This window comes from Triticum aestivum, chromosome 4A (assembly GCF_018294505.1).
Source record: "Triticum aestivum cultivar Chinese Spring chromosome 4A, IWGSC CS RefSeq v2.1, whole genome shotgun sequence".
In the NCBI taxonomy this organism is placed as follows: Eukaryota; Viridiplantae; Streptophyta; class Magnoliopsida; order Poales; family Poaceae; genus Triticum; species Triticum aestivum.
The window spans coordinates 566,717,415-566,789,503 of NC_057803.1; positions in this window are offsets into that span (position 1 = coordinate 566,717,415).

The following is a 72,089-nucleotide window of genomic DNA, read 5'->3' on the forward strand; positions in this document are numbered from 1 at the left end:
AAGAGACTTGCCGGTAACGAGATTGAACTAGGTATTGAGATACCGACGATCGAATCTCAGGCAAGTAACATACTGATGACAAAGGGAACAACGTATATTGTAGTGCGGTTTGACCACAAAGATCTTCGTAGAATATGTAGGAACCAATATGAGCATCCAGGTTTCGCTATTGGTTATTGTCCGGAGATGAGTCTCGGTCATGGCTACATAGTTCTCGAACCCGTAGGGTCCGCACGCTTAACTTTCGGTGACGATTGTTATTATGAGTTTATGTGTTTTGATGTACCGAAGGTAGTTCAGAGTCCTGGATATGATCACGGACATGACGAGGAGTCTCGAAATGGTCGAGACGTAAATATCAATATATTGGAAGCCTATGTTTGGACATCGTAATGGTTCCAGATGAGTTTGGGCATTTTCCGGAGTACCGGGAGGTTACCGGAACACCCCAAGGAGTATATGGGCCTTATTGGGCCTTAGTGGAATATAGGAGAGGAAAGGAAAAGGTGGGAGGCGTGCCCCCCTAGCCCAATCCGAATTGGGTGGGGGCCGGCCCCCCCCTTTCCTTTCCCCTCTCCTCCCCTTCCTTCTCTCCTACTCCTACTACTTGGAAGGGGGAAATCCTACTCCCGGTGGGAGTAGGACTCCCCTAGGGCGCGCCATAGAGGGCTGGTGTCGGTGTCAAAACCGGCGGATCTCGGGTAGGGGGTCCCGAACTGTGCGTCTAAGGTCGATGGTAACCGGAGATAGGGGACACGATGTTTACCGAGGTTCGGGCCCTCTCTATGGAGGTAATACCCTACGTCCTGCTTGATTGATCTTGATGAATATGAGTATTACAAGAGTTGATCTACCACGAGATCGAGATGGCTAAACCCTAGAGGTCTAGCTTGTATGGCCATGGTAAGGAATGTCTCTCTCTCCGGACTAAGTCCTCCGGTTTATATAGACACCGGGAGGATCTAGTGTTACACTAGGTCGGTTACAAAGAAAGGAATCTACATATTTGGTCGCCAAGCTTGCCTTCCACGCAAGAGAGAGTCCCATCCGGACACGGGTGCAGTCTTTGGTCTTCGTGTTCTTCACAGCCCATCAGTCCGGCCCATGGCTAACAGGTCGGACGCCCGAGGACCCCTTAGTCCAGGACTCCCTCAGTAGCCCCTGAACCTGGCTTCAATGACAAGGTATCCGGCGTGTAGATCTATCTTCGGCATTGCAAGGCGGGTTCCTCCTTCCGAACTCCAAGATAGTCTTTGGACGTAATGATCGTGTCCGGACCTGTAACATAAGTACCACAGCCATAGAGTACAGTATTTTACGAGTCCAATCTATTGATGATTTTTATAACATGACATCATGCTCGCCCGGTTATTTATTTCGAACCGCTTCCTATCCCGTCATTCCATGTTTTGAGGCGTGGTTGTCATTGGCACGTCCTGTCGAAGCAGAGATCGTGTCCCCTTATTGCGGGATTCTCGTCAATACGAGCGTGGGTAACCCAACCGTTCTGCTGGAAAGATTCCTTAGGAATAGGCAAGTCTTCATGCTCAGGAGGAGGCGTTCAAACCCGGTGCCTTTATAAAGGAACCAAGGGTCATCTTCTTTATGCCAAACCTCTCCTCAACCTTCCCAACCTTGAGTTCTAGCACCCAAGGTTCAACTTCATTGCTTCAAGCTTCCCATCATGTCCAGATCCAGCCCTCAAGGCCAATGGGCGGCTTTCTCCATTACAGAGGAGGATATTGCAAAGCTTCGGGCGGCCAGATACCTGACCGGGGAGACCTCCCACAGGCTCCCTGCTCAAGGACAGGTTATTCCGACCCTCAGATCCGGCGAGAGGGTCGTATTCATCCCTCACTTCCTCCGAGGGCTGGGGTTTGCTCTCGACCCCTTTGTCCAGGGGTTAATATTTTATTACGGGCTAGATTTCCACGATCTAGCTCCGGATTCTTTCCTCCGTATCTCGGTATTTATCGTCATGTGTGAGGCCTTCCTTCGAATCCCTCCACACTTCGGCTTATGGCTCAATACCTTTAGTGTGAAGCCGAAGGTAATCGGCGGGGAACAAGTGGAGTGCGGCGGCGTTGTAGTAAAGAGAGCTCACCAACGCTCTCTGGACAAAAGGCTCTTTCACCGAAGCTTCCAACCAATGGCAGCGGGAGTGGTTTTATGTCACGGAACCCCGTGGTACCAAGTGGGCCGCTATATCTGTGTTTTGTTCCGGCCCTCTGCCATAGCTTGCATCATGGATTAATAAGGGGCTAGACTGGGGATCAGTTGATGAAGTGCGGACTCTACAGAGCCGCATTCGAACCCTCCTCGAGAGGACATTGACCTTGTCCACGTGATTCAAGTAATGCTAGTTCGCCGAATCCTGCCATGCCAGCGCAGGCCTCGCCGCATGTGGGAGTTTAATCCAAAAGGACCACGAACCCTCCAACATTTCTTCGGCACTACACACGAAGGGATGTGGAAGTTGTTTTTCGAGAAGCGAAAACATTGGCCGAACACTACTGAGGACAATGGCCTTGACTGCAACCTGAAAGATCGTGGATGTCGCCTAGAGGGGGTGAATAGGCGCTTTAAAATAATTACGGTTTAGGCTTGAACAAATGCGGAATAAACCTAGCGGTTAATTTGACAAGCACAAAACCTACAACAACTAGGCTCACCTATGTGCACCAACAACTTATGCTAAGCAAGATAAACAACTAAGTGATAGCAAGATATATGACAAGAAACAATATGGCTATCACAAAGTAAAGTGCATAAGTAAAGGGGCTCAGGTAAGAGATAACCGAGGCACGCGGAGACGACGATGTATCCCGAAGTTCACACCCTTGTGGATGCTAATCTCCATTTGGAGAGGTGTGGAGGCACAATGCTCCCCAAGAAGCCACTAGGGCCACCGTAATCTCCTCACGCCCTCGCACAATGCAAGATGCCGTGATTCCACTAAGGGACCCTTGAGGGCGGTCACCGAACCCGTACAAATGGCAACCCTTGGGGGCGGTCACCGAACCCGTACAAATGGCAACCCTTGGGGGCGGTCACCGAACCCGTACACTTTGGCAACCCTTGGGGGCGGTCACCGGTACCCGTCAAATTTCTCGGGGCGATCTCCACAACCTAATTGGAGACCCTGACGCTTGCCCGGAGCTTTACACCACAATGATTGAGCTCTGAATACCACCAAGGTTGGGGTTAACTCCCCAACGACACCACGAAGCTTCACCATAATGGAATATGGCTCCGAGGTGACCTCAACCGTCTAGGGCGCCCAAGCACCCAAGAGGAACAAGCTCAAGGGCACCAATCACCCAAGAGTAATAAGCTTCTCAACTTGTAACTTCCACGTATCACCGTGGAGAACTCAAATCGATGCACAAAATGCAATGGCAAGGGCACACGGAGTGCCCAAGTCCTTCTCCCCAAAATCCCACCAAAGCAACTAATGCTAGGGAGGAAAATGAGAGGAAGAACAAGAAGGAGAACACCAAGAACTCCAAGATCTAGATCCAAGGGGTTCCCCTCACATAGAGGAGAAAGTGATTGGTGGAAATGTGGGTCTAGATCTCATCTCTCCTTTCCCCCAAAAATAGCAAGAAACCATGGAGGGATTGAGAGTTAGCAAGCTCGAAGAAGGTCAACAAAGGGGAAGAACACGAGCTCAAGAGATAAGGTTGAATGGGGAAGAATACCCCCTTTTATAGGAGCTCCCGAATCTAACCGTTATGTGCTCAGTCCGCGCACAAGCAGTACTACCGCTCAGGGGAGCGGTACTACCGCCCGGGTGGTAGAACACGGAGAGCGGAGCAAAACAGAGTGCGAGGCAGAGCCATATGAGCGGCACTACCACTGGCGCCAGCGGTACTACCGTTGGCCGCAGCAGTACTGCCGCTTGGCCCAGCGGTACTACCGTTGGGGTTGCGCACAACGCCTACCACGAGCACAGGGAGAAGGAACAGGGAGGAGGGCCATTGAGCGGCACTAGGGGCGGTGGTAGCCGCGGTACTTCCGCACACGAGCGGTACTACCGCTCCTACTTCCGCTCCTACTGCCGCTATACCCGACATGAGACAACCACGTCTCGAGTCGAGGCGGTACGAGCGTGGAACCGGAGCCGTACTACCGCTTATGGCCATGGGCGGTACTACCGCTGTGGGAAAGTGGTACTACCACTTGTGGCAATACGTGGTACTGCCGCTCCAGCCCAGCGGTACTACCGCTGGCGCCATCCTTATGCCACTTCCACAAAAACAAGTATACTCCAAGGAAAACCAGAACTGCCAGAACTTCTGCAAATGAGCTCCGAATTGAGAAAACTCAAGCTTGTTGGATACAAGACGAGGAGTAGCATCAAAACAACGATTGGATATAGTTAGAAGAGGCAGGGGAGGTATGCCTAACAAATAAAGGAGTGAAACCTCCAACCGAGAAGAACCGGCAAAACCTCCAACACCGAAAACATCATAGAAGATGCATGTGAACTCTGTTTTCGATGAACTCGAGCTTGTCATCAAGATGACCATAAGCTCTAAGACTCACAAAGCGAACCAAACAAGAACCAATAAAGATGATGCAAGGATGCAAAGGTTTGAGCTCTCTACGAACGCTACGATCAAGCTACTCATCAAGAGCCCCCCTTGATAGTACGACAATCAATCCTATAACCCGGTCTCCCAACTACCACTATGAGACTGGTAAAATAGAAAACCTAACAAGGGCAAACCTTTGTCTTTCACATAGTCCACTTGAGCTAGATGATGACGATCTTGACTTCCTCAAGTTGGACCACCTTTCTTGATTGTGTTGGCTCAATGAAGTCTGGTTGATTGCTCCCCCATACTCCACTATGGGTGAGCCACATTTTGGCACATCTTCATAAATCCATTGTTACCATAATGGACAGCAAGCTTCAAGCATTTGATCTCTTCATGATGCTCCACTTGAACTTGCACATTGCAACCTAACCCCACAAAGAACTCTCACGAAAAACATGGGTTAGCAAACAGAGCGTAATGGACAATGCTTACCATACCATGGGATCACTTGATCCCTCAGTACATCTTGTATGCTTTGTGTGTTGATCAGCTTGATTCATTCTTGACTTAATCTTGATCAACCTTGAATCTTTCCAATTCTCTTCATTTTGATGATGTCTTGAAGGTAGACATGAATGATCACACAATCTTCTTCTTCAAGACATGTTTGCAATAAGCTCAACACTCACATGACCAATCTTTGGATAATTCCTTGAATAGCACCTTGGTCGACACAAACTCTCGTTTAAACCAACACATGTACTCCAAGAAAAGCCTATGGACAAAACCTTTAGATATAACTCAAGGCAACCATTAGTCCATAGAGATTGTCATCAATTACCAAAACCAAACATGGGGGCACCCATGTTCTTTCACAACCGTCCGGATACTCCGGTAAGCACTTGTCTTCCAAACACTTTGCAGTTACGCATACCGTAAAATGGTGCTGAGCAAACTATCTTCTTCCAAGGCTGGATAAAGAAAGCAGAACTAATTATGTGTTCGGCCCCCCTGCCCGAAGGCCCAACGAATCCTATTTTAACAAGGATGCTGGCCCCGACACCGTACCCTATGCCTGTGAAGGAGGGCAAGACGGAGAGTGGGAGGACCAAAGATGGCCCCTATCCCGAGGGTACATTAGACATTATGTTCGGAGGAATCAAAATTCCCTCATCCGAAGACAAAAGTGAAGGGGGGCCAATGTCTCCTCCCCCCATGGAAAGAAAAGGGCCGCCTCCGAAGATTGGGAGGAAAAGGCTCCTAAGTGAGGCAAGATGCCTCTGTCGGGTGGCTCGGGCTTGGAGGACATCGACGCACAATCTCATGACGAGGACAAGCCTCAGACCAAATCGTAAGTGAACAAAGATGTTTCAAACATGTCCCATTGTTTTCTTGTAATGCCTAAAATATATATTTTTTGCAGCTTAGCACGCAGTCTTCTTCAACAATCCTCTTCCTCGGGGGACCTTCTCCCAGAGATGATGGAAAGCGAGACGCCTCCACCGGCCTCTCCGCCCAATAGGGCGGACGACTTCGAGGCGTCGTCGCGGAGGGTCTCCCCTAACCAACAGGTGGTGCAGGGGATGATGAAGACATTACTCGAAGGTGACACTTCGGTGGCCCAGGGTCCGGGGGCCAACAATGAAGGCCTCGAACAATCCGGTCTACGGCCGGATATGAATAAATGGATCCCTTCAAAGGGTGGCCGTACTCCTACAGCAGCCTTCGGAGACCCAGAGGCGCCGGATATACTGACGAACATGCTGCGACAGGCGTCCGTCTCAGAGGAACATCGTACCTTGATGGGCACGGTGATTGAAAAGGTCCTGTCCGCGAAGAGCAGATTGAATGAGGCCTTTGTGGGCCTACTAAGAGGTTTCGAGGTTTGTAATGTAATATGTTCAATTGTGTTTTATTCAAAAAATACACCTGTGTATAGATAGTAGCCCCTGAGACTCTGATTGGCTTCCCGAGGGAGGCGATCAGAGGATCAAAAGATGTGCCCAGGAAATAATCTGATTAATTGGAACACAGGCTGTGACCTCCCCGGTAACTGCCCGGACGACAGAAGTTGCGGATTTGCAACACAAGATTGATGAGGCGGATAATGATATCGCGCTTATCAATAGGCGACTTGACGAGGCGCAAGGTCTATTTTGGGGTAGCCATACTATGCATGTGTTTACAATATAAGCATGATGCAAGGATTTGTGTAATAAGATGTACATATCTGCAGATGGTGTTGCCGCGGTCGAGATCCTTCGAGCTGAGCTAGCCTGGGCCAAGGAGCAAGCTTGGATTAGTAATGCGGCTGCCGAAAAGGCATCTGCCGAGTTAAAGGTCGAAGAGGCTGCTCGGCACCAATATGAGGAGAAAATAACCTCGATGACGCTTGAACTAAAGGAGGACGCTAGCCGCTGCGGATTTCTCGAGAGGGATAATAAAGCCAAAACGGCTGATCTTGACAAGGCCTTACAAGAGGCAAGAGAAGCCCGGTCTGAATCTAGAGGACCCTAGAGGAGATCCAGCAAGCTCAGGAGATCGTGGCTGGTAAGCCCTTTTTTATTGCAAACTAAGTTCGGTGTTCCGAATTATGCCCCGCTTAATCAAGTGTGGAGTTCTCCAGATGCTTTGTTGGATTTGCCGAAGAGTGCTTCTGATGCGCGCAGTTTTACCAAGCGCAAGAAGGGTACGCAACGGAGAAGCTTTTCTGGTCACAATTTGGTGCGCCAAAGCGCCCATTGTTGCTGAACAAGCAGATGACCCAATGGGCAGAACTGCACCGGATATCTGGCGCTGCCATGAAGAACGTCATACTCCGGTTGTGGCCAACCGAGCCTATTCCGAATAGCTACTTCGACTTGGTGCAGTGGCTTTCTGATGCGGTGCCACGTATCGACGCCGTGAAGTAGTCGGCGTGCATTGAAGGTGCACGGATGGCCTTTGCCCGAGTGATACGTCTCCAACGTATCTATAATTTATGAAGTATTCATGCTATTATATTATCTGTTTTGGATGTTTATGGGCTTTACTAAACACTCCTATATTATTTTTGGGACTAACCTATTAACTGGAGGCCCAGCCCAAATTGTTGTTTTCTTGCCTATTTCAGTGTTTCGAAGAAAAGGAATATCAAACGGAGTCCAAACGAAATGAAACCTTCGGGAGAGTTATTTTTGGAACGGAAGCAATCCAGGAGACTTGGAGTAGACGTCAGGGAAGCTTCGAGGAAGCCACGAGGCAGGGAGGCGCGCCCTACCCCCCTGGGCGCGCCCCCACCCTCGTGGGCCCCTCGTGGCTCCCCTGACCGACTTCTTTCGCCTATATATGTCCATATAGGCTAGAAACATCGGAGAACAAAATAGATCGGGAGTTCCGCCGCCAGAAGCCTCTATAGCCACCAAAAACCAATTAGGACCCTGTGCCGGCACCCTGCCAGAGGGGGAATCCCTCACCGGTGTCCATCTTCATCATCCTGGCACTCTCCATGACGAGGAGGGAGTAGTTCACCCTCGGGGCTGAGGGTATGTACCAGTAGCTATGTGTTTGATCTCTCTCTCTCTCTCTCGTGTTCTTGAGGTGGTACGACCTTGATGTATCGCGAGCTTTGCTATTATAGTTGGACCTTATGATGTTTCTCCCCCTCTACTCTCTTGTAATGGATTGAGTTTTCCTTTTGAAGTTGTCTTATCGGATTGAGTCTTTAAGGATTTGAGAACACTTGATGTATGTCTTGCATGTGCTTATCTATAGTGACAATGGGATATCATGTGATCCACTTGATGTATGTTTTGGTGATCAACTTGCGAGTTCCGTGACCTCATGAACTTATGCATAGGGGTTGGCACACGTTTTCGTCTTGACTCTCTAGTAGAAACTTTGGGGCACTCTTTGAAGTTCTTTGTGTTGGTTGAATAGATGAATCTGAGATTGTGTGATGCATATCGTATAATCATACCCACGGATACTTAAGGTGACATTGGAGTATCTAGGTGACATTAGGGTTTTGGTTGATTTGTCTCTTAAGGTGTTATTCTAGTACGAACTCTATGATAGATTGAACAAAAAGAATAGCTTTGTGTTATTTTACTACGGACTCTTGAATAGATCGATCAGAAAGGATAACTTTGAGGTGGTTTCGTACCCTACCATAATCTCTTCGTTTGTTCTCCGCTATTAGTGACTTTGGAGTGACTCTTTGTTGCATGTTGAGGGATAGTTATATGATCCAATTATGTTATTATTGTTGAGAGGACTTACACTAGTGAAAGTATGAACCCTAGGCCTTGTTCCAACACATTGCAATACCGTTTGTGCTCGCTTTTATCATTTGTTACCTTGCTGTTTTTATATTTTCAGATTACAAAAACCATTATCTACTATCCATATTGCACTTGTATCACCATCTCTTCGCCGAACTAGTGCACCTATACAATTTACCATTATATTGGGTGTGTTGGGGACACAAGAGACTCTTTGTTATTTGGTTGCAGGGTTGCTTGAGAGAGACCATCTTCATCCTACACCTCCCACAGATTGATAAACCTTAGGTCATCCACTTGAGGGAAATTTGCTACTGTCCTACAAACCTCTGCACTTGGAGGCCCAACAATGTCTACAAGAATACTCTTTTGTGGCGCCGTTGCTGGGGAGGTTAGCGCTTGAAGGTATATCTTTAGATCTTGCAATCGAATCTTTTTGTTTCTTGTTTTCTCACTAGTTTAGTCTATAAAAGAAAATTATAAAAATGGAATTGAGGATACCTCATATGCTTCATCTTTTTAATGTATTTCATGAAAATAAGGATTCTGATAATTGTGCCAAAGTGTTAGAAGGAGAATGCATTAGAATGTTTGGAACTAAATCTTTGAATGATGAGCATGATTGCAATGTTGTTAGTATGAATTCTTTGAATATCCATGATGCTAATGATATGCAAAGCCACAAGCTTGGGGATGCTATGTTTGATGAAGCTGATATTTTTTGTCCCCCAAGTTTTAATGAGAAAATTTATTTTGATGATAGCATGCCTCCTATTTATGATGATTATATTGATGAAAGTGGGTTTGGAAGAGTATAAACTTTAGGAAGTAATGATCCCACTATTTTTGAGGGTGTTGAATCTTATTGTGATAATTATGAAAGTGAGTTTGGAGAGGTCATGACTTTAGTTAATGTTAATCCCACTATTTTGGAAGAGTGTCAACTTTGCATACATGTGGATCATGTTAAGAATATGTTTTGTGACAGATATATTGTTGAATTTGCTTATGATCCTACATGTAATTATTATGAGAGAGGAACATATGCTTCTACATATTGCAATAATATCAAGTTTCCTCTCTATGCGCTTAAAATCTTGAAGTTATGCTTGTTTTCCTTTCCTATGCTAGTTGATTATTGTTCCCATAAATTGTTTGCTCACAAAATCCCTTTGCATAGGAAGTGGGTTAGACTTAAATGTGCTAGTCCTATTCTTCATGATGCTCTCTTTATGTTTCAATTCTTATCCTTTATGTGAGCATCATTGAAACCATCATGCCTAGCTAGGGGCGTTAAACGATAGCGCTTGTTGGGAGGCAACCCGATTTTATTTTTGTTCCTTGATTTTTGTTCCTGTTTAGTAATAAATAATTTATCTATAATCTGCTATGATTGAGTTTTTATGTTTTAATTAGAGGTTGTGCCAAGTAGAACCTTTGGGAAGACTTGGGGAAAGTCTTTGCGATCTTGCTGTAAAAAACAGAAACTTTAGCACTCACGAGATTTGCTCCTATGTTTTACTGGAGAGTGCTACTTAGTTGATTCTTTTTTCAGATGATTAATAGATAAATTCCTCACGTCCATAAATTTATTTTAGAAATTTTGGGGTTCCATAAGTATATGTTTGATCCAGATTACTACAGACTATTCTGTTTTTGACAGATTCTGTTTTCTATGTGTTGTTTGCTTATTTTTGATGAATCTATTAGTAGTATCGGAGAGTATGAACCATTGATGAGTTGGAATACAGTATATATTACACCAATATGAATATAGAATGAGTTCACAACAGTAACTAATTGGTGATTCATTTTCTTATACTAACGGAGCTTACGAGTTTTCTGTTAAGTTTTGTGTTGTGAAGTTTTCAAGTTTTGGGTAAAGATTCGATGGACTATGGAATAAGGAGCGGAAAAGAGCCTAATCTTGGGGATTCCCAAGGCACCCCAAGGTAATATTCAAGGATAACTGAGAGCCTAATCTTGGGGATGCCCCGGAAGGCACCCCCTCTTTCGTCTTCGTTCATCGGTAACTTTACTTGGAACTATATTTTTATTCACCACATGATATGTGTTTTGCTTAGAGTGTAAATTTATTTTGTTAGGATTTTCTTGCTGTTATTTAGAACAATGTTTTGCATCTTTTATTTCAATAAAAGTGGCATTGATGGCCTTTACTATGCCTATTTTACAAGTCTACATGTTGCTGTTTGAAAACAGAAAGTTTACCATTGTTGCAAAAAATCCCTAGAAAAGTCAGAATGTGATAAAATGTTGAAACCTTTTGCATAATAATCTCTGATAAATTTAATACAGTGGGAAGTTTCTTTAATAACTTTTGGAGCTAGGGAAGTATGGATCTTGCTGCATTCTTTACAGACTGTTCTGTTTAGACAGATTGCTGTTATGTTGGCATTGTTTGCATATGATTGCTTGTTTAATGATTCTATTTGAGGATAGGACTTTTAAATATGCAGAGGCATTTAGTATTCAATTTTAAATAATAATTTTAGTGATTTGATACAGAAGGGAATGATAAGGTTTTGCATGGACTTATACTAACCTATCTCACAAGTTCTTGTTGAGTTTTGTGTGGATGAAGCTTTTAAGATTTAGGGAAACCGCAATATGAAAGGAATTAAGGAGACACAAATGCTCAAGCTTGGGGATTCCCAAGGCATCCAAAGATAATATTTCAAGAAGTCTCAAGCGTCTAAGCTTGGGGATGCCCCGGTTGGCATCCCACCTTTCTTCTTCAACAACTATCGGTTAGTATCGGTTGATCATAATTTTTTGCTTCTTCACATGATGTTTGCTATTCTCAGATGTCATTTTATTTTGTTTTGCTTGATGTTTGAATAAAGTATCAATATCTGAAATTATTAAATGGTAGAGTCTTCACATAGCTAAATAATTATTTAACTACTCATTGATCTTCACTTATATCTTTCGGAGTAGTTTGTTATTCATTCACGTGCTTTACATATATCCTATGAGTAAATCGTTGAATGAATTGAATATAATAAATCTGAAATTATATATGTTTCATATGCTTATCCCATGGGCAGTAATGACTTCACATATAAGAAGTAGAGGTGGTAAATTTATTGAAGGTTGGCAAACATTGTATTGGTCACTTGAACAATTCATGAAAGAATATTGAGGGAAGAGAGATTTCACATATAAATATACTATCTTGGACATCTTTTGTAATTGTGAGCACTCATTAAAATATAACATGTTAAAAGTTTGATGTTGGACAAGGAAGACAACGTAATGGGTTATGTTTTCTTATATCTGAAATAAAGTATAATGTCATGGATCATTCAACATGCTGAGCTTGCCTTTCCCCCTCATGCTAGCCAAATTCTTTGCACCAGGTAGAGATACTACTTGTGCTTCCAAACATCCCTTAAACCAGTATTGCCATGAGAGTCCACCATACCTACCTATGGATTGAGTAAGATCCTTCAAGCAAGTTGTCATCGGTGCATGCAATAAAAATTGCTCTCTAAATATGTATGATCTATCAGTGTGGAGAAAATAAGCTTTATACGATCTTGTGATGTGGAAGCAATAAAAGCGACGGTCTGCATAGTAAAGGTCCCTATCACAAGTGGCAATACAAAGTGACATTCTTTCGCATTAAGATCTTGTGCATCCAACTATAAAAGCGCATGGCAACCTCTGCTTCCCTCTGCGAAGGGCCTATCTTTTATTCTTGTCTTATACTTCATGCAAGAGTCATGGTGATCTTCACCTTTCCTTTTTACATTATTGGGATTTATTATCCACTTTTATATTATTTTTGGGACTAACCTATTGATAACCCACAAGTATAGGGGATCGCAACAACTTTCGAGGGTAGAGTATTCAACCCAAATTTATTGATTCGACACAAGGGGAGCCAAAGAATATTCTCAAGTATTAGCAGCTGAGTTGTCAATTCAACCACACCTGGAAACTTAGTATCTGCAGCAAAGTGTTTAGTAGCACAGTAATATGATAGTGGTGGTAGCAGCAACAAAAGTAAAGACATCAAAAGTAATGTTTTTGATATTTTGTAGTGATTGTAACAGTAGCAGCGGGAAAGTAAATAAGCCTAAACCAGTATATGGAAAACTCATAGGCACCGGATCAGTGATGGATAATTATGCCGGATGCGGTTCATCATGTAACAGTCATAACATAGGGTGACACAGAACTAGCTCCAATTCATCAATGTAATGTAGGCATGTATTCCGTATATAGTCATACGTGCTTATGGAAAAGAACTTGCATGACATCTTTTGTCCTACCCTCCCGTGGCAGCGGGGTCCTATCGGAAACTAAGGGATATTAAGGCCTCCTTTTAATAGAGAACCGGAACAAAGCATTATCACATAGTGAATACATGAACTCCTCAAACTATGGCCATCACCGGGAGTGGTCCCGATTATTGTCACTTCGGGGTTGCCGGATCATAACACATAGTAGGTGACTATAGACTTGCAAGATAGGATCAAGAACTCACATATATTCATGAAAACATAATAGGTTCAGATCTGAAATCATGGCACTCGGGCCCTAGTGACAAACATTAAGCATAGCAAAGTCATAGCAACATCAATCTCAGAACATAGTGGATACTAGGGATCAAACCCTAACAAAACTAACTCGATTACATGATAAATCTCATCCAACCCATCGCCGTCCAGCAAGCCTACGATGGAATTACTCACGCATGGCGGTGAGCATCATGGAATTGGTGATGGAGGATGGTTGATGATGACGACGGCGACGAATCCCCCTCTCCGGAGCCCCGAACGGACTCCAGATCAGCCCTCCCGAGAGGTTTTAGGGCTTGGTGGCGGCTCCGTATCGTAAAACGCGATGATTTCTTCTCTCTGATTTTTTTCTCTCCGAAAGCAAATATATAGAGTTGGAGTTGGTGTCGGAGGGCATCCAGGGGGCCCACGAGGTAGGGGGCGCGCCCTAGAGGGGGGGGGGGGGCGCCCCCACCCTCGTGGACAGGGTGTGGGCCCCCTGGTCTTCATCTTTGGCGAGGATTTTTTATTATTTTTTCTATGATGTTCCGTGGAGTTTCAGGTCATTCCGAGAATATTTGTTTTCTGCACATAAAACAACATCATGGCAATTCTGCTGAAAACAACGTCAGTCCGGGTTAGTTCCATTCAAATCATACAAGTTAGAGTCCAAAACAAGGGCAAAAGTGTTTGGAAAAGTAGATACGATGGAGACGTATCAACTCCCCCAAGCTTAAACCATTGCTTGGCCTCAAGCAATTCAGTTGACAAACTAAAAGAAAGAAAGAAAACCTTTTACAAACTCTCTTTGCTCTTGTTGTTGTAACTATGTCAAGCCAGTATTCAAGTTTTCAGCATATATCATAACTAACCACATTTGCAATAATTCTCAGGTCTCATAATTACTCATATCAATAGTATAATCAACTAGCAAGCCATAATAATAAATCTCGGATGACAACACTTTCTCAAAACAATCATAATATGATATAACAAGATGGTATCTCGCTAGCCCTTTCTGAGACTGCAAAACATAAATGCAAAGCACCTTTAAAGATCAAGGACTGACTAGACATTGTAATTCATTTGTAAAGAGATCCAATCATAGTCACACCCAACATAGATTAATAGCGATGAATGCAAATGCCAGCTGTGCTCTCCAGCTAGTGCTTTTTAATAAGAGGGTGATGACTCGACATAGAAGTAAATGGATAGGCCCTTCGCAGAGGGAAGCAGGGATTTGTAGAGGTGCCAGAGCTCGGTTTGAAATAGAGATAAATTGTATTTTGAGCGGTATACTTTCATTGTCAACGTAACAACTAAGAGATGGCGATATCTTCCATGCTAAACACATTATAGGCGGTTCCCAAATAGAATGGTAAAGTTTATACTCCCCCTCCACCAACAAGAATCAACCCATGACTTGCTCGAAACAACGAGTGTCTCCAACATACATCAGGTCCCAGGGGGAGTTTTGTTTGCAATTAATTTTGATTTAGTTTGCATAAAGCATGGGAGCGGGCATCCCGGTGACCAGCCATTTTCTTGTGAGTGAGGAGCGGAGTCCACTCCTCTTGAGAATAACCCGCCTAACATGGAAGATAAGGACAACTTTGGTTGATATATGAGCTATTCGAGCATACAAAACAGAATGTTTATTTGAAGGTTTAGAGTTTGGCACATACAAATTTACTTGGAACGGTAGGTAGATATCGCATATAGGAAGGTATAGTGGACTCATCTGGAATAACTTTGGGGTTTAAGGGATTGGATGCACAAGCAGTATTCCCGCTTAGTACAAGTGAAGGCTAGCAAAAGACTGGGAAGCGACCAACTAGAGAGCGACAATAGCCATGTACATGCATTAAAATTAATAAACATTGGATGCAAGCATGAGTAGGATATAATCCACCATGAACATAAATATCGTGAAGGCTTTGTTGATTTTGTTTCAACTACATGCGTGAACATGTGCCAAGTCAAGTCACTTAAATCATTCAAAGGAGGATACCACCCCATCATACCACATCATAACCATCTCAATAGCATGTTGGCACGCAAGGTAAACCATTATAACTCATAGCTAATCAAGCATGGCACAAGCAACTATGATCTCTAAATATCATTGCAAACATGTTTATTCATAATAAGCTGAATCAAGAACAAGGGGCTCATCATATTTACAAAAACAAAAGAGGTCGAGTTCATACCAGCTTTTCTCATCTCAGTCAGCCCATCATATATCATCATAATTGCCTTTCACTTGCATGACCGAACGATGTGAATAATAATAAGAGTGCACGTGCATTGGACTAAGTTGGAATCTGCGAGCATTCAATAAACAGGAGAAGACAAGGCAATATGGGCTCTGGGTTAATTCAACAATAATGCATATAAGAGCCACTTCAACAATTTAATTTTGGTCTTCTCCTACTGACCCCCAAAGAAAAGAAAAGAAATAAAACTATTTACACGGGAAAGCTCCCAACAAGCAAAGAAGAACAGGAAATATTTTTGGGTTTTCTTTTTAATTATTAGTACTACAGCAGAAAAATAAACGAGTACTATTTTTTTGTTTTTCTTAAGGTTTATCAAACACACAAGAAGAAAGCAGGAAAAAGAAAATAAACTAGCATGGATATTACAGTGAAAGAGTATGAGCACCGACATCTAGCAATGAGTGTGTGTGAGCATAAATGTAATGTCAGTGAGAAATACGTACTCCCCCAAGCTTAGGCTTTTGGCCTAAGTTGGTCTATTGCCAGGGATAGCCTGGCAGATACCCGTAAGTGTAGCTGGGGTCATACTGCGACAAAGAATAGTTGGGATCATACTGATGTGCAGCGGTTATCGCCTGCTGAGCTGCAGCATGGAGTCGGGCTGCCTCCGCTCTCCTCTCGTACTCATCTGCCTCCTCTCTGGTGATAGTGTATCTTCGTTTTGCCTGAGCATCAAAGAAGGCAGGAGCTGGGAGAGTAATACAGACAACATGCCGTTTGTTAAAAAATAAACGATATAAGAGAGGTGATTCAGGCCTCTCGACAAACTGGTGTGAAGCCATAGAGTTATAATCTAAAAAGGCAGGAGGCAACTTTGTATCACTCTCACGAATGTCTATCCCAAGAAAATTAGCTAAGCAGGTTGCATAAATTCCTCCAAGGAAATCTCCATTACGTCTATTATGATGCATCCTACGATCTACAATGGCTCCCATATGATAAGATTGGTCTCCTAACACAGCACTCCTGAGAATGCTAAGTTCAGGGACACACATGTGACATGCTTCATCCTTAGCATTTATGCATCTACCGATGAAGAGAGCAAAATAATGTATAGCAGGAAAGTGAATGCTCCCTATGGTAGCCTGCGTTATATCTCTGGATTCCCCTACAGTTATACTAGCAAGAAAGTTTCTAAATTCAGATTTAGGGGGATCCCTAATACTACCCCATGATGGAAGTTTGCAAGCAAGAGTGAAATCCTCTAGGTCCATGGTATAAGATTTGCCATAAAGATCAAACATGACTGAAGGAGAATTACGCGAAGATGAATACTCAAACCTCCTCACAAAGGAACTTGTGAGATCATGATACTGGGGGCATTTGTTAGCCTCAAAATCCTCAAGACCGACGTCGGTGTCAAAACCGACGGATCTCGGGTAGGGGGTCCCGAACTGTGCGTCTAGGCTGGATGGTAACAGGAGGCAAGGGACACGAAGTTTTACCCAGGTTCGGGCCCTCTCGATGGAGGTAAAACCCTACGTCCTGCTTGATTAATATTGATGATATGGGTAGTACAAGAGTAGATCTACCACGAGATCGGAGAGGCTAAACCCTAGAAGCTAGCCTATGGTATGATTGTTGTCGTGTATGTTGTCCTACGGACTAAAACCCTCCGGTTTATATAGACACCGGAGAGGGTTAGGGTCACACAAAGTCGGTTACAATGGTAGGAGATCTACATATCCGTATCGCCAAGCTTGCCTTCCACGCCAAGAAAAGTCCCTTCCGGACACGGGACGAAGTCTTCAATCTTTTATCTTCATAGTCCAGGCCGGCTGAAGGTATAGTCCAGCCATCCGGACACCCCCTAATCCAGGACTCCCTCAGCCGGCATTGTGCAAATATGCTTTGAATTCTTCTTTAATTCCCACACGGTCCATAAAATTTTCTGACGACCATTCGCAAGGCCGTATTGGAGCGCCTCTTGGTGGATCCTCGTCAGCATCGCGCATAGCAATCCTGGGTCCTTGCTTCTTAGAGGAAGCACCTTGGAACATCTTCCTAAGCATAATGTTTTTCTTTGAAAAATTCTGAAATTTTTAGTAACTTCAAACAAAAGTGAACCAACTTCAATAAAACTGATAGCAACTACTCCTACAAGTGCTTAGAGCCTATATCAAGCATTAGAACTACTTGGAACCATATAAATTTGACATGCAAGCTCAAGAACATGGTCACCTATGCAGCACAAGCTTTCGATCTGCTCTAGATGGCCAAGTGAATTGGCCCGTAGTGCGAAGCCGCCGAAGACGAAGATCTGTCCAGGGAGGAAGGTCTCACCCTGGACTACATCACCATTGATGATCATAGGAGCCATCAAGCCTGACGGCGATGACACAGAGGAACTCTCAATGAAAGCACCAATGTCGGTGTCAAAACCGGCGGATCTCGGGTAGGGGGTCCCGAACTGTGCGTCTAGGCCGGATGGTAACAGGAGGCAAGGGACACGAAGTTTTACCCAGGTTCGGGCCTCTCGATGGAGGTAAAACCCTACGTCCTGCTTGATTAATATTGATGATATGGGTAGTACAAGAGTAGATCTACCACGAGATCGGAGAGGCTAAACCCTAGAAGCTAGCCTATGGTATGATTGTTGTCGTGTATGTTGTCCTACGGACTAAAACCCTCCGGTTTATATAGACACCGGAGAGGGTTAGGGTCACACAAAGTCGGTTACAATGGTAGGAGATCTACATATCCGTATCGCCAAGCTTGCCTTCCACGCCAAGGAAAGTCCCTTCCGGACACGGGACGAAGTCTTCAATCTTGTATCTTCATAGTCCAGGAGTCCGGCTGAAGGTATAGTCCGGCCATCCGACACCCCCTAATCCAGGACTCCCTCAGTAGCCCCTGAACCAGGCTTCAATGACGACGAGTCCGGCGCGCAGATTGTCTTCGGCATTGCAAGGCGGGTTCCTCCTCCAAGTACTTCATAGAAGATTTTGAACACAAAGATAGTGTCCGGCTCTGCAAAATAAGTTTCCACATATTGCCATAGAGAGAATAATATTTACACAAATCTAATCTGCTGACGTATTCCGTAGTGTGACACACCACGGCCAAGCCTTTATCCGAGTCGTTTCATTATCCCACCTCAGCGCGTCATGCGAGGCGGTTTCCTTGGCATGTCTTGTTAAAGTAGAGATCGTGTCCCCTTATCCCGGGATTCTCATCAATACGGGCGTGGGTAACCCAACCGCGCCATTGATTACGGCGCTTGGAGATAAGCGAGTTTTACCAGGCTGGTGGGGACATGTAGTTGCGTCCACCCATATAAGGGGATAAGGATCCACCTTTTCACCTATGCCTTCTTCCTCCTTCGCCTATCCATTCTTGCGCACTCGAGCTCCAGCGCCCAAGTCCGCACTCCCCACCTCAACCTTCTCCAGCCATGTCCGGAGCGGGAGGCAAGTGGATGGTCTCCTCCGTCACGGAGGGACACATCAAAAAGCTGAGGAAGGCCGGATACCTGTCTAACGACATCGCGTACCGGCTTCCCGAAAAGGGGCAGCTCATCCCCACCCCTAGGCCCCATGAGAGGGTGGTGTTCCTCCCCCATTTCCTCCGCGGACTGGGCTTCCCTCTCCACCCATTTGTCCGGGGGCTCATGTTCTACTACGGCCTGGATTTCCACGATCTGGCCCCGAACTTTGTCCTCAACATCTCGGCGTTTATCGTCGTGTGCGAGGCTTTCCTCCGCATCCGCCCCCATTTCGGCCTATGGCTCAAGACTTTCAATGTCAAGCCGAAGGTGGTGCGCGGCAACCAGGCGGAGTGCGGAGGCGCCATGGTGGGCAAGATGGCCAACGTCTTATGGCTCGAGGGCTCCTTTGTGGAGACCCTGAAGGGGTGGCAATCGGGGTGGTTTTACATCACCGAGCCGCGCGACCCCGAATGGGTCGCAGCCCCCGTGTTTCGATCCGGACCCCCTACGCGGCTCACCTCCTGGAAGGAGACGGGCCTGTCGTGGGGTAAAAAAGGAGAGCTGACCGGACTCCAAACATGCATCCAAACCCTGGTGGACAAGAAGCTCAAACTTGTCAACGTAGTCCAGGTTATGCTCATCCGCCTGATCCTCCCGTGTCAACAACGGGCTTTCAACCTGTGGGAGTTCGACCCGGCGCGGCACCAAACTCTGAGCAGGCTCTTCGACACGACGTACGAAGATGCCTGGAAGGTGCTTTTCAAGGGCGCCGAGGCCCCCGCATCCGCTACCGAGGATCGCGGATTCAGTACGCAGCGTCACGCTCATGCGGTAAGCTGTTTTTTTCCTTTTACAGGGTATCAGTTTTTCATAGTTTGACTCCATGCGGGATCTAAGCTCCCTTACCTTTGACAGGATTGGCAGGTGACGTTCGGACAGATCAACTATCCGGCTCCTTTGCCCGAAGGCCCAGCGGACACTCGCTTGGCGAAGCTGCTGGTTCGGGCACCCTATGTGGTGCTGGAGAAGAAGGCCGCGAAAAAGGCCACGGGGACTCGAAAGAGTGCCCGGCGCCAGGAGGTGTCGGATCCATCATCCGACGGTTCCGAGGCGCATTCCTCCCGTGAAGATGAGGAGGAAGAAGAAGAGACCTCTCCCCCTCCAGCGGGAGGAGAGAAGAAAACCTCTCTGGGGAGGCCGGAGGGTCCAAGAAGGGGAAAACCCTTCCTCCGGACTACTCCACCGACACCGACGACGGCAGAGAGGAGTGGCTGCCCAGGGCCAAGCCCCTGGCAAAGTCGTAAGTATCCGGATACCAGAGTACTTTATAGTATTCGTTTATTGCACAGCTTTCCCTTATGTCGAATATGTTTATGCAGCCCACCCAAAGAACGGCTCGACGCGTCGTCGAGCGGTTCACTGGACTCGTCGGATGTGAACTCGCTTCCGACGGCTTCCTCCCCCCGCCCTACGAACGACACCGAAGTGTTGTCCCAATAGGTTCCAAGCTGGGAGGAGGTGGTCCTGGAGGCGCCGCAAGGCGACCTCCCGGACTCCAGGAGTAAAGGGGATGAAACCCCCTAGGGATCCAAGTCCGGCTCTAGGCCGGACACCACTTCGGAACCTTCAAAGGTTCCAAAGTCCGGCGAGGGACCTTCTTCCAAGAGGAGCAAGCCCACAGTGCCGGTGGCCCCCGTACAACCGGAGGCGCCGGACAATATGTTGGAGGCGCTCCAAGGTGCGTCCATCGACGAGAAGCACCACACTATTATGAGTGCGGTGGTCGAGAAGGTTCAGTCTGCCAAGAGCGGACTGACTGAAGCTTGTACTAGCCTTTTAACAGGCTTTGAGGTAAGTAAAGAATGTGTAAATAATATTACCTCATAGACAGTAGCCCCTGATGCTCTGTTTGGCATTCGGGAAGAAAAGCCGAATAGAGGATCAAATAAAATTTGCAGGAGTCTAACAAAAATGAGTTAATATGCATATGCAGGCTTCTCTGCTTGCGTCCGCCGCACTGACTGCGGAAGTGGACACGCTAAAGCAGAACCTCGAGCGGTCCGAGCAAGAGCTCGGGCATGCCAAGAAGCAGCTCGAGGACAATGAAGGTAAGAAATACCTTGTTTTTAAATATATATAAAAAGGTGCAATTGCAAAGAATGACAGGATTATCGTGGCTATTGTAGGGGCCACGTCTGAGGTGGCGACCCTTAAGCAAGCGCTGGTCGAGGCCGAGAAGAGGGCGGCCTCGGAGCGCACCGAGCGGGAGAAGTATGAGGCCGAGGTTGGCAAGGTACGGCAAGAGCTCCAGGCTCTCATGGAAAAACATGAGAGTTTGGAGCTTGACTCAAAGACGCGAGCGTCCGAGCTCGCGGTGGCTATTGAAAATGCCAAGTCTGCCAAGGCCGAATCCCAGAAGACCCTCCAGGAGTTGGATGAGGTGAAGAAGATAGCGGCGGGTAAGGCATTCTTTATGCAAAGCAAACACATAAACGTGAGTTACTTGTTACTTACCCGAATCCGGAGCTCTCCAGGAGCGTTCGCAGATCTTCCCCGGAGTGTGTCCGATGCCGCCGCATTCTATCGAGCCGAGGAGGGCAGCTCGACAGAGAAGGTGTTCTGGTCTCAGTATGCTGAGGCCGGACACCCCGTGCCCCTGAGCGACCAGCTGAAGCAACTGGTCGAGCTCCACAAGGCGGCCGAACAGGCCATGAAGGGCCTCATTGTTCGGCTGTGGCCTGGAGGGGCTCTGCCTGGGAGCTATTTCGGGCTGGTGCGGCGGCTGGTGGAGGCCTGTCCAAGGCTCGAAGTCATCAAGCGCTCCGTCTGCATTGAAGGTGCCCGTAGGGCCCTTGCCCGTGCTAAGGTGCACTGGGGCAAGCTGGATGCTGAGAAGCTTGTGAAGGACGGGCCACCGCCGGGGAAAGAGCATCGCAAGCCCGAGAATTACTATAAGGATGTTCTGAAGGGTGCCTGCCTTGTGGCGGATGAATGTTCTAGGGATGTAATTTTTGAGTGAAACTTGCTCGTTTTGTCCTGTGCGCTGAAAACTTGTTCATATGCGCTAAGCAATGCTGTTGGAATTTAAAATATTACCTTCTGTGCGGCTGTTTATCAATTCTGAGAGATGGCGAGTCGTCGGCTTCTGCCCCCGTGCCGCTAGTGCTGGGGTGTTCGGGGATAAACCTGAGCGCTCTTTTTCCCATGTTTGGGTCCTTCGAGGGAGGCGCTCAGCCCAACGAACAAGGCAATCGGACTATAATGCGTGAACACTCTCACTTAGCCATAGAATTCTATAATTTTAAATTTCGGCGAAGCCCCTGGTATTCGGAAGACCGAGTTCGGGGCGCTATCCACGCCTTGGCCGGACAGAGCCGGCTCCTCGCCCTAAGCGGCATAAGTCTTTAGGGACTCGAAAAACCTCTCGAACAGCGACCAGCTCTCGCTTCATCATGACAGTCAGTTTTAGCTTTCTCCACTGAGGTGCTCGACCCAGCTCAACTGGGGCACAATCGCAGTGGTTCTCCTAGTGCTACCTTAGCCGATATAGCGGAACGTAAGGCACCAAAACATAGGAGCCGGGCAAACCCAACTATTGACCCAAGACATGATTCGGAGCCGATGCATATAATGCTATAAGTTCGGGGTGCCGCACTTGTTAAAGTGTTCGGACTTCTCACACCATATTGAGGGGTACTAAAGCCCCTGGCGTATTTTGGCCGTACCAACGTGTACGGGTGCAACATGTCGTTAAGGAACATATATAAAGAAAAAAGGTAATGCAAAAATAGACGAAAGCTATGCATTGTTTATTAAAAAGGGCTGCGATCAAAGCAGAACGATACAAATAATGCGATAAGTGAAAGGTTGGACTAGTTAACATGTCCGTTCCAGGGGCAAGCTGCGGAATAGTATGCGGAACAGGTATACTGCTCGTGATAGAGACCACCTGGGAGTTCCGTAATGCGGCGTGGCTTGTCTGCTTCCCTGGTTCTTGCATCGTTTGTGCGGCAATTGAACTGCCGAACAGGCCTTCCGAAGGATGGAGTCCTGAAAGTAAGAGAAAATTAAAAAATCGGCAGCCCCTGGTACGGTTTAAGCCGTGTTTCGGGCGTGCCGTGATGGTGCCCCTCCCCCTGTACCCATGGTATCTCTAGAGCGTAGTTATGTACGCGAAGTACTGGCGTCGCCTTTTTGCGAGGGTTGGGGTTGGGGCCGCATTGCTACGCCTGCTCGGATCGTGCCAGGCGGTCTTGTTGTAGGTTACTCCGGGCGCGCTTGACGGTGTCCGGTCGTTTAGTGGCCGGACTGGAGAACTGCCTGGAGAGGCTGCTTTGTACTTCCGCTGCAAGGGCCGCCGTGTGCTCCTCCGTTCGGAGGGAGCGTTCGGTGTTTCCATTGACCGTAATTACTCCTCGAGGGCCTGGCATCTTGAGCTTAAGGTATGCGTAGTGCGGTACCGCATTGAACTTGGCGAATGCGGTTCGCCCGAGCAGTGCGTGATAACCACTGCGGAACGGGACTATGTCGAAGATTAACTCCTCGCTTCGGAAATTATCCGGAGATCCGAAGACCACTTCAAGTGTGACTGAGCCTGTACAGTTGGCCTCTACACCTGGTATTACGCCTTTAAAGGTCGTTTTGGTGGGCTTAATCCTCGAGGGATCTATGCCCATTTTCCGCACTGTATCCTGGTAAAGCAGGTTCAGGCTGCTGCCGCCGTCCATAAGGACTCTAGTGAGATGAAATCCGTCAATAATTGGGTCTAGAACCAATGCGGCGAATCCGCCATGACGGATGCTAGTGGGATGGTCCCTTCGATCAAAGGTGATCGGGCAGGAGGACCATGGGTTGAACTTTGGGGCGACTGGCTCTACCGCGTATACGTCCCTTAACGCGCGCTTCCGCTCCCTTTTGGGGACGTGGGTTGCGTATATCATGTTCACCGTCCGCACTTGTGGGGGAAAACCCTTCTGTCCACTGTTGTTCGGCGGCCGGGGCTCCTCGTCGTCATCGCTATGCAGCCCCTTGTCTTCATTTTCGGCGTTTAACTTGCCTGCCTGCTTGAACACCCAACAATCCCTGTTGGTGTGATTGGCCGGCTTTTCGGGGGTGCCATGTATCTGGCACAAGCGGTCGAGTATTCGGTCCAAACTGGACGGGCCCCTAGGATTCCTTTTGAATGGCTTTTTCCGCTGACCGGATTTAGAGCCTCTGAATCCGGCATTAACTGCCGTATCCTCAGCATTGTCGCCGTTAATGCGGCGCTTCTGCTTGTTGCGACGCGACCTGCCACTACTGTCCCTGGTGTCCGAATTACCAGGGTTCTTGGTCATATTGTTGCTACGAGCAAGCCAGCTGTCTTCTCCCGCGCAAAAGCGGGTCATGAGTGTCGTGAGTGCTGCCATAGATTTCGGCTTTTCCTGTCCAAGGTGCCGGGCCAGCCACTCGTCACGGATATTGTGCTTGAAGGCTGCTAGGGCCTCAGCGTCCGGACAGTCGACTATTTGATTTTTCTTTGTTAGGAACCGTGTCCAGAATTGCCTGGCCGATTCCTCTGGCTGCTGAATTACGTGACTTAGGTCATCGGCGTCTGGGGGTCGCACATAAGTGCCCTGGAAATTGTCGAGGAATGCGGCTTCCAGGTCCTCCCAACAACTGATTGATCCTGTTGGCAAGCTGTTAAGCCAATGCCGAGCTGGTCCTTTAAGCTTGAGTGGGAGGTATTTGATGGCGTGGAAATCATCGCCGCGGGCCATGTGGATATGAAGGAGATAATCCTCGATCCATACCGCAGGATCTGTTGTGCCATCATATGATTCGATGTTTACGGGTTTGAAACCCTCGGGGATTTGATGATCCATTATTTCGTCTGTGAAGCATAGTGGGTGTGCGGCGCCTCTGTACTGGGCTATATCATGACGTAGCTCCAATGAGCTTTGTCTACTGTGTTCGGCCCTGCCGAATTTGTGGCCGGCGTGACGGTTACCGTCTCGAGCCGTGGGGCGCCCCGCGATCCGTAGATCGATCTTGTTTGCCTTGCCTTGTCCTCCAACATATCTCGTAAGTCCGGCGCATATTCCCGTGCCTTGGTACGGGGTGCGGCTTGAGTGGAGGGCCGAGAGGCCTCTCTGTCGCGGCCACGAGGTGGCCGGTCGGCCGCATCAAGTGCTTCCTCCTCTAATCGGGGTAGCAACCTGCGCTTTGGGTAGCTCTTGGAGGGGCGTTCGAGTTTATGCTCTTCGGCCGCAAGGACTTCAGTCCATCTGTCGACTAGCAAATCTTGATCAGCTCTAAGCTGTTGCTGTTTTTTCTTGAGGCTTCTTGCCGTGGCCATAAGCCTGCGTTGAAAACGCTCTTGCTCGACGGGATCCTCTGGCACGACGAATTCGTCGTCGTCGAGGCTTGCCTCGTCTTCGGAGGGAGGCATATAATTATCGTCCTCGACCTCTCTGTCTGCCGCTCTCTCATGAGGGCTGGTTTCTCCATCCTCCTGTGCTAAATCTTGCTGGAGGGGGTTTTCTTCGGCACTTTCCGGAGTATTATTATCTCCCGTGCTGGAATCACCGTATTTGTTTTGGCGGGATTTTGAGCGGCGCCGCTGACGCCGGCGCTTAGGCTGTTTCTTGGAGGGGTCATCCTCCGCTGTTCCATCGCCATCTCCTTCTTTTGGGGTGTCCACCATGTATATGTCATATGACGAGGTGGCTTTCCAGGGCCTAGTAGGCGCTGGTTCTTCATCATCTCCTTCATCGGCGTCCATACCGTCGATGTCTTCGGAGTCGAAGTCGAGCATGTCGGTTAAGTCGTCGACAGTGGCTACAAAGTGGGTGGTGGGTGGGCTTTGAATTTCTTCATCGTCCGAATCCCAACCTTGCTGACCGTAGTCCGGCCAGGGCTCTCCTGATAAAGAGAGAGACTTCAGTGTCTTCAGAATATCGCCGAAAGGCGAGTGCTGAAAGATGTCCGCGGCAGTAAACTCCATGATCGGCGCCCAATCGGATTCGATCGGCAGGGGCGCGGAGGGTTCGGAGTCCGGAGAGGAGTCCGGCTCCTTGGAGTCACGAGTCTCGCAGAGTACGGGGCTGGTGTTCGGCTCAATCGCCGTTGGGATCGCAGCCCCCGAGGTGGCGTCCAACCGCCCATCCTCGATCGGCGCAGTTGGCTCCGAATTAAGGGTCGAAGCCGATGCGGGTGCGGCCTCCAGGGCACTGTTCGGCGGCAGAGCTAGATCATGCTCGTCGTGACAGTGCGGCGCGCTCGGCAGTGGCTCGAATCCGTCGAAGATCAAGTCCCCGCGGATGTCAGCCGTGTAGTTTAAACTTCCAAATCTGACCTGACGGCCAGGGGCGTAGCTTTCGATCTGCTCCAGATGGCCAAGTGAATTGGCCCGCAGTGCGAAGCCGCCGAAGACGAAGATCTGTCCGGGGAGGAAGGTCTCACCCTGGACTGCATCGCTATTGATGATCGTAGGAGCCATCGAGCCTGACGGCGACGACACAGAGGAACTCTCAATGAAAGCACCAATGTCGGTGTCAAAACCGGCGGATCTCGGGTAGGGGGTCCCGAACTGTGCGTCTAGGCCGGATGGTAACAGGAGGCAAGGGACACGAAGTTTTACCCAGGTTCGGGCCCTCTCGATGGAGGTAAAACCCTACGTCCTGCTTGATTAATATTGATGATATGGGTAGTACAAGAGTAGATCTACCACGAGATCGGAGAGGCTAAACCCTAGAAGCTAGCCTATGGTATGATTGTTGTCGTGTATGTTGTCCTACGGACTAAAACCCTCCGGTTTATATAGACACCGGAGAGGGTTAGGGTTACACAAAGTCGGTTACAATCGTAGGAGATCTACATATCCGTATCGCCAAGCTTGCCTTCCACGCCAAGAAAAGTCCCTTCCGGACACGGGATGAAGTCTTCAATCTTTTATCTTCATAGTCCAGGAGTCCGGCTGAAGGTATAGTCCGGCCATCCGGACACCCCCTAATCCAGGACTCCCTCAACCGGCATTGTGCAAATATGGTTTGAATTCTTCTTTAATTCCCACACGGTCCATAAAATTTTCTGACGACCATTCGCAAGGCCGTATTGGAGCGCCTCTTGGTGGATCCTCGTCAGCATCGCGCATAGCAATCCTGGGTCCTTGCTTCTTAGAGGAACCACCTTGGAACATCTTCCTAAACAAAATGTTTTTTTCTGAAAAATTCTGAAATTTTTAGTAACTTCAAACAAAAGTGAACCAACTTCAATAAAACTGATAGCAACTACTCCTACAAGTGCTTAGAGCCTATATCAAGCATTAGAACTACTTGGAACCATATAAATTTGACATGCAAGCTCAAGAACATGGTCACCTATGCAGCACAAATTTGCAAAGAATAAAGCACTAGAACAAAAACTAATTGGACCAATGGAGGAGCCACATACCAAGGAACAATCTCCCCAAGCAGTTTTGCGAGAGGTGCTTTGAGCAAGGAGATCAAAAATCACAGCAAAAGTGGCCGGAACTCGTGCTTGAGTTGGTTTTTCGGGTTTGTGTGAGACAGAGGAAGAAGATGGGTGCTGGGATGAGTGGAGGAGGGCCACCATGGGCCCACGAGGTAGGGGGGCGCGCCCTAAGGGGGGGGGGGCGCCCACCACCCTCGTGGCCAGGTGGCAGCTCCTCCCGCGGTAATTTTTGCACAGTAAATCCTCAAATATTCCCGAAAAATCATATTAAATTGGCATGGCATTCTGAGGACTTTTATTTTCGGGATATTTTTATATTGCACGGATAAGCCAGGAAACAGACAGAAAAAAATAGTATTTTTACTTTATTTCTACTAATTAACAGAAAGTATAGAGAGGGTACAGAAGTTTGTGCTTCTAGTTTCATCCATCTCATGCTCATCAAAAAGAATCCACTAACAAGGTTGATCAAGTCTTGTTAACAAACTCATTCCGATAATCATGAAACCGGAGAAATTTCGAATAACACTAAGTTACCTCAATGGGGATATGCACATCCCCAATAATAAGTATAACATATTTCTTTTTGACAGTAGGAAGAGGAAATTCAAAACCTCCAATTATAATCGATGGAATTTTTCCAATGGAGTTGATACTATGAACTTGAGGTTGTTTCCTCGGAAAGTGTACCGTATGCTCATTACCATTAACATGAAAAGTGACATTTCCTTTGTTGCAATCAATAACAACCCCTGCATGTCGGGGAAACTGATCCACGAACACCTATGGGGCCGGCGGACCGAGCCCCTTTCGGTTCGGCGGGGGGCGGAGATCACATGAAGAGCAGATCGAGGCGAAGCACACGAGCAGTTTACCCAGCTTCGGAGCTCTCCGGAGAGATAACACTCCTACTGCTGCTTGTTTGATTATCTTGTGTTCTTGCTCCAGAGAGAGAGCGTAGCGTTTTTCTGGGTTCCGAACCAGTCGAACCTCTCGAACCAGTCCAACCTCGCGAACCTCTCGAACCCCCCCTCTACGTTGCGCATGGGCCTCCTTTTATACGCTAAAGGGGTCACCTACAGGTGGCAACGCAGAGAAGGGTACAAATGTAAAAAGTGAGGTGGTTGGTACAGTTACTTGTACAGTGCACCCTACCTAACCCTGACGGCAGGGGACAAGGGCATTAAATGCCCGTCTGAGTCGCCCAAACAGTGCAGAAAAGGACCGTCAGGGGCGCCACCGTTCGCCACGATGGCGATCTTGTCAGCTTCGCATGCCACTGCGCACCGCTGGCTGCACAGCCTCCCGCCACGCGCGCCTGGAGAGGCCCCCAGAGCGACACGTTGGTGGATGCGCTGGAGCGTGGGCACAGAGTGGCCGCCTGCCGCGGCAAGCGCCTTGCCGCTGCTGTTATCTTGTCGGGTCCGGAAGCTTGTCGCTCACCGGGCCTCGAGGTACCTTGGTTGGTCTTCCCGGCAAGCTCCTCTTGCCGGGGCCTTGTTGCCTTGCCGGAGCGCGTGGCGCGTCGCGGCAAGTTCCTTGGAGTGCCTTGGTTGGCCTTCCCGACAAGCTCCTCTTGCCGGGGCCTTGTCTCCTGAGCTTAAATACTTTGTTCTTGAATGGCTCCAAGGGAACCACGGAGGATCTTGGCGTTCGCCCGGCAAGCCTTGCCACGGGGTGCTGCAACTACCCGTGCACAAGTTCGGGGTACTAGGGTACCCCTATTCTAGTATACCGACAGGAGCCCCCGGGCCTGGGCCAGACACGGTGCCGAGCGCTGTTGGGCCAGGCCCAAGACAGGGCACGGGCACATGTGGGCTGGGCCACGCCGAATCTCGCTCCGTATCCACCGCGCTCTCCCCTAATGGCACGCGTTGAATGCAGCATCGTGGGAGAGATCGTGGGTGGTTCTTTATTCGGAAGGGCGAAACGTCCGCCCCGTCCCTCTTTATAAGCAGAGGAAACAGGGGCAGTTTGTTCCCCCTCGCTGGTTGCTACTACTCCATCTTCACGAACCTCCGCCGCTCCCCCCCCTTCTTCTCGAAGCCAAGAGAGCAGCGCTCCGCCCCCCATTGCCACCAGCATCACCCACGCCGTCGACCTCCCCCACTACCTCCGCCATGGCTCCGAAAGCTGACAAGGGAAAGGGCGTGAAGTCGGCCGAGGCGCAGCGGCTCGCGGCGCTGTGGAAGGAGCGGGCGATCTTCTCCCCCCAGCTCGGTGCTAAGGAGCTGAGGGAGTACTTCTACCTCTTTTGGGCGACGGAGACGCGGGCGCATCCGCGCACGAGGGTACTCCCGGCCGCTGCTTCGGAACTGGCTCCAAACGGGTACCCATTCTTCGCGCTGTTCTTCTATTGCGGGCTCTGCCCGCCCTTCTCGGAGTTCTTCTGCGATATCATGAACACCTATGGCTTCCGCCTCCTTGATTTCACCCCCAACACCGTTCTGACCATGGCAGTTTTCGCACATTTGTGCGAAAACTTTGTCGGAGTCCACCCTAATGTTGCCCTTTTCCGCCACTTCTTCATACCTCGGGTAGAGAGAGGAGAGTCGCTTGCCAGAGGGATCGCCTGGATCTCGAGAGTCGGCAAGAAGGAGGCGTACTTGGAGGGTGAGCTCCGCAGCAAGTGGGAGGAGTGGAGAGCGGAGTGGTGTTGGATCGTCGAGGAGAATCCGCAGCCCTTCACCGTCGTGCGCCAAGCCCCAATAGTGCGCGGCAATGACTGGAGCAACGTGGCCTCGGAAGACGAGAGGCTGAAGATTGCCATCACTAGGATCCTTCGCCTCAGGCTTGCCGGGCTCACTGTAGGCGCTGTAGGCGCAGATTTCCTTCGCTGCCGCATTACCCCCCTACAGGAGAGGGGGAGGCCCGCCTGGGAATTCAAGAACTTGGCGGACATCATGAGGCTGCGGCCGGGCCTCAACTACAACTTCACCATCATGGAGCTGGATGCAATGCTCCTGGAGTTGTTCAAACGCGATCCCCAGCACCCATTCACGCTAGCGAGGGGCGTTGTTCCATTGTGCAATAATTCTTCGCTTGACGGGATCCGCGCCATGATGCCGTTGTGCGATTCACACAGAATCGTTCCAACTTGGCAAGAGCCTGCGGATGACGTCGTGCAAGCGTTCTTCGACAACTTGGAAGAAGTGCCGGTCCGCGCCGATGAGCAGAAAAGCCTCACCCGTGACACCACCGACGAGGAGCTGCAGCGCATCGCCACTAGGGCGGAAGAGGTTGCGGCCGCAGCTGTTGCGGGCGCGTTCGGGTTCACTGTGGAGGAGGCGGAGGCGGTAGAGGCGGCAAACCTCGCCGAGCGCGCGGAGTTCATTGGCGAAGAAGAGCCTGCCGGCTCTGAAGCTGAGTCGAGCGAGGCCGGCGAGGAAGTGCCCGAGCCTTCAGAAAGCTTGCCGCAGGCAGAGCCCCCGGCCCCGCCAAGAAGGCGTCTTCGCAGGGCCGCGGACGTAGCGGGGCGGCAGCCGGGTCAACAGCCGCCGAGCCGTGCGACACGCTCTACCGCGGCAAGCAATGTTGCCGTGGGAGCGCCTCACGCAGCAGCGGCAACTGGAGCGGGATCTTCCCGGGCCCCCGCCACCGCCCCCGCCAAGCGGGCAAGGGATCCTACTCCTCCGCCTCGCCGCACCAGAGGGGAGCCGGACTTCGATCTTTCCGCGCTCAGCTCCGACGAGGAGGAAGAAGAGTAAGTTTCTTTGGTGCTCTTGTAGTTCTTCAATCTTGCTGTTTTTATCTTGTATCTGACTTGCTTCAATCTGAACTCCTTTCTTTTCAGGACGCTGGCCCAGAGAGCGGCGAAGAGGGCCAAGGCCGCGGTGATTGTCATCGAAGATGACCCCACCATGTCAGCAGGGGGTGGGTCCGAGACCACCTTCACGGACCCGGCAACCACTCCTCAAAGCAGCCCCCAGTGTAGCCCCCAGCGTAAGTTCATAGTTAGCTTTCTGCTGTCGGGCGCGCATGAGTGCTTTTTCCTTTGTTGATATCTTGCTTGTTGATTTGTGTAGGAGCAGAGCAGCCACATCAGGAGCGCCCGGAAGCTGGTCCCGAAGTGCCATCTGCTTCGACTACGCCGCCAAGGGAGGAGTCCCCGGCAAGGGAGCGCTCTCCAGCAAGGGAGAACTCTCCGGCAAGGGGCAGCACCGTTGATCCTGCGGCGGCCGAGACCGCAGCTGTAGATCTTGGCACATGTAATTCACTTGTCCAAAAACTTTCCCTTGGGTTCTTCTTCTTCTGATTTTCTTCTCTTGGATTTTTGATTGATTTTTCTCCCTTCTTCGTTCTTCAGACCCATCTGCTGCTGAGCCAATGGAGACAGAGGGCGCCGGTGAGGAGGGCGCGCATGGCAGCACTGACGACGCTGCCGCCAACGAAGAAGGGGCCGGTGTTGATGAGACCGCCGGCGAGGAGGCCGCCAAGGCTGCCGCCGCAGAAGCCGGCGAGGGGTCGGGCGATCGCACTGACGACCCTAAGGCCGCAGGAGCGCCAGGCGCTGCGCCGATCGCCGATCCCTCTGCCGCTGCTGCGGAGCCGGGCTCCGAGGAGCCCCAGCCCGGCGCCTACTTGAAGGCCGGCGACGATATCTTCATCAAGCTACCCTGGGCGTCGAGCTCCAGGGCGCCGGTCGAGGGGGAAACTTTCGATGGGGAAGTGCTTGCCTCCGTTGGACTGTCGTTGGTCGACGCGCCTAGCAGCAGCAGTGGCGAGCCTGAGAAGGAGCAGCTGCTGTGGAAGCTGCTATCACTCTACCGCGCACGGCAAGCCAAGCTGGCTTCCCGGGAAGCGCTTGTCGTGAAGGCGGGAGTTGATATGGAGAAGCGCGCGGAGGAGCTCTGGGGCCACAATCAAGAAGCTCTTCGGTCCCTGGCACAGGAGCGGGAGCGACTCGCCGAGGAGCGCACAACCTTCCTTCTCGAGAAGGCCGAAGCTGAGGAGGAACAAAGGCTGGCCGCCGAGAAGCAGTCCGCGCGAGAAGGCGAATTGGTGCAGCGGAAGGCCAACCTCGACAGCTACGAGGAGGAGCTCGCCGAGCGCGAGCAGGCACTTGGCGGGGCGCTCAAGGAAGCAAAGGATGCTGCCGCAACCGCAGAGGCCACCAAGAAAGAGCTGGAGGAGAAGGTGGCGCAGCTGGAGGCCAACATCGGGAAGAGCGGCGAGGAGCTTGCCGCGCTCAAGCGTGAGCGTGAGAAGGATGTTGCCGCCCACGGTGAGCTACAAGGTCTTCTCGCTGAGAGGGGCAAGGAGCTCATCGCCGCCAAGGATTCCAATGCAGACCTGGAGTTGAAGCTGGCCACACTGACGCAGACGCTGAACGACGCCAAGGAGCGGGAGAAGACCTTGTCAGAGAAGGTCAAGGCTGACAAAGTGCTGCTGGAGAGCATCGCAGTTACCTAGAACTCATTCAGAGATACTGTGGAGCACTGGACCGAGGGTCTGGTGAATATTTCCGCAGTCATCGACGAGGAGCTAGCGCAGCTGGGGATGGAGGACTTTGGGTATCCCTCCAACGAGAATCTCCAACCCAGCACCAAGCTCAGCTTGTTCTTCAAGAGCGTGGCGACGGCACTCCAGCGGCTCCAGGAGAGGATCCCAAAGCAGCTGGCCGACGAGTCGCGCAAAATCTGCGCCGGCGTTCTCCAGAAGGTGCTAATGAAGGTGGCCTTCCGCAATCCAGGCCTCAGCTTCACCAACGTCCTCAAGTCCTTGCCGCCAGACGCCGATCGGGACACACTCAAGGCCCTTGTCGCACCCATTGTGGACAAGGTGAGCGAGATCAAGAGGGTTGAGGGCGATCGCGTAGACTAGGTCACCCATTTCTTCTTTTCCCTTGTCGCTGCTAATCATGTTATGAAAAACAGTCTGTTAGAGCTGCAACAAGTTATCTTGTAATATAACTTTATTTCTGTTATCAATTGCTATGTTATTTCCTCTACTAGATTCCTTCCTTTGTATGTTTTTACCCTACGCTTCTAGGGAACTTGTCGGCGCAGGCACCCGAGCCGCGAGCGCTGAGTGCGGAACGTCAGCAGCCTGCTGGCGGCGCTGCTTCCGACAAGAAACCTTGTCGCGACTAGATGCAGCACACTTAAGTTGTTGAGCGGACTCGAAACAAAGTAAGGGCGCAACTAGCCACGAGTTGGTTCCTCCGCGCACAGGTTTTCCATACAAAGCAGGGTCGTTCGAGGAAGATAACTCAAAAATTTAAAAACTGATTGCTCAAACTTTGGCAACTTAGCTTTTCTGTCGTTTGCTTCCCGGCAAGGCAAAACTTTGCTTGAACGACGCCTGGTCCATACCACAATCTTCTCCTTCCCCCCGGCAAACTTGTGTGCGAGGGAACCTTCTTTTCCTTTGTTGAAAAGAAGAAAGAAGAGAAAATAATAATATGGAGCCCTTCGGCTCGTTATTGCTTACCGGATGTAGGTGCTGCACAAAGTGTCAGATAACGCATGCAAGAAAGAAACTAATGCATGAAATGGACAAGTTGTGCGGAGCACATGGGGTTTTACTTATGCACGGGATCTGCGCCCGGCTTTGTACAAAGGATTACATGCAACAGCGGCAAGACTTGTACAAAAGGTGGTTGCCGGAACGGGTTCCGGCAACCGCGCCCTACGGGAAAAACTTATGAAGATGTTCTATGTTCCAGGAGTTGCTCACCGGAATGCCATCTTCGGTCTCAAGGCGGACAGCGCCGGGCCTTGTGACTCGTTTCACCCGATAAGGGCCTTCCCACTTCGGCGTCAACTTGTTGGAATTCTTGGCGGACTGAACGCGCCGAAGAACAAGGTCGCCTTCCTCGAAGCTTCTGGCCTTAACTTTGCGGCTATGGTAGCGGCGCAAAGCTTGCTGGTATCGAGCAGCTCGTACAGCAGCCTGAAGACGATCTTCCTCAAGGAGCAGCGCGTCGTCTTGTCGCAGCTGTTCTTGCTCAAGCTCATCATAAGCGAGCACTCGAGGCGATCCGTATACGAGTTCCGTGGGGAGAACTGCCTCTGCTCCATAGACTAGAGCGAAAGGCGTCTGGCCAGTGGCTCGATTTGGCGTCGTTCTGATCGACCAAAGAACCACCGGCAGCTCCTCGATCCAGTTTCTTCCGCACTTGCGCAGCCTGTCGAAAGTTCTGGTCTTGAGCCCGCGCAGCACTTCAGCATTTGCCCTCTCTGCTTGACCGTTGCTTCTCGGATGAGCAACAGAAGCGAAGCAGACCTTGGCGCCAAGGTCTTGGACGTACTGCATGAAGGTGCGGCTCGTGAATTGCGTGCCGTTGTCGGTGATGATCCTGTTAGGGATCCCGAAACGGCAAACAATTGACCTGAAGAACTTGACTGCTGACTGTGCTGTCACCTTCCTCACTGGCTGCACTTCCGGCCACTTTGTGAACTTGTCGATTGCGACGTACAAGTACTCAAAGCCCCCGACAGCTCGGGGAAAGGGCCGAGGATATCGAGCCCCCAGACCGAAAATGGCCAGGATAAAGGGATCGTCTGGAGAGCTTGAGCTGGCTGGTGTATCTGTTTGGAGTGGAACTGGCACGCTTCACACTTGGTTACTTGTGCAGTTGCATCCTGGAGGGCTGTCGGCCAAAAGAAACCTTGCCGGAAAGCTTTGCCGGCAAGTGCTCTTGCGCCAATGTGGTGGCCACATATGCCTCCATGTATCTCTGCCAACAGCTTTTGTCCATCTTCCCGGCAAATACACTTCAATTTCACACCGTTGAGTCTTCTTCTGTACAGTATGCTATCGACAAACTGGTACATACTTGACTGCCGGGCTACTTTTTCCGCTTCTTCTTGCTCTTCGGGAAGTTCTCCTGTCTGAAGGAAATGGACAATCTGCTGTGCCCATGCTGGAGCTTGTGGCTCGACAACAAGGACTAAAGGCACATCTGCTGCTGCGGGAACATCCGCTTCTACGGCAAGGACTTGCGGCCCTGCCGGAGCTTGATGTTCCCCGGCAAGCTTGCCGGAGCAAAACTTGTCGGGAGCGTCTGCTTCAACGGAACAAACCATAAGGCTTGCCGGAGCAGACTGCCCCTCAGCATCCTTGGTGTTGATCTTGGGGACTTTCTTGGCGGCGGCTTCGGGGAGCTCTGCCGGAAAGTAGTCACCAGAAACCAACTTCCTCTTCTTGCTTTGTCCAGTTGATGGTGTTACGGATGGTTGAGTCAACTTGAGCACAAAGATCCCTGGTTCCACAGGTAACTTTAGTGCGGCGCACTTTGACAGGCCATCAGCAATGTCATTCTGAGCTCTTGGGATATGCTCCATCTGTAGGCCGTCAAAGTGCTCTTCTAGCTTCCTCACTTCATCAACATATGCTTCCATCAATGGACTCTGGTAGTTCTTGTTCACTTGGCGGACGACAAGCTGTGAGTCACCCCTGACAATGAGCTTCTTGATCCCAAGGTCTGCTGCGATTCTGAGACCGGCAAGCAATCCTTCATACTCTGCAGTATTGTTGGTTGCTTGCTCCTTGGGAAAGTGCATCTGGACTACGTACTTGAGGTGCTCTCCGGTGGGCGCGACAAGCAGCACGCCCGCACCGGCGCCTTGCAGCGAGAAGGCACCATCAAAGTACATCAGCCACTCTTTGCTTGCCTCTTTGACGGGGATGCTCGTCTCTGGAATTTCTTCATCTGGTGTTGGCGTCCATTCTGCTATGAACTCTGCCAATGCTCTGCTTTGGATAGTTGAAGTGCTCTCAAACTTGAGGCCAAAGCTTGACAGTTCCAGCGCCCACTCGACAATCCTGCCTGTCGCTTCTGGATTTTGCAGTATCCTCTTCAGCGGAAAGCGAGTGACGACTGTGATCTCATGTGCTTGGAAGTAATGGCGCAGCTTTCTCGAGGCCATGAGGAGGCCGAAAAGCAACTTCTGCACACCAGAGTACCTTGATCTAGCCCCCTGTAGAAGGGAACTGACAAAGTAAACTGGACGCTGCACCATTCTCTTCTGCATCTTATCATGCTCCTGCGCAGATCCATCTTTGTCGGGACCAGAGCTTGTCGGCGAAGCCCCCTGCTTGTCGCTGGATGCATCTGCCGTGGTTGCTGGCTCATCATCTGCCTCCCTCTCCGCCACTAACGCAGCACTAACCACTTGATTGGTTGCCGCTATATACAGCAGCAACTTCTCTTGCGGCTTAGGTGCGACAAGTGTTGGAGTGGAGGACAGGTATCTCTTCAAGTCCTGCAGCGCAGCCTCCGCCTCCGGAGTCCATTTCATTGGACCTGCCTTTTTCAAAATTTTGAAAAATGGCAGGGCGCGCTCAGCAGATCTAGAGATAAACCTGCTGAGAGCAGCCACGCAACCGGCAAGCCTTCGTACATCCTTGACGCGCTTTGGTGCTTCGATCTGCTCAATGGCCTTGATCTTGTCGGGATTGGCTTCAATTCCCCGCTGAGACACGAAGAACCCGAGAAGCTTGCCGGAAGGGACTCCAAACACGCACTTCTCGGGGTTAAGCTTGAGGTTGATCTTGCGCAGATTTGCAAATGTCTCGTCTAAATCTTGAATCAGGGTCGCCCTGTTCTTGCTCTTGACCACTATGTCATCCATGTAGGCTTCCACATTTCTGTGCATCTGCGGCTCAAAAGCGTGGTGGACTACCCTTGCGAATGTTGAACCAGCATTCTTCAAACCGAAAGGCATCCGTACGAAGCAGTACGTGCCACACGGGGTGATAAATGCGGTTTTCTCTTCATCCTCTTCTGCCATGAAGATCTGATGGTATCCTGAGTATGCATCAAGAAATGAAAGCAAATCACATCCGGCTGTGGAGTCAACAATCTGGTCAATGCGCGGCAAGGGAAATGGGTCTTTGGGACAAGCTTTATTAACATCAGTGAAGTCAATACAAAGCCTCCATTTCCCGTTAGCCTTGCGCACGACAACAGGATTGGCCAACCACGTGGGATGGAGCACTCCTCTGACAAGGCCTGCTGCTTCCAACTTCTTGATTTCTTCTGCGATGAATTCTTGGCGCTCCACTGCCTGTTTCCTGACTTTCTGCTTGACGGGCCGCGCATGAGGACAGACGGCAAGGTGGTGCTCAATTACTTTCCTGGGAACACCGGGGATATCAGACGGTTGCCACGCAAACACGTCGACATTCGCCCGCAGGAAAGCAACGAGCGCGCTTTCCTATTTGGGGTCAAGAGTGGCGCTGATGGTGAAGGTACCACCAGTGCCGTCCTCCTTGGCGGACACCTTCTTGGTCTCAGGTGGAGCTGCCATTGCCTTCTTACACTTGCCGGTGGAGCTCGATGGTGCGTCCTCGACGGTAGCGCAGCACTCCGAAGAGGTGCGCTTGCCGGAGTGGGCATCAGAGCTCTTGCCGGACTTGGTCTTCTTCTTCCCCCCGGGAGCTTCAGCGGCAAGTGTCTTGCGTTCTGCTGCGGCTGCTGCTTCCCGGTAGATCTTGTCGGCACAGATAAGAGCATCCTTCTTGTCGCCAGGGACAGAGATGACACTTATCGGGCCTGGCATTTTCAGTATGTTGTACGCATAGTGAGAGGCTGCCATGAACTTGGCGAGTGCCGGACGGCCAAGGATTCCATTGTAAGGTAATGGAAAGTCAGCAACATCAAACGTGACCCTCTCAGTCCTGAAGTTCAGCTCGCTGCCAAATGTTACCGGCAACGTGATCTTTCCCTTCGGCTTGCTCCTTCCCGGGTTGATTCCTTGAAATGTACCGGTCTCTTCGAGCTCGCTGTCAGGGATCTGGAGTTTCTGGAGCACCGCGGAGGAGATCAGGTTCAAGCCGGCCCCGCCGTCAACTAGCATCTTAGTGACCTTGAGGTTGCGGATTGTTGGTGAAACCAACATCGGCAAGCACCCGACCGCAGTTATGCGATCAGGGTGGTCCTCAATATCAAAGATGATAGGCGTGCTGGACCATTTCAGAGGCTTGCGTGACTCGACGGGTGGTTCTGCTGCATTAACTTCCCGCACCCACTGCTTGAGCTGACGGTGCGAGGTATGTAGAGAAGCACCACCGTCAATGCACAGGACCTATGTGGCTTTCTGGAACTCCTGCTCATCAGTCTCCTCATCATCCATGTCTTCATCGTCGTTGTCATCTTCATCCTTGTCGCGGCCGCGAGGAGGTCTGTCTCCTTGCCGCTGCTTGGCCTTGCCGCGGCGTCCTCCTCGGCCGGGACGTTTCTTGCCGGATCCCCCAGCACCTTCCTGGGCCTTCTCCTTGTCGCGCCGCTCGTATTCAGCTTTCTGTTGCTCAACAAGCTGCTCAACTTTCCTGCAGCTCTGGAGATCATGGCCCTTGGTGCGGTGGATCTTGCAATACTGCTTGTTGGTGCCGTCCTGCTTGTCGGCGACCGCCACCTCCGCGGCAACCTCCTTGCCGAAGTCACCAGCTTTGGCTTTCTTGGCGCCACCACCGTTGCCGGACTGCTCAACAACTAGCACCTCTTTGCCTTTCCTCCTTCTGTTGTTCCGCCGCCGGTTTTTCCTTGCCGGGGCAGCATCTTCACTGTCAGATCCTCCCGCTCCTACATTCTCTCCGGGGAGTCTCCTCCCTTCCTCAGCACGTGCACACTTGTCGGCCAGTGCATATAACTCACTGACGTCCCTGATCTTGCACATCGCCATTTCCTCCCGCATCCTGCGGTTTCGCACGTTCTGATGGAACGCGCTGATCACCGCGGCAGGGTGGACGTCTGGGATGTTGTGCTGCACACTGCTGAATCTCTGAATGTACTTGCGCAGGGGCTCTCCTTCCTTCTGGGCGAGCAGATGAAGATCACTCTCCTGGCCATGAGGCTTGTGTCCGCCTGTGAAGGCGCCGACAAACTGATGGCACAGATCAGCCCAAGAGGATATGGAGTTGTCCGGCAAGTGCATGAGCCAGGATCTGACGTTGGGCTTGAGCACCAGCGGGAAGTAGTTGGCAAGGATCTTGTCATCCCGTCCCCCGGCAGCCTGCACCGCAATGGTGTAGATGCTGAGGAACTCCGACGGATGCGTCTTGCCGTCGTACTTCTCCGGTACGTCTGGCTTGAAGTTCTTCGTGCTGGGCCACTGGACTTGCCGCAGCTCACGAGTGAACGCAGGGCAACCTACCGCGTACGGCAGATCGCCTGGTTCCCCTGGCGCATGCATGTCAACAGAGGGCCCAGCGCGCTTGTCGGATTGACGTCGCGCTTCTCTTCGGCGCTCGATGCGAGTTCGAGCGTCTTCTTGTTGTCGATCATGAAGAACTTGGCGCTGATCGCGACGAGCTCGTGGATCCGACGATGCGGTGGAGTCGCTGTCGAGGTGGATCCGGCGAGTCGGCGATCTTGGCCTTCGGGGTGGTGATTGCATGGTAGTTGCACCTCCACCCGTTTCGTCGCCACCGGCTCGCGCCCGGCAACCCTGCCGCGGCGGCGACGCGCTCGGCCGCCGTGGAGTGTCGCCGTTGGCGTAGCCGATGAGACTCTGAATGGTGGCCCTCCATTCGTCGATCTTGTCTGACGTCGGAGGGTAATCTAGGAGAAGTTGAGCTCGCGCCAAAGCTTCTGCTGGAGTGGTGGGTGGCAGTGGCGGACGGCGCGAGGAGCGGGACGTGCTCGAACTTCTAACTATGTTAGAAGGAGCAGTATCCCGTCCAGGCGACCGTGCCCCGCTCGTGCCAGCACGCTGGCGTGCATGCTGGTCTTGAGCGCCCCGAGATCCACCAGCTTGGTCTTGGCCTATCATGCGTATGGCACTGCGAGTGCCATGACGCTGTTGGTCTTGCGCCTCCTGAGAGTGGCGCGGAACATGTACAGTCGCCGAGGTTTGTGCAGCCTTGTCCTTGGACCTGGCAGCATCATAAGCTTCCTCGTCGACGTCCATTCTTCCGCCGGCGTCCATTCCACCACCCGTTTGCTCCAACGGTGGCGGAAGTGACGTGGACGGAGCGGCTGCCGCCGAAGTCTTCTTCTTCGGTGGCATGTTGATGAAGGGAATGAAGATCTAGCTCGTGTGAACGCCGGATCAGGTTCACACAATCTCGACGCCCCCTACCTGGAGCGCCAAAGATGTCGGGGAAACTGATCCACGAACACCTATGGGGCCGGCGGACCGAGCCCCTTTCGGTTCGGCGGGGGGCGGAGATCACACGAAGAGCAGATCGAGGCGAAGCACACGAGCAGTTTACCCAGCTTCGGAGCTCTCCGGAGAGATAACACTCCTACTGCTGCTTGTTTGATTATCTTGTGTTCTTGCTCCAGAGAGAGAGCGTTGCGTTTTTCTGGGTTCTGAACCAGTCAAACCTCTCGAACCAGTCCAACCTCGTGAACCTCTCGAACCCCCCCTCTACGTTGCGCATGGGCCTTCTTTTATACGCTAAAGGGGTCACCGACAGGTGGCAACGCAGAGAAGGGTACAAATGTAAAAAGTGAGGTGGTTGGTACAGTTACTTGTACAGTGCACCCTACCTAACCCTGACAGCAGGGGACAAGGGCATTAAATGCCCGTCTGAGTCGCCCAAACAGTGCAGAAAAGGACCGTTAGGGGCGCCACCGTTCGCCACGATGGCGATCTTGTCAGCTTCACATGCCACTGCGCACCGCTGGCTGCACAGCCTCCCGCCACGCGCGCCTGGAGAGGCCCCCAGAGCGACACGTTGGTGGATGCGCTGGAGCGTGGGCACAGAGTGGCCGCCTGCCGCGGCAAGCGCCTTGCCGCTGCTGTTATCTTGTCGGGTCCGGAAGCTTGTCGCTCACCGGGCCTCGAGGTACCTTGGTTGGTCTTCCCGGCAAGCTCCTCTTGCCGGGGCCTTGTTGCCTTGCCGGAGCGCGTGGCGCGTCACGGCAAGTTCCTTGGAGTGCCTTGGTTGGCCTTCCCGGCAAGCTCCTCTTGCCGGGGCCTTGTCTCCTGAGCTTAAATACTTTGTTCTTGAATGGCTCCAAGGGAACCACGGGGGATCTTGGCGTTTGCCCGGCAAGCCTTGCCGTGGGGTGCTGCAACTGCCCGTGCACAAGTTCGGGGTACTAGGGTACCCCTATTCTAGTACACCGACACTGCAGTATTAAGAAAAGGTGTTCCAAGAATAATAGACATACTATCATCCTCGAGAATATCAAGAATAACAAAGTCCGTTAATATAGTAACGTTTGCAACCACAACAGGCACATCCTCACAGATACCGACAGGTATAGCAGTTGATTTATCAGTCATTTGCAAAGATATTTCAGTAGGTGTCAACTTATTCAAGTCAAGTATACGATATAAAGAGAGAGGCATAACACTAACACTGGCTCCAAGATCATATAAAGCAGTTTTAATATAATTTCTTTTAATGGAGCAAGGTATAGTAGGTACTCTGGGGTCTCCAAGTTTCTTTGGTATTCCACCCTTAAAAGTATAATTAGCAAGCATGGTGGAAATTTCAGCTTCCGATATCTTTCTTTTATTGTAATGATATCCTTCATATATTTAGCATAAGGATTTGTTTTGAGCACATCAGTTAATCGCATACGCAAAAAGATAGGCCTAATCATTTCAGCAAAGCGCTCAAAATCCTCATCATCCTTTTTCCTGGATGGTTTCGGAGGAAAAGGCATGGGTTTCTGAACCCAAGGTTCCCTTTCTTTACCATGTTTCCTAGCAACAAAGTCTCTTTTATCATAACGTTGATTCTTTGATTGTGGGTTATCAAGATCAACAGCAGGTTCAATTTCTACATCATTATCATTACTAGGCTGAGCATCATCATGAACATCATCATTAATATTTTCATTAGGTTCATGTTCATTACCAGATTGTGTTTCAGCATCAGACATAGAGATATCATTTGGATTATCAGGTGGTTCAGCAATAGGTTCACTAGAAGTTTTCATAGTTCTATTATTTTTCTTCTTCTTCTTATTTTTAGAAGAACTAGCAACATCAATATTATTTCTTTGAGAATCTTGCTCTATTCTCTTAGGGTGGCCTTCAGGATACAAAGGTTAGTCCATTATAAAAGATATCAAGTATTTCAGGTTTCTTAAGAGGATGATCAGGCAAAGCATTAAGTAACTTGAGAAGCCTCCCCCAAGCTTGTGGGAGACTCTCTTTTTTAATTTGCACAAAGTTGTATATTTCCCTCAAAGCAACTTGTTTCTTATGAGCAGGGAAATATTTAGCAGAGAAGTAATAAATCATATCCTGGGGACTACGCACACAACCAGGATCAAGAGAATTAAACCATATCTTAGCATCACCCTTTAATGAGAACGGAAATATTTTGAGTATATAAAAGTAACGCGATCTCTCATCATTAGTAAACAGGACGGCTATATCATTTAACTTAGTAAGATGTGCCACAACAGTTTCAGATTCATAGCCATAAAATGGATCAGATTCAACCAAAGTAATTATATGAGGATCAACAGAGAATTCATAATCCTTACCAGGAACACATATAGGTGAGGTAGCAAAAGCAGGGTCGGGTTTCATTTTATCTCTAAGTGATTCTTTGTTCCATTTAACTAATAACCTCTTAAGCTCATATCTATCCCTGCAAGCTAAAATAGCTAAAGAAGATTCTTTATCAAAAACATAACCCTCAGGAATAACAGGCATATTTTCATCATCACTATCATCATCGTATTCAGATTCAATAATTTCTTTTTCTCTAGCCCTAGCAATTTGTTCATCAAGAAATTCACCAAGGGGCACAGTAATATCAGGCATAGAAGTAGTTTCATCATAAGTATCACGCATAGCAGAAGTGGCATCATCAATAACATGCGACATATAGGAACGAATAGCAGAAGCAGGTTTAGGTGTCGCTAGCTTACTCATAAAAGAAGGTGAATCAAGTGCAGAGCTAGATGGTAGTTCCTTACCTCCCCTCGTAGTTGAGGGATAAATTGTTGTCTTAGCGTCTTTCAAGTTCTTCATAGTGTCCAGCCGATATAAATCCCAAGTGACTCAAAGAATAGAGATATGCTCTCCGACAATGACGCCAGAAATTAGTCTTGATAACCCACAAGTATAGGGGATCGCAACAGCTTTCGAGGGTAGAGTATTCAACCCAAATTTATTGATTCGACACAAGGGGAGCCAAAGAATATTCTCAAGTATTAGCAGCTGAGTTGTCAATTCAACCACACCTGGAAACTTAGTATCTGCAGCAAAGTGTTTAGTAGCATAGTAATATGATAGTGGTGGTAGCAGCAACAAAAGTAAAGACAACAAAAGTAATGTTTTTGGTATTTTGTAGTGATTGTAACAGTAGCAGCGGGAAAGTAAATAAGCATAAACCAGTATATGGAAAACTCGTAGGCACCGGATCAGTGATGGATAATTATGCCGGATGCGGTTCATCATGTAACAGTCATAACATAGGGTGACACAGAACTAGCTCCAATTCATCAATGTAATGTAGGTATGTATTCCGTATATAGTCATACATGCTTATGGAAAAGAACTTGCATGACATCTTTTGTCCTACCCTCCCGTGGCAGTAGGGTCCTATCGGAAACTAAGGGATATTAAGGCCTCCTTTTAATAGACAACCGGAACAAAGCATTAGCACATAGTGAATACATGAACTCCTCAAACTATGGTCATCACCGGGTGTGGTCCCGATTATTGTCACTTCGGGGTTGCCGGATCATAACACATAGTAGGTGACTATAGACTTGCAAGATAGGATCAAGAACTCGCATATATTCATGAAAAACATAATAGGTTCAGATCTGAAATCATAGCACTCGGGCCCTAGTGACAAGCATTAAGCATAGCAAAGTCATAGCAACATCAATCTCAGAACATAGTGGATACTAGGGATCAAACCCTAACAAAACTAACTCGATTACATGATAAATCTCATCCAACCCATCACCGTCCAGCAAGCCTGCGATGGAAGTACTCACGCACGGCGGTGAGCATCATGAAATTGCTGATGGAGGATGGTTGATGATGACGACGGCGACGAATCCCCGTCTCCGGAGCCCCGAACGGACTCCAGATCAGCCCTCCCGAGAGGTTTTAGGGCTTGGCGGCGGCTCCGTATCGTAAAACGCGATGATTTCTTCTCTGTGATTTGTTTCTCTCCGAAAGCAAATATATAGAGTTGGAGTTGGCGTCAGAGGGCATCCAGGGGGCCCACGAGGTAGGGGGTGCGCCCTAGAGGGGGGGCGCCCCCACCCTCGTGGACAGGGTGTGGGCCCCCTGGTCTTCATCTTTGGCGAGGATTTTTTATTATTTTTTCTAAGATGTTCCGTGGAGTTTCAGGTCATTCCGAGAATATTTGTTTTCTGCACATAAAACAACATCATGGAAATTCTGCTGAAAACAGCGTCAGTCCGGGTTAGTTCCATTCAAATCATACAAGTTAGAGTCCAAAACAAGGGCAAAAGTGTTTGGAAAAGTAGATACGACGGAGACATATCACCTATTAACCGGAGGCCCAACCCAAATTGTTGTTTTCTTGCCTATTTCAATGTTTCGAAGAAAAGGAATATCAAACGGAGTCCAAACGGAATGAAACCTTCGGGAGAGTTATTTTAGGAACAGAAGCAATCCAGGAGACTTGGAGTAGACATCAGGGAAGCTTTGAGGAAGCCACGAGGCAGGGAGGCGCGCCCTACCCCCTGGGAGCGCCCCCACCCTTGCGGGCCGCTCGTGGCTCCCCTGACCGACTTCTTTCGCCTATATATGTCCATATACCCTAAAAACATCGGAGAACAAAATAGATCGGGAGCTCCGCCGCCAGAAGCCTCTGTAGCCACCAAAAACCAATTGGGACCCTGTTCCGGCACCCTGTTGGAGGGGGAATCCCTCACCGGTGGCCATCTTCATCATCCTGGCGCTCTCCATGACAAGGAGGGAGTAGTTCACCCTTGGGGCTGAGGGTATGTACCGGTAGCTATGTGTTTGATCTCTCTCTCTCTCTCGTGTTCTTAAGGTGGTACGACCTTGATGTATCGCAAGCTTTGCTATTATAGTTGGAACTTATGATGTTTCTCCCCCTCTACTCTCTTGTAATGGATTGAGTTTTCCCCTTGAAGTTGTCTTATCGGATTGAGTCTTTAAGGATTTGAGAACACTTGGTGTATTTCTTACATGTGCTTATCTATGGTGACAATGAGATATCACGTGATCCACTTGATGTATGTTTTGGTGATCAACTTGCGAGTTCCGTGACCTCGTGAACTTATGCATAGGGGTTGGCACACGTTTTCGTCTTGACTCTCCGGTAGAAACTTTGGGGCACTCTTTGAAGTTCTTTGTGTTGGTTGAATAGATGAATCTGAGATTGTGTGATGCATATCGTATAATCATACGCACGAATACTTGAGGTGACATTGGAGTATCTAGGTGACATTAGGGTTTTGGTTGATTTCTGTCTTAAGGTGTTATTCTAGTATGGACTCTATGATAGATTGAACGGAAAGAATAGCTTCATGTTATTTTACTACGGACTCTTGAATAGATCGATCAGAAAGGATAACTTTGAGGTGGTTTCGTACCCTACCATAATCTCTTCGTTTGTTCTCCGCTATTAGTGACTTTGGAGTGACTATTTGTTGCATGTTGAGGGATAGTTATATGATCCAATTATGTTATTATTGTTGAGAGGACCTACACTAGTGAAAGTATGAACCCTAGGCCATGTTTCAACACATTGCAATACCGTTTGTGCTCACTTTTATCATTTGTTACCTTGCTGTTTTTATATTTTCAGATTACAAAACCATTATCTGCTATCCATATTACACTTGTATCACCATCTCTTCGCCGAACTAGTGCACCTATACAATTTACCATTGTATTGGGTGTGTTGGGGACACAAGAGACTCTTTGTTATTTGGTTGCAAGGTTGCTTGAGAGAGACCATCTTCATCCTACGCCCCCCACGGATTGATAAACCTTAGGTCATCCACTTGAGGGAAATTTGCTACTGTCCTACAAACCTATGCACTTGGAGGCCCAACAACGTCTACAAGAAGAAGGTTGTGTAGTAGATATCACCGAGTCAAGACGTACTGGGGGAAGATGAAAGCCATCGATGTTGCAGTGAAGGGTCCACCCAAGGGCAAGGACCATCACGCACCACAACATTATTTTGAGGACGTCTTAGAGGCTGCCCGCTTGATAGAGGGTCAATGTTCGAGAGGCATAATATTCGAATAAACTCTGCACGAATTGTAAAAGACAGTTTTTATAATCAGTCTATATTTTAGTTTTGCCTAAAGGCTCTTGTTCCTCCTGTGCGGCCGGTTGTATATGATCTGAAAGTTTTCCAGTCGTCGGCTTCAGCCCCCTCGTAGGAAATACATGGGTGTTCGGAAAAGCATCTGATCACTCTTGACCCAACGTCTTGGTCCGTGAAGGAGGTGTTAGTTCGGCAAACCAGGCAACCGGACTATAGGGCATTAACACTTTCACTTAGCCATAGGAGTTTTATGGTGGGTCTATGATATAGCCCTTGGTGTGTACGCGGCTTATTCTCATACAATGCGTTTACATATTCGACCTGAAAGAGGTCCTTTGTGTGATGCGGAGGGAATCGCGAAAGATTCCAATAAGTCATCGAGTGGTTGACCAGCTCTCGCCGCATCATGACAGTCAGTTTTCGGCTTTCTCTACTGAGGTGCTTAACCAGGTTAACCAGAAGCACGATCGCGGTTGTTCTCCCTTTACTACCCTAGCCGATAGAGCGGAATGTAGGGTAGCAAGCAGAGGAGCCGGGCAACCCAACTATTGACCCAAGACATGATTCGGAGCTGATGCATATAAGGCCAAACTCGCGACGCCGAAGTACGCTATAGAGCTGTTCGGACTTGTCGGCAACTCGTTTGTTCCCATACCGAGCCCCTGGCAAGTTATGCTGGGGTGTATGTTTGAAACAACCATGGGAGCGAAACTCGGTTCTTTTAGAAAAGAGTGGATTATTTTTACTGGGATCTGAGTGATGTGCCAATCGTTTATATAGATAACAAAGCCGTGCCCTGGCTATTTTACATGCCAAGGGTAGAAGGCTGAGGATAAAGGTAATTTACAGGCTCAAAATACTGAGTGTGGTCTACAAAAATTTATTTTGGACCTCTTGTCGCACGTCTACGTCGCCTGTGCTCGTTTAGGGTATTCCTTGACAGAAATGACTTTTGGATGAGTGTATGAATCCGAACTCCGATAGAGTCAGTGGGTGACCAGCCTTTGAGCCATCTGTAGAAAAGGTGGTAAAAAAGAAGATAGTTAGAAAAACAATAGAGTTTATGGGAGTGCTTGTAGGCCCATCCTTATTGTGCTTCCGCTGATGCCCAGGGTATTTGAAGTGCATAATTATGTATGCGTGGTGCCAACTTCACAGGCATATTAGGCGAGCGGCGGAAGGTGAATTGCTAGTCCAGTATGGACATTGACCGGTCGCGTTGAACGGAGACCGGCGGTGCCATCGCCAATGAGGTATGCAGTGAGGTGAGGCCGCTTTGTAGTTCGGCCGGGGTATCCATAGTATGGTCCTCTGTATGGGGGGGGGGTTCCAGTGCATTCACCTCTAGGGGTGTATGTGACATGTGTCATGTTTACTATTTTTACTTCGAGAGGAAACTGCTTCTGTCCCCCGGTATTCGGTTGAAGTGTCTCTTCGCCGTTGCTATCGTCGGGCGGCTTTTTCCCCTTGTGTTCGGCATTTAACTTGCTGGCCTGTTTGAGAACCCAGCATCTTCTGTTGGTGTGATTAGCTGGTTTGTTGGGGTGGCCATGAATCTGGCAGGGCCTATCCAATATTTTGTCTAAATTGGATGGTCTGTCCCTATTTGCCGTGAAAGGCTTTTTTCGTTGGCCAGGTCTGGGGCCGCTGAATCCAGCGTTGACCGTTGTGTCATCTGTTTCCTCATTGTTATTGCGGTGCTTGCTTTTATTGCATGGTCACTGGTGCTATTGCTTCTACGAGCGAGCCAGCTGTCTTCTCCCGCACAAAAGCGGGTCATCAGAGCCGTAAGGGCTGGCATGGATTTTGGTTTTTCCTGACCGAGGTGGCGAGCCAGCCACTCATCCCATACGTTGTGCTTGAAGGCCGCTAGGGCTTATGCGTCCGGACAGTCTACAATTTGGTTCTTTTTAACTAAGAACCTAGTCTAGAGCTTCCTGGCAGACTCCCCGGACTGCTGGACAATGTGACTTAAATCATCGGCATCCGGTGGCCGAATATATGTACCTTGAAAGTTGTCGCAGAAGGCGTCTTCCAGATCTTCCCAGCTGCCAATCGAGCTTTCAGGCAGGCTGTTTAACCAATGTCGAGCTGGTCCTTTGAGTTTTAACGGGAGGTATTTGATGGCATGGAGATCGTCTCCACGAGCCATATGGATGTGGAGAAGGAAATCTTTGATCCACACCGTGGGATCTGTTGTTCCATCATATGATTCGATATTTATGGGTTTAAACCCTTCTGGGAATTCATGATCCATTACTTCGTCGGTGAAGCAAAGGGGGTGTGCGGCACCTCTATACCAGGCCACGATGCGATGTGTCTCTGATGGGGTTCGTCTGCGATTTTCGGCCCGGGCATGACTGGGTTCGGCACGTCCGGATAGATAGCCATCGTCGCGTGTTGAGGTGCGTCCTCGCGATCTGTAGATCGATCTAGTATGACCTGCTTTGTTGTGTGGGTCCTGCTGGGGGCCATTTTTATAATCCTGAGCTGTTTTATATTTGTTTTGAAGCTTCGGTGGTATAGGCCGCTGTTCGGCTTGAATTGTTGCTTCCTCCCGACCACGTGGTCTTCTGCTAGTCGTATTGCGCGAGGGGGGTACGGACTTCAGTGCATCCTCATCGAACTGAGGTAGCAATTTGCGCTTCAGGTAACTCTTGGCTAGGCGTTTGAGGTTGTATTCTTCGGCTGCTAGGACATCAGTCCATCTGTTGTTAAGCAGATCTTGGTCAGCTTGAAGCTGCTGCTGTTTCTTTTTCAGGCTCCTTGCAGTGGATATTAGCCTGTGCTTGAAACACCGCTGCTCTAGAGGTTCCTCGGGCATGATGAAATCCTTGTCGTCGAGGCTTACCTCATCTTCGGAGAGTGGGAGGTAATTATCGTCCTCTAAGTCGTCATTTATGGCCTGTTCGCTAGGGCTGATTTGCCCATTTTCCCGTTCCTCCTGTTCGGAGGTTACCTCAATGGGGTCTTCATTGTTTTCGACATCGTCCGGAGTATTATTTTCTTTGGTGCTAGTATTGATGTCTTTTGAACAACGTGACTGAGAGTGGCACCGAGGACGCCGGAGTTTGTGCTGTGTCTCAGGAGTTTTATTCTCAACTGGGTTTTCTTTGTCATCGTCGTTGGCTACTTTGTGTGTATCCACTATGTACACATCGTACGAAGAAGTGGTCGTCGATTGTCCAGTGAATAGCAGGTTTTGGCCCTGCTCCTCGTCAGCATCGTCGTCCATACCGTCGATGTCTTTGGAGCCGTAATCAAGTATGTCGATTAAGTCCTCGACTGTGGCTATGAAGTGGGTGGCGGGTGGGAAGCGAGATTCTCCATCATCAACCCCTAGTTCGAACCGAACATAGTTCGGCTATGAGTCCCCCGCCAAGAACATGTTCTTTAATGAGTTTAGCATATCGCCCAAAGGCGAGTGCTGGAAGATGTCTGCGGCGCTGAATTCGAAGATCGATAAACGATCAAGTTCGGCATCTGCGGGCTCACATGGTTCGGAACTTATGGCCGGAGACAAGTCCGGAGTTCCGGTGGCTTAGGTATCGTGTGAGATTAAATCCATGTGCGGCTCCAACGCCGGGGAATCTGTGGCCTCCGTGGCGGGGTTGAGCTTCCCCCCTTGGATAGCACAGTATGCTTCGGATCTAAGGCCAGAGCGGTTATAGGAGCTATCTCCTGAATGCGGTCCGATGACAGATTTAGGTCATGTTCAACGAGGTGACCAGGAGCGGTCGCCGCGGTCTCAAATTCAGCGAATATCAAATCTCCATGGATGTCCGCGACGTAGTTCAAGCTCCCAAATCTGACCTGATGGCCAGGGGCGTAGCTATCGATCTGCTCTAGATGGCCAAACGAGTTGGCCCACAGTGTGAAGCCACCGAACACAAAGATTTGTCCAGGGAGGAAAGTTTCTCCTTGGACAGCATCATTGTTGACGATTGAAGGAGACATCAAACCTTTTGAGGACGGCACAGTGGAACTCTCAATGAAAGCACCAATGTCGGTGTCAAAACCGGAGGATCTCGGGTAGGGGGTCTCGAACTGTGCGTCTAAGGTCGATGGTAACATGAGACAAGGGACACGATGTTTACGCAAGTTCGGGCCCTCTCTATGGAGGTAATATCCTACGTCCTACTTGATTGATCTTGATGAATATGAGTATTACAAGAGTTGATCTACCACAAGATCGAGATGGCTAAACCCTAGAGGTCTAGCTTGTATGGCTATGGTAATGTATGTCTCTCTCTCCGGACTAAGTCCTCTGGTTTATATAGACACCGGGGGGATATAGGGTTACACAAGGTCGATTACAAAGAAAGGAATCTACATATTTGTTCGCCAAGCTTGCCTTCCACGCCAAGGAGAGTCCCATCCGGACACGGGTGTAGTCTTTGGTCTTCGTGTTCTTCACAGCCCATCAGTCCGGCCCATGGCTAACAGGCCGGACGCCCGAGGACCCCTTAGTCCAGGACTCCCTCAGCCGGCCCTCCCCCTCCTCCACTCCTTTATATACGGGGGAGGGGGCACCCCATAGACACACAAGTTGATCATGGTCTTAGCCGTGTACAGTGCCCCCCTCCACCATAATCCACGTCGGTCATATCGTCGTAGTGCTTAGGCGAAGCCCTGCGCCGGTAGATTCATCATCACTGTCATCACGCCGTCATGCCGACGAAGCTCTCCCTCGACAATCAGCTGGATCGAGAGTTCGTGGGACGTCACTGAGCTGAACGTGTGCAGATCATGGAGGTGCCGTACTTTCGGTACTAGGATCGGTCGGATCGTGAAGACGTACGACTACATCAACCGCGTTGTCATAATGCTTCCGCTTACGGTCTACGAGGGTACGTGGACAACACTCTTCCCTCTCGTAGCTATGCATCACCATAATAGATCTTGCATGTGCGTAGGATTTTTTTTGAAATTACTGCGTTCCCCAACATTATCTATGAATAATATTTGATTCTTCTCTGAATTCTTATATGCATGATTTGATATCTTTGCAAGTCTCTTCGAATTATCAGTTTGGTTTGGCCTACTAGATTGATCTTTCTTGCAATGGGAGAAGTGCTTAGCTTTGGGTTCAATCTTGCAGTGCTCGATCCCAGTGACAAAAAGGGAACCGACACGTATTGTATTGTTGCCATCGAGGATAAAAAGATGGGGTTTATATCATGTTGCTTGCATTTATCCCTCTACATCATGTCATCTTGCCTAATGCATTACTCTGTTTTTATGAACTTAACACTCTAGATGCATGCTGGATAGCGGTCGATGTGTGGAGTAATAGTAGTAAATGCAGAATCGTTTCGGTCTACTTGACACGGACGTGATTCCTATGTTCATGATCATGGCTAGATATCATCATAACTATGCGCTTTTCTATCAATTGCTCGGCAGTAATTTGTTCACCCACCGTAATATATGCTATCTTGAGAGAAGCCACTAGTGAAACCTATGGCCCCGGGTCTTCTTTACATCATATAAGTTTTCGATCTACAATTCTAGTTTACTATTTTTTTAATCTTTACTTTCCAATCTATACAGCAAAAATACCAAAAATATTTATCTTATTATCTTTATCAGATCTCACTTTTGTAAGTGACCGTGAAGGGATTGACAACCCCTTTATCGCGTTGGTTGCGAGGTTCTTGTTTGTTTGTGCAAGTACTAGGCGACTTGCGTGTAGTTTCCTACTGGATTAATACCTTGGTTCTTAAAAACGGAGGGAAATACTTACGATACTTTGCTGCATCACCCTTTCCTCTTCAAGGGAAAACCAGCGCATGCTCAAGAGGTAGCAAGAAGGATTTCTGGCGCCATTGCCGAGGAGATCTATGCCAAGTCAAGATACCAAGTACCCATCACAAACTTTTATCCCTCGCATTACATATTTGCCATTTGCCTCTTGTTTTCCTTTCCCCCACTTCACCCTTGCCGTTTTATTCGCCTCTTTTCTATTCGCCCTTTTTCCGTTCGCCTTCTTTCGCTTACCTCTTGTGTGACTGTTTGTTGGATTGATTCTTTGTCACGATGGCTCAAGATAATACTAAATTATGTGACTTTTCCAGTACCAACAATAATGATTTTATTAGCACTCTGATTGCTCCTCTTATCGATGCTGAATCTTGTGAAATTAATACTGCTTTGCTGAATCTTGTCATGAAAGATCAATTTGCTGGCCTTCCTAGTGAAGATGCCGCTACCCATCTAAACAACTTTATTAATTTATGTGATATGCAAAAGAAGAAATATGTGGATAATGATATTGTTAAATTGAAGCTATTTTCGTTTTCGCTTAGAGATCGTGCTAAAACTTGGTTCTCTTCTTTGCCTAAAAATAGTATTGATTCATGGAATAAGTGCAAAGATGCTTTTATCTCTAAGTATTTTCCTCCCATTAAGATCATCTGTCTTAGAAACGATATTATGAACTTTGAGCAACTTGATCATGAGCATGTTGCACAAGCTTGGGAGACGACGAAATTAATGATACGTAATTGGCCTACACATGGTTTGAATTTATGGATGATTATACATAATTTTTATGTTGGATTGAATTTTGCTTCTGGAAATCTTTTAGATTCGGCCGCGGGAGGCACTTTTATGGAAATCACTTTAGGAGAAGCTACTAAACTCCAAGATAATATTATGGTTAATTATTCTCAATGGCTCACCGAATGATCTACTAATAAAAAAGTTCATGCGATTGAAGACATTAATGTTTTGAGTGGAAAGATGGATGAACTTATGAAATTGTTTGCTAATAAGAGTGCTTCTTCTGATCCTAATGATATGCCTTTTTCCACTTTGATTGAGAATAATAATGAATCTATGGGTGTGAATTTTGTTGGTAGGAACAATTTTGGTAACAACGCGTATAGATGAAATTTTAATTCTAGGCCGTTTCCTAGTAATTCCTCTAATAATTATGGTAATTCCTACAACAACCCTTATGGAAATTTTAATAAGATGCCCTCTGATTTTGAGACTAGTGTTAAATAATTTATGAATTTGCAAAAGAATTTCAATGCTTTGCTTGAAGAAAAATTGCTTAAGATTGATGAGTTGGCTAGGAACATGGATAGAATTTCTCTTGATGTTGATTCTTTGAAACTTAGATATATTCCACCTAAGCATGATATCAATGAGTCTCTCAAAGCCATGAGAATTTCCGTTGATGAGTGCAAAGAAAGAACCGCTAGGATGCGTGCTAAAAAAGATTGCTTTGTGAAGGCGTGTTCTTCTAGTTTTCATGATAATAATGATGAAGATCTAAAAGTTATTGGTGTGTCTCCTATTAAATCCTTGTTTGCCAATATGAATCTTAATAAATATGGGACTGGAGATGAGTCAACTCTAGTTAGAAGGCGTCCCAATGATTCAGAATTTTTAGATCTTGATGCAAAAATTGGTAAAAGTGGGATTGAAGAGGTCAAAACTTTACATAGCAATGAACCCACTATTTTGGATTTCAATAAATTTAATTATGATAATTTCTCTTTGATAGATTGTATTTCCTTGTTGCAATCCTTGCTAAATTCTCCTCATGCTTATGATCAAAACAAAGCTTTTACTAAACATATCATTGATGCTTTAATGCAATACCATGAAGAAAAACTTGAATTAGAAGTTTCTATTCCTGGAAAACTTTATGATGAGTGGGAACCTACTATTAAAATTAAGATTAAAGATCATGAATGCTATGCTTTATGTGATTTGGGTGCTAGTGTTTCCACGATTGCAAAAACTTTGTGTGATGTGTTACGTTTCTGTGAATTTGATGATTGTTATTTAAATTTGCATCTTGCGGATTCCACCATTAAGAAACCTATGGGAAGGATTAATGATATTCTTATTGTTGCAAATAGGAATTATGTGCCCGTATATTTCATTGTTCTTGATATAGATTTTAATCCTACATGTCCTATTATTCTTGGTAGACCTTTCGTTAGAATGATTGGTGCAATTATTGACATGAAAGAAGGAAATATTAGATTCCAATTTCCGTTAAGAAAAGGCATGGAATACTTTCCTAGAAACAAAATTAAATTTACTTATGAATCTATTATGAGATCCACTATGGATTGCATTCCAAAGATGACAATACCTAGATCTATTCTTGTTTTTATGCCTAGCTAGGGGCGTTAAAAGGATAGCGCTTGTTGGGAGGCAACCCAATTTTATTTTTGTTCCTTGCTTTTTGTTCCTGTTTAGTAATAAATAACTCATCTATCTTCTGTTATGATTGTGTTTTTTATGTTTTAATTAGTGTTTGTGCCAAGTAAAGCCTTTAGGATCTTCTTAGATGATTGTTATTTGATCTTGCTGAAAAAACCTAGAAAGTATGCGCTCACGAGAATAATTTTCGTTTTTAACCAGGGAGCGATAAAATACTGATTCCAACTGCACTAGATCAATATACAAAGGGTCGCGCTATTCGTCACCCTGGGCGAGGAATAGTTATTGTTCACCCCTCTTTATTTTGACGTCAATGCACCGTATTTTTAGGTTTCATAAATTTTGTCTTATTTTATACGTAAAAAGAGAACGTAAGAAAATATATACTCGCCATAAAAAATATTTTATGTTACTAAAGTTAAAGATGTAAAAACATACATAAAATGCGATATTTCTGGTCTTATAAGCTATTTTTTTTGTTTTCTTATACCAAATTTTACATAGTTAATCAATATGAATGTAACTATTTGTATTCCAAACGTAACTTATTTATGAAGCGATCGTAAGATTATCTCGGGTGAAGAATAACTTATTCTTCAACCTGGGTGATGAATAGTATTACTATTATTTAGGACGTCCTAATTTCTCAGGATTTTTGGAGTTACATAAGTATTCGAAACCTGCAGATTACTACAGACTGTTCTATTTTGACAGATTCTGTTTTTCGTGTGTTGTTTGTTTATTTTGATGAATCTATGGCTAGTATCAGGGGGTATGAACCATAGAGACATTGGAATACAGTAGGTTTAACAGCAAAATAAAATAAAGAATGAGTTTATTACAATACCTTAAGGTGGTGATTTGTTTTCTTATACTAACGGAGCTCATGAGATTTTCTTTTGAGTTTTGTGTTGTGAAGTTTTCAAGTTTTTGGGTAAAGATTTGATGGATTTCGGAACAAGGAGTGGCAAGAGCCTAAGCTTGGGGATGCCCAAGGCACCCCAAGGTAAAATTCAGGGACAACCAAAAGCCTAAGCTTGGGGATGCCCCGGAAGGCATCTCCTTTTTCTTCTTCATCTATCGGTAACTTCACTTGAGGCTATATTTTTATCACCACATGATATGTGTTTTGCTTGGAGCGTCTTGTATGATTTTGAGTCTTTTCTTTTTAGTTTACCACAATCGTCCTTGCTGTACACACCTTTTGGGAGAGACACACATGAATCGGAATTTATTAGAATACTCTATGTGCTTCACTTATATCTTTTGAGCTAGATAATTTTGCTCTAGTGCTTCACTTATATCTTTTTAGAGCATGGTGGTGGTTTTATTTTATAGAAATTATTGATCTCTCATGCTTCACCTATATTATTTACTTATATTATTTTGAGAGTCTATTAGAACAGCATGGTAATTTGCTTTGGTTATGAAATTAGTCCTAATATGATAGGCATCCAAGATGGGTATAATAAAAAAATTCATATAAAGTGCATTAAATGTTATGAGAAGCTTGATACTTGATAGTTGTTTTGAGATATAAAGATGGTAATATTAGAGTTGTGCTAGTTGAGTAATTGTGGAATTGAGAAATACTTGTGTTGAAGTTGGCAAGTCCCGTAGCATGCATGTATGGTAAAAGTTGTGTGACAAATTTGAAGCATGGGGGTGTTCTTTGATTGATTTCCTTATGAGTGGCGGTCAGGGACGAGCGATGGTCTTTTCCTACCAATCTATCCCCCTAGAAGTATGCGTGTAGTGCTTGGTTTTGATGACTTGTAGATTTTTGCAATAAGTATGTGAGTTCTTTATGACTAATGTCGAGTCCACGGATTATACGCACTCTCACACTTTCACCATTGCTAGCCTCTTTGGTACCGTGCATTGCCCTTTCTCACCTCGAGAGTTGGTGCAAACTTCGCCGGTGCATCCAAACCCCATGATATGACACGCTCTATCACACATAAGCCTCCTTATATCTTCCTCAAAATAGCCACCATACCTACCTATTATGGCATTTCCATAGCCATTCCGAGATATATTGCCATGCAACTTTGCACCGTTCCGTTTATTATGACACGCTCCATCATTGTCATATTACGTTGCATGATCATGTAGATGCAATCATATTTGTGGCAAAGCCACCTTCATAATTCTTCCATATATGTCACTCTTGATTCATTGCATGTCCCGGTAAACCACTGGAGGCATTCACATAGAGTCATATTTTGTTCTAAGTATCGAGTTGTAATTCTTGAGTTGTAAGTAAATAAAAGTGTGATGATTTTCATTATTAGAGAATTGTTCCATGTGAGGAAAGTTCTTTGAAGAAAAAGAAAAAGAAAAAGAGAGAGGTCATAAAAAAGAAAGAGGCCCAAAAAAATAAAAAAATGAGAGAAAAAGAGAGAAGGGGCAATGTTACTATCCTTTTTCCACACTTGTGCTTCAAAGTAGCACCATGATATTCATGATAGAGTCTCTTATGTTGTCACTTTCATATACTAGTGGGATTTTTTCATTATAGAACTTGGCTTGTATATTCGAATAATGGGCTTCCTCAAAATGCCCTAGGTCTTCGTGAGCAAGCAAGTTGGATGCACACCCACTTAGTTTCTTTTGTTGAGCTTTCATATATTTATAGCTCTACTGTATCCGTTGCATGGCAATCCCTACTCCTTGCATTTACATCAATTGATGGGCATCCCCATAGCCCGTCGATTAGTCGCATCAATGTGAGACTTTCTCCCTTTTTGTCTTCTCGCACAACCTCCACATTATATTCTATTCCACACATAGTGCTATGTCCATGGCTCGCGCTCATATATTGCGTGAAAGTTGAAAGAGTTTGAAAAGGCTAAAGTATGAAACAATTACTTGGCTCGTCATCGGGGTTGTGCATGATGGGAGCATTTTGTGTGACAAAAATGAAGCATGGCCAAAGTATATGATTTTGTAGGGATAAGCTTTCTTTGGCTATGTTATTTTGATAAGACATGATTGCTTGGTTAGCATTGCTTGAAGTATTATTATTTTTATGTCAATATTAAACTTTTATCTAGAATCTTTCGGAACTAAACATTCATGCCGCAATAAAGAGAAATACATTAAAAATTATGTTAAGTAGCATTCCACATCAAAAAATCTGTTTTTATCATTTACCTACTCGAGGACGAGCATGAATTAAGCTCGGGGATGCTTGATACATCTCCAATGTATCTATATTTTTTTATTGTTCCATGCTATTATATCATCTGTTTGGATGTTTAATGGACTTTATTATGCACTTTTATATTATTTTTGGGACTAACCTATTAACCAAAGGCCCAGTGCAAATTGCTGTTTTTTGCCTATTTTAGTGTTTCGCAGAAAAGGAATATCAAACGGAATCCAAACGGAATGAAACCTTCGTCAGGATCTTTTTTGGAACAAACGCAATCTACGAGACTTGGAGTGGACGTCAAGGAAGTAGCGAGGCAGCCATGAGGTAGGCCGGCGTGCCCCCACCCTCGCGGGCCCCTTGCAGCTCCACCGACCTACTTCTTTCACCTATACATACTATTATACCCTAAAAACATCCAGGGGAGCCACGAAACCACTTTTCCACTGCCGCAACCTTCTGTACCCATGAGATCCCATCTGGGGACCTTTTCCGGTGATTTGCCGGAGGGGGATTAGATCATGGAGGGCTTCTACATCAACACCATAGCCTCTCCGATGATGTGTGAGTAGTTTACTTCAGACCTTCGGGTCCATAGTTATTAGCTAGATGGCTTCTTCTCTCTCTTTGGATCTCAATACAAAGTTCTCCTCGATGTTCTTGGAGATCTATTCGGTGTAATTCTTTTTGCAGTGTGTTTGCCGAGATCCGATGAATTGTGGGTTTATGATTAAGATTATCTATGAACAATATTTGATTCTTCTCTAAATTCTTATATGCATAATTTGATATCTTTGCAAGTCTCTTCGAATTATCAGTTTGGTTTGGCCTACTAGATTGATCTTTCTTGCAATGGGAGAAGTGCTTAACTTTGGGTTCAATCTTGCGGTGCTCGATCCAAGTAACAGAAAGGGAACCGATACGTATTGTATTGTTGCCATCGAGGATAAAAAGATGGGGTTTATATCATATTGCTTGAGTTTATCCCTCTACATCATGCCATCTTGCCTAATGCGTTACCCCGTTCTTATGAACTTAATACTCTAGATGCATGCTGGATAGCGGCCGATGTGTGGAATAATAGTAGTAGATGCAGAATCGTTTCGGTCTACTTGACACGGACGTGATGCCTATGTTCATGATCATGGCTAGATATCATCATAACTATGCGCTTTTCTATCAATTGCTCGACAGTAATTTGTTCACCCATCGTAATATATGCTATCTTGAGAGAAGCCACTAGTGAAACCTATGGCCCCCAGGTCTACTTTACACCATATAAGTTTCCGATCTACAATTCTAGTTTACTATTTTTTTAATATTTACTTTCCAATCTATATAGCAAAAATACCAAAAATATTTATCTTATTATCTTTATCAGATCTCACTTTTGTAAGTGACCGTGAAGGGATTGACAACCCCTTTATCATGTTGGTTGCGAGGTTCTTGTTTGTTTGTGCAGGTACTAGGAGACTTGCATGTAGTCTCCTACTGGATTGATACCTTGGTTCATAAAAACTAAGGGAAATACTTACGCTACTTTGCTGCATCACCCTTTCCTCTTCAAGGGAAAACCAACGCATGCTCAAGAGGTAGCAAGAAGGATTTCTGGCACCGTATAAAGTTGTATATGATGCAACAAGAAGGTTTTGTCAATCCTAAATGTGCTAACAAATTGTGCAAGCTCCAGCGATCCATCTATGGACTGGTGCAAGCATCTCGGAGTTGGAATAGATACTTTGATAAAGTGATCAAAGCATATAGTTTTATACAGTCTTGCGGTGAAGACTGTATTTACAAGAAAGTGAGTGGGAGCACTAGAGCCTTCCTGATAAATATATGTGAATGACATATTGTTGATCAGAAATGATGTAGAACTTTCTGGAAAGCATAAAGGAGAATTTGAAAGGAGTTTTTCAAAGAAAGAATTACTTGTAAAGCTACTTACATATTGAGCATCAAGATCTATAGAGATAGATCAAGACGCTTGATATATTTTCAATGAGTACATGCCTTGACAAGATTTTGAAGTAGTCCAAAATGGAAAAGTCAAAGAAAGGGTTCTTGCCTGTGTTATAAGGTGTGAAATTGAGTAAGGACTCAAAACCCGACCATGGCAAAAAATAGAAAGAGAATGAAAAGTCATTCCCTATGCCTCAGTCATAGGTTCTATAAAGTATGATATGCTGTGTACCAGACCTATTGTATACCTTAGCATGATTTTGGCAAGGGAGTACAATAGTGATCTAGGAGTAGATCACTAGACAACAGTCAAAATTATCCTTAGAGGACTAATGAAATATTTCTCGGTTATGGAGGTGATAAAAGAGTTCGCCGTAAAGAGTTACGCCGATGCAAGCTTTTGACACGGATCTAGATGACTCTAAGTATCGATCTAGATATATATTGAAAGTGGGAGCAATTAGCTAGAGTAGCTCTGTACAGAGTATTGTAGACATATAAATTTGCAAAATACATACAGATCTGAATGTTGTAGACCCGTAGACTAAACTTCTCTCACAAGCAAAACATGATCATTCTTTGGGTGTTAATCACATAGCGATGTGAACTAGATTATTGACTCTAGTAAACCATTTGGATATTAGTCGCATGAAGATGTGAACTAATCACATAAAGATGTGAACTATTGGTGTTAAATCACATGACGATGTGAACTAGATTATTGACTCTAGTGCAAGTGGGAGACTGAAGGAAATATGCCCTAGAGGCAATAATAAAGTTGTTATTTATATTTCCTTATATCATGATAAATGTTTATTATTCATGCTAGAATTGTATTAACCAGAAACTTAGTACATGTGTGAATACATAGACAAATAGAGTGTCCCTAGTATGCCTCTACTTGACTAGCTCGTTAATCAAAGATGGTTACGTTTCCTAGCCATGGACATGTGTTGTCATTTGATGAACGGGATCACATCAAAGTTGGAAGGGGGGAATCCTACTCCCGGAGGGAGTAGGACTCTCCTAGGGCGCGCCATAGAGAGGGCCGGACCTCCCCCTCCTCCACTCCTTTATATACAGGGGAGGGGGTACCCCATGGACACACAAGTTGATCATTGATCTCTTAGCCATGTGCGGTGCCCCCCTCCACCATAATCCACCTCGGTCATATTGTAGCGGTGCTTAGGCGAAGCCCTGTTCCGGTAGCATCATCATCACCGTCATCACGCTGTCGTGCTGATGAAGCTCTCCCTCGACACTCTGCTGGATCGTGAGTTCGTGGGACGTCACCGAGCTGAACATGTGCAGATCGCGGAGGTGGCGTACTTTCGGTACTAGGATCGGTCGGATCGTGAAGACGTACGACTACATCAACCACATTGTCATAATGCTTCCGCTTACGGTCTACGAGGGTACGTAGACAATACCCTCCCCTCTCGTTGCTATGCATCACCATGATCTTGCGTGTGCGTAGGATTTTTTTTGGAATTACTACGTTCCCAACACTTATTTGCCTTGGTATGCCGAGTGATTTTGTATCTGTTAAAACTCCTTTAGGCTTTCAGCCTGAGTACTTTTATCTGCACTTGAGATTTCTGGATTTATTCGAAAGTTGCTTTCATGTTCCTTGCATGAATAAGTTTATTTCATAAGTTAGGCAAAGACTGTCTCGCAGCTAAGTCCGTGAGTGAGAGGGATGCTCGTCAGTCAGAGTCGTTTTTAACTTAGGTGAAGATGTAACATCCCAAATTTTCAATTTGGAATGTTATACATAGATCATTCATGCATACCATATTTTATTGCACTTCATTTCACGAATCCTCGAAATCCTAAGCGACTCAAGGACCCTCGGAGAGAGTTAGGGATTTCCCTATTTTCATATTTGAGTTTTATCAAATATTGAAACGAGGATTTTTGGTTTTAATTATTTTTCTCTCCGAAAATATTTCCTTTTAAAATATATGAGAGGAGATAATACGACTTCTCCAAAATAAATGAAATATTGGAGGAAAAATATTAAAATCAAATATTTGATTTTATTCAGAGTTTATTGCTATTTTATTTGAATTAGAAAAATTGCATATTTTTCAAAGTTGCATTTTAGGGCCAAGAAAATGTTCATCTTGTTCTAAATATTTTATTTAGACGGTGAAAATTTGTTTTAGCATTTTTAGATTTTTATTTTATTTTCTAGGATTTATTTAGTTCCGGTGAAATTATTAAAAAAACGCAGCGCATGACTGGGCCGAGGCCCAGCCGAGCCAGGCCGCCGGCCCACCTCCCCGCGCCGCCGTCTCCCACCTGGAGACCGCGCCGCGCCCGCCGTCGCCTCATGCCGTGGTCGAGTCGGCCATGACTCCCGCCCCCTTCCCCAAGCCACGCCACCCCCTCTTATAAGCTGACCCGGGGCCCCCCTTGGAGCCCCGAAGCCGCGCTGCCGCCGCCGCAAGCCACCTGCCCTGCCACATGCCGCCGTTGCCGCACACCGCTGCCGCTGCATGCCGCTGCCGCTGCTGCCGCCCCGCCGCCGCACGCCGCCCTGCCTCGCCGCCACGCCGCGGAAGCCGCCGGAGGTATACGCCGCCGCCGACGTTCGTTCGGTTTTCAAAACCGATCTGGTTCTTTTAGAAACCCTAGTTCATTTTTTAGATCGGTTCACCAGTTTTTCTCGGTTTAGTTACTTTGCGGATGTTCGTCCGTACGTTCGTTCTAACGAATGGTGTTCACTCATTAGCCGCAGACAACAAACGTTCGTTCGTTAGCCTGTTCGTCAGTTTCCTTTTTCTTGGATTTTCCGCGATTATTTTCAATCGCGATTTCTGATCCGTTTTCGTTTCAGTTTATCTTTTCGCTCGTTTATCGGAATCAGGTGATTCAAGCGCCTAGCTCTTCGTCTCGAAACCCTCTTTCCGTTTAATCAACTTGAACATGATTTTGGTACTGTAAAATTTGACCTTAGTCCAGATTAGTAAACGGGTCTTGTTTCTTTTGCAGTTTGAGTTTCGTTGCTCTGTTTGATTTGATTCTTTTCGCAAACCGGAGTTCTTAAGTTGAACTTTCTGGTTAGATCTTCTTAATTGAGATTTACCCGTGTTTCTTTGTTTGATTGCTTATGTCTGCTATTGTTTGTTTGCGATAGAACACTCGGAGTGCGAAGCGTGCTACTACGAGTCCCTAGGTTTTGCGGATCATCAGCAAGGCAAGTAACACTTTGATCATACCCCTTTATCACCCAGTTTTTATGCATTAGTTCCAATCCTCAAACATTGCATGGTTAGGATGTGATTAACATGTGGGTTGGGAAGTAGTTGATGAGGTAGAACCTATTGCCCTATTATATTCAAACCTTGGGAGTTACTTCTACGTATTGCTTATATTGCTATGTTATGCTCGTAGACATGGTTTGAGTGAGTGAAATCCATGACAGATGTGAGATTGTTAATTAATGGTTCAACTTAAGGTGGCAACTTGAATACACATCTGGGTGGATTGTTTGTTGGGCACCTGGGGAATCCAGTGTTGTCCTAGGATATCCCGAAGTACCCGTGTGATAATCCTATGGTCCACCACCCAGGCTCAAAGGGAACTGAGATATTTTCATACTAGAAACTTCCATGTCCAGCCACAAGCTATTATGGGCTCTAGCATAGTTGAGTAAGTTGCGTGAAGCTCCCGAAGAGGTGGATCAGCAGGTAGAGGGATGTAGGTTGGTATGGTCTGCCCGGAGTAAGGAGTTAATGCTTCTGAAAGACTGTGTCTTGGTCATCTGTTTCTCAAACATCATGTAGTGCGAGAAATCCAATGGAGGAGATCGAGTCTTGTGGGGAAAAGTGCGCAAACCTCTACAGAGTGTATAAACCAATCATGGTTAGCCGTGTCCCCGGTTATGGACATCTTGAGTATCTAGTACTTGGAGTATCATAAGTATCTCATCACTATTAAATAATATTGTTGGGTTGTTAATTACTTTAATTGGGATTGAGTTGGAGGAACCTTCTCAATGATGTTTCAACTACCATGATAGTTAAATAAAATCTATTCCTTTGTTGTAGGGAAAAATTGGCTTTTCGCAAAAACTATAACTGTAGAGCTTTCCACCAGCCAAATATGCATATAGTGATAGCATTATTCTGTTCTTGCTCTACCGTGTTATTTTGCCAGCATATTCCATGTGCTGACCCGTTTTCAGGATGCAACGTATTATGTTGCAGACTTTTCAGACGAGGAGTAAGGTTCGTTAGGTCGTTGCCGTGTAGCTCAGCTACGCCGTTTGAGTTGATGGACTCACTTTATCTTCCAAGCCTTTCGCTGTTATCGTATTAGATGGCCTTAAGCCATATTTATTGTAATAAGTTCTCTTTTGAGACATTCGATGTAATAAGTGTGTGATTGCTACTCTATTATAAATCCTCGAGTACTGTGTGTGTCAGCATTACCGATCCAGGGATGACACTGAAGCACAGAGACTTGACCGTTTGAGGTCAGGTCGCTACAAGATGGTATCAGAGCACACGCTGAGTGTAGGACACGACCACTAAGCTAAAGCCCTAGATCACTATTCTCTTCTCATTTCTGACTCCTCTCCATTTTCTACTCTTTAGGATGGCAGGCGTAAGGAACAAGTTTGCACAACCAGATGAAGACGCCCCCTTTGGACGACACTTGAAGGGGGTTACTAGGTACCTGAACATTGGAATACCAAGCTTCACCGAGACTTACGACACCACCTTACCAGAAGAGGAGCGATGGATGATTCAAGTTCAAGTTCCAGGAAGGACATTCACACCAGTCACTAAGCCCATAGAGTTTTCCTTCGATGCACCAACCTGGAGTCTAGGAAAGAGTATGGCAGCTCACATCACCATGGGACGCATTGGAGAAGTTTATCATAAGGAGCTTAAGGATACTATCTATCAGATTTGTGGGCGCCGAGATGAGCAATGGGAGATGATCAGCACCAGGAAGGATAGATCAATTGCAGCTTTCATCCAGGAGTTAAACCAACACATTTGTCGCCAGGAGAACCAGATGTGCGCAGGAATGATAGACCTGAAGAAGGCGATGACTAGGATCACAGAACTGGAGGAAGAACTCAAGGCTACTCGTGAATATTATGAGGAGGAAATCGTCGTACTAGTGGAGAAGAATGACGATCTGGAAAGGAAGCTAGGAGTATTCATGGGAGACCCCGCGCCAAAAGGAGAAGACGAAGAACCCAAGGAGATTCGCCTGGAGGACTACATTATCATCGACGACACCGACACGGACCCTGGCGATAGCGATGATGACTATGAAGATGAAGCTGGAGCAGACATTATGGAGCCTTCGACCGACCAATATTTCTAGTAGACCACCACATCAATAGTAGTATTCCACCATGTATATAGCATAGTCCGAGCACTTTTGTAACGATAGTTAGATCGATCGTATGCCCTTGCTTGATTGATTGAGTGAAATGATTGTGTTTGTCTCATGTGCATATGGGTAGTGTTTTCTCATTAGACCTCATTCTATTCTAATCTCTCCCCTCTAAACCCATCAGATGCCTCCAAGACGTGACCCCGGATTTACTTTCCCACCGGAGCTCTCAGTTGATCCAGCAGCAGAATACCCTGATGCAGTTGTTAGTTCAGAACCAAGGCAACAACAACAACAATCCACCGCCACCACCACCAGTTGATAACTTAGCTTGTTTTCTGAGGTTGCAGCCGCCGGTGTTTTCCAGTAGCATCGAGCCGATAGTGGCAGATGATTGGCTCCGCAGGATTAGAAGGGAGTTAACCACTGCAGGATGTACAGATGCTGAGAAGGTGCATTTTGCCGCACATCAGTTGGATAGACCAGCAGCCTCATGGTGGGAGAATTACACTGTCACCTACCCTATAGCCACTGTTACATGGGATCAGTTTCAGCAAGCTTTTTGTACAACCCATGTCTCAACTGGAGCTATGAGTATGAAGAAGCGTGAGTTTCTCAACTTACACCAGGGGAACCGTATTGTGGCTCAGTACGCGGATGAGTTTAGCAAGTTATCTCGCTATGCCCCTGATGATGTGGCCACAGATGCCGCAAAGCAGGAGAAGTTTATGGAAGGGCTGAATGATGAGATGAGCATGCAGTTGATGGTGGCAACATTCAATAACTACCAGGAGTTGGTAGATAAGGCTCTTATGATTGAAGGGAAGCAGCAGCAGATTGAGAGCCGTAAGAGGAAGTATGGACAAGGAAGGTATAATTCAGGAGCTCAACAGAAACCTCGCCTAACCCCGAACACGGGAGGACTTGTTCATAACCATGGAGGCCACACCCACAATGGAGGAAGTAACCATAATCATACTGGCCTAAGGAATGGGAATGGAGCAAGCAACAATCAGAACTGTTCCAATCCAGCCACACCCGCCAAGAGAGACCTAAGCCACGTTACTTGTTTCAAGTGAGGGAAGACTGGACACTATGCCACGGAGTGCCCTGAAGTGAAGAATGGAAACGGCAATGGGAGCGCTGGAAATAAGCCCAATCCATTCAACAAAGGACAAGTGAACCACGTCAACGTGGAGGAGGTTGAAGAGCAGCTAGACGTAGTTATTGGTAAGTTTTTGGTTAAGTCTTTTACCGTCCTTGTTCTTTTTGATACTGGTGCATCGCATTCATACATATCAAGGGAATTCGTGGATAAGTTTAAACTACCAACCCAAACCCTTAGGACCCATCTGTTAGTGAGTTCACCTGGAGCAGAGTATATGGCTAGTCGATGGTGCGACCAGACCCTTAACCATTGGTAGCCATGTTTTTCCGTCCGACCTAATAATCTTGGAGTCACAAGGATTGGATGTGATATTAGACATGGACTGGATGTCAAAGTATGGAGGAAGCATTGACTGTGTTAGTAAGTCAATTTGTCTCACCACCCCTGAGGGAAAAAGGATCAAGTATGTATCTAGGCATGCGCCAAGGAGTAGACAAGTGAATACCCTCACGGGAATTGTTCAGGAGGAAGTGCCTGTAGTCAAGGATTACCCGGATGTTTTTCCAGAGGAGTTACCAGGCATGCCACCGGATCGAGATATCGAGTTTTTGATAGAACTATTGCCAGGCACCGGGCCAATATCAAAGAGACCATATCGGATGCCCGCAAATGATCTGGAGGAGATTAAGAAACAAATCAAAGAGTTATTGGAGAAAGGTTACATTCGACGGAGTTCATCATCATGGGGAGCCCCAGTGCTTTTGGTCGAGAAGAAGGATAAGTCTCTAAGAATGGTTGTTGATTATCATGCGTTAAATGAGGTGACGATCAAGAACAAATACCCACTGCCGATGATCAATGATTTGTTTGACCAACTGCAAGGAGCCAAGGTGTTTTCAAAGATCGACCTGCGATCTGGATATCACCAGCTGAAGATACGAGAGAAGGACATACCAAAGACATCATTCACCACACGGTACGGGTTGTATGAATATACGGTCATGTCGTTTGGATTGACTAACGCCCCTGCCTATTTCATGAGCATGATGAACAAGGTGTTCATGGAATATTTGAATAAGTTTGTTGTGGTGTTCATTGATGATATAATGGTATACTCGAAGAATGAGGAGGAGCACGAAGAGCATTTACGCTTAGTTCTCGAGAAACTCAGGGAACATCAGTTGTATGCCAAGTTCAGCAAATGCGAGTTTTGGCTGAAGGAAGTCGGATTCCTTGGACATGTTATATCAGGAGAAGGTGTAGCAGTAGATCCCACCAAGGTTCAGTCAGTCACTGAATGGTTGGCACCCACTTCAGTTAGCGAGATCCGCAGTTTTCTTGGAGTCACAGGATACTATCGGAGATTCATTGAGAATTTTTCCAAAATTGCGAAGCCAATGACGGAGTTACTGAAGAAGGATACCAAATTTAAATGGATAGAATAATTTGAAGCGAGTTTTCAGGAGTTAAAGAAACGTTTGACCACAGCCCTAGTGCTGATTCTGCCGGATATACGCAAGGAGTTTCAAGTGTATTGCGATGCCTCTCGCCTAGGACTTGGAAGTGTGCTTATGCAGGATGGAAGAGTTGTTTCGTATGCCTCGCGACAACTGAAACCGCATGAGTTGAATTATGCCACACATGATTTGGAGTTGGCTGACGTAGTGCATGCATTGAAGACTTGGAGACATTACCTTATTGGAAATCGTTGTGATGTATACACGGATCATAAGAGTTTGAAGTACATTTTCACACAGAAGGAGCTGAACCTTAGGCAGAGGAGATGGTTGGAGCTTATAAAGGATTATGACATGAAGCTTCACTATCATCCAGGCAAGGCCAATGTCGTAGTCGACGCTTTGAGTCGGAAGAGTTATGCTAATAGCCTAGTGAGCATGGGATTGCCAAAGGAGTTAGCGTAGGATCTTAGGGAACTTCGATTGGAGATTGTTCCTAGAGGTTTTGTTGCAACAATGGAGGTTCAGCCTACATTGTTAGGAAAGATTCCAGAAGCTCAGAAGGATGACAAAGAGATTGCCGAGATAAAAGAGAGATTGAGCAAAGGAAAGGCCAAAGGTTTTCGTGAGGATGAGCACGACACCTTATGGTTTAAGGACCGTGTTTATGTTCCCAATAACACAGAGATCAGGAAGTTAATACTTCAAGAGGCTCATGACACCGTACTCGATACACCCCAGAAACGCCAAGATGTATTTGGATTTGAAGGAACATTTCTGTTGGACTGGTATGAAGAAGGATATTGCCGAGTATGTAGCCGTATGTGATGTATGTCGGAGAGTGAAGGCTGAGCATCAGAAGCCAACAGGATTGTTACAGCCTATGCCGATACCCGAATGGAAGTGGGATAAACTTGGTATGGATTTTATCACCGGATTACCCAGGACCAAATCAGGATATGATTCTATATGGTAGTAGTTGATCGCTTGACCAAAGTAGCTCACTTTATCCCAGTGAAAACCACCTATACAAGTGCAAAGTTGGCCAAGATATATATGACCATGATCGTATGTCTGCATGGAGTTCCGAGGACCATCGTATCAGATAGAGGAACACAGTTTACTTCAAAGTTTTGGCATCAGCTGCACCAAACTTTGGGGACAAGGTTGGAGTTCAGTACAACATTCCACCCGCAGACCGATGGACAGACCGAGAGAGTCAAGCAGTTTCTGGAGGATATGTTGAGAGCCTGTGCGCTAGATTATGGATCTAGTTGGGATGACAATTTGCCCTATGTGGAGTTCTCATACAACAATAGCTATCAAGCCGGTTTGAAGATGGCACCGTTCGAAGCCCTGTATGGACGAAGGTGTAGAACAACGTTGATGTGGGATGAAGTTGGAGACCGACAGTTGTTTGCACCAGATTTGATCAAGGAGTACTCTTTTGCGGTGTGTTTGCCGAGATCCAATGAATTGTGGGTTTATGAATTTGATTATCTATGAATATTATTTGGTTCTTCTCTGAATTCTTATATGCATGATTTGATATCTTTGCAACTCTGTTCTAATTATTGGTTTAGTTTGGCCTACTAGATTGATCTTTCTTGGAATGGGAGAAGTGCTTAGCTTTGGGTTAAATCTTGCGGCGTCCTTTCCGAGTGACAGTAGGGGCAACAACGCACGTATTGTATTGTTGCCATCGAGGATAAAAAGATGTGGTTTATATCATATTGTTGAGTTTATCCCTCTACATCATGTCATCTTTCCTAATGCGTTACTCTGTTCTTATGAACTTAATACTCTAGATGCATGCTAGATAGCGGTCGATGTGTGGAGTAATAGTAGTAGATGCAGAATCGTTTTGGTCTACTTGACACAGACGTGATGCCTATATTCATGATCATTGCCTTAGATATCATCATAACTTTGCGCTTTTCTATCAATTGCTCGGCAGAAATTTGTTCATGCATAGTAATACATGCTATCTTGAGAGAAGCCAGTAGTGAACCTATGGCCCCCGGGTCTACTTTACATCATATGAATTTCCGATCTATAGTTCTAGTTTACTATTTATTTTGCAATCTTTATTTTCCAATCTATGCAACAAAAACACAAAAAATATTTATCTAATTATCTTTATTAGATCTCACTTTTGCAAGTGGTCGTGAAGGGATTGACAACCCCTTTATCGCGTTGGTTGCAAGGTTCTTGATTGTTTGTGCAGGTGCTAGGAGACTTGCGTGTAGTCTCCTACTGGATTGATACCTTGGTTCTCAAAAACTGAGGGAAATACTTATGCTACTTTGGTGCATCACCCTTTCCTCTTCAAGGGAAAACCAACGCATGCTCCAGAGGTAGCAAGAAGGATTTCTTGCGCCGTTGCCGGGGAGATCTACGTTCAAGTCAAAACATACTAAGTACCCATCACAAACTCTTATCCCTCGCATTACATTATTTGCCATTTGCCTCTTGTTTTCCCCTCCCCCACTTCACATTTGCCGTTTTATTCGCCCTTTTTCCGTTCGCCTCTTTTTCGCATGCCTCTTGTGTGTCCGTGTGTTAGATCGTTTGTTTCGTCTTCATGGCGAGCCCTTCATCTCTTTCTTTGTCTCCCAATTTTGAAGTTCTTCACTTCAAACAAAGACAAGGAGAAAACTTAAAAGATGCTTGGTACAGGATGATAGAATCCTATCGTAATTGCACTATAGGGGGGATTTCAAGATTTTGCTTCGCAATTTTTATGTTGGGCTAACCATGTCCCATAGACAACTCTTGGATTTTTTCGCTAAAGGGAGTTTTATTGATGTTGATCCCAATATTGTGTATGAGATTATGAGGGAATAGTAGGAGTACTACCCCCACAAAAGGGACTCCATCATACTCAAGAGGGAACCCAAGTTTTTGAGAAATTATGTGTAGTAACTAAAATTTTGCAAAAATCTCTCGAACCCCTTAAAAATGTTATTGGGGATCTTCACCGCATGAATATGTTGATCACTCTTTGTAATAAGCGGTTGGATGCTCTAGATGTAAAGATCTCTGAGTATGAAGGTAAACATAAGGAACCTACCGGATCCGAGCAAAACCCTATTAAAAAGATAAAAGATGGCAATACCTAGATCTATTCTTGTTTTTATGCCTGGTAGGGCGTTAAACAATAACACTTGTTGGGAGGCAACCCAATTTTATTTTTGTTCCCTGCTTTTTGTTCCTGTTTAGTAATAAATAAATCATCTATCCTCTATTATGATTGTGTTTTTATGTTTTAATTAGTGTTTGTGCCAAGTAAAGCCTTTAGGATCTTCTTGGGTGATTGTTGTTTGTCTTGCTGAAAAATAGAAAGTATGCGCTCACGAGAATAATTTTAATTTTTTACCAGAGAGCGATTAAATACCAATTCTAACTGAAGTAGATTAATATGCAAATTATTTAGGCCGTCCTAATTTTTCAGAATTTTTGAATTTCCATAAGTATTGGAAACCTCCAGATTGCTACAGATGTTCTGTTTTTGACAGATTCTGTTTTTCGTGTGTTGTTTGCTTATTTTGATGAACCTATGGCTAGTATCGGGGGGTATGAACCATAGAGAAGTTGAAATACAGTAGGTTTAACACCAATAAAAATAATGAATGAGTTCATTACAGTACCTTGAAGTGGTGATTTATTTTCTTATACTAACAGAGCTCATGAGATTTTCTGTTGAGTTTTGTGTCGTGAAGTTTTCAAGTTTTTGGGTAAAGATTTGATGGATTTTGGAACAAGGAGCGGCAAGAGACTAAGCTTGGGGATGCCCAAGGCATCCCAAGGTAAAATTCAAGGACAACCAAAATCCTAAGCTTGGGGATGCCCCGGAAGGCATCCCCTCTTTCGTCTTCTTCTATCGGTAACTTTACTTGTGGCTATATTTTTATTCACCACATGATATGTGTTTTGCTTGGAGCGTCTTGTATGATTTGCTTTGCATTTTAGTTTACCACAATCATCCTTGCTGTATGCACCTTTTGGGAGAGACACACATGAATCGGAATTAATTAGAATACTATATGTGCTTCACTTATATCTTTTGAGCTAGATAATTTTGCTCTAGTGCTTCACTTATATCTTTTTAGAGCACGGTGGTGGTTTTATTTTATAGAAATTATTGATCTCTCATGCTTCACTTATATTATTTTGAGAGTCTTTTAGGACATCTGGTAATTTGCTTTGGCTA